The sequence below is a fragment of the Corvus moneduloides genome, chromosome 6 (genome assembly GCF_009650955.1).
Source record: "Corvus moneduloides isolate bCorMon1 chromosome 6, bCorMon1.pri, whole genome shotgun sequence".
Taxonomy (NCBI): domain Eukaryota; kingdom Metazoa; phylum Chordata; class Aves; order Passeriformes; family Corvidae; genus Corvus; species Corvus moneduloides.
In genome coordinates this window covers 12,954,784-13,026,872 of record NC_045481.1, presented here as the reverse complement: position 1 = coordinate 13,026,872, position 72,089 = coordinate 12,954,784, and the positions used below count along the sequence as shown (strand labels likewise).

The window sequence follows — 72,089 nt, the reverse complement described above, 5'->3', positions numbered from 1 at the left end:
TAAAATTTTTATACAATAAAGTAACTCTAAAAGCTGATTTATAAGTTTGAGGTTTTTTATTACAGGTCCCTTTATAATTTTTGTGGGGTTCTAACTGAAAGGAAAAATTGACTATTAGAAGAAAAATAAATTCTAATATATGTTTTTTGATAGATTTCATTTGTATTTATCTAGTTCTGACTATTGAAACAATGTCAGAAACAAGTTGTTTTCTGAAAAACGCTTATCAATGTTAATAAGAGAAAAATCTAAAGAACTAAAGTGGAGAGAAAACGTGGAGTAAAATTTTGCTCAAAGGATAGATGCAAGTGTGAAACAGGGTGGTATTTCAGACTATCCACAATTTGTGCAGTTAATTGAGAGAAGCTGAAAAGCCATGCATAAGTCAGGAACAGAACAGTTTAGGAAAAAGAAAGAGAAAAGGTATTATCTTTTTTCATGCATCAGTGAGCAGAGGGGTAATACCTCATCTGTTCCATGGTTTACTACTCATTTTGGTGACCAACTGGTGACCAATCTTCTAATTAAGGTATAGTTTTTAGAAATGGAATTCATTTCTCTCCAGATGAGATGAAAAGACATGTCGGCAGCTTTTATCCATTTAAAAGAAAAAAGATAGCAGTGATGTAAATACTTGGATTCCTTCCTAAGCATACTCAGCCTTCAGAGATCATGAACTAGACAAGTACTGGGTCTTTAGCAAAGGCACAAATTTAGTAGTTGGGGAACCTGTACAAATATCATTCACAACTGCATAGGGGTTATGGGCACAGGTATAGAGTGGAAAATGACATGGGCTTTAAACATATCATTTCATTGATGTAGCTCCTCCTACCAAATAAACAGAAGAGTATTTGCACCACAGCCCTGTTGCATTGTGACAGTGTGGTCCCAGAAGCAGGCCTTCTGGTTGTGAAAAGCAGCTATTCAATGGCTCAGCCATGGCTGAAACTGAGTCCTTGGCTTCCATGGCCACTTCACAAGGAGAGGGGTTAGGTCAGTCCCAGGGCATCTCAGGCAGACAAACCATCTGACCACCAAGCCTGATGAATTATGCTGCTTGCCCTTGGGCAGAGAAGGCAGATACTTACCAGGCACTGTCCATTCCTATTTTAGTGGGCTTAAACAGACAGTAAAAATGCTGTAACTAGGCTTAGCCACAGATAATGGATGTCACAGTCTTATAATATTCTACTTTTTGATGAAATGTTTGAGGGATAAGCCAAAGTAGGAATTTATAAGTATGGCAAACAGCTTTCAGTAGTTTGTCATCACTTATTAGTCTTCTCAGTCCCTCCAAAAGAGTAAAAGGTTGGGGGCATATTTTTCGTTTCAAGGTTATTGAGTGTTTTTATATTGAAGATGAATACTTCAAAATCCTTCTATAATGATGAGCTTCACACTCCAAGAAAGAAAAATTTCTCTTTCACAAATGTTTTAATATTCTGTAGCTTACTATCCTCTTCTGATTCACTCTAGGAAATTATGGGTTAGTGATATTCTTCCTACCCACGCCTTAAGAGTAAAGGTACAATTGAGCAATTGAAAGCTTGTCCATTCTCTCCTCCATGAACAGTGACAGACCAGAACCATGCAAATATAAACAGATGCAGCAGGACTAATTCTGATTATTCTTAAAGCTGGATAGCTCTTGTAAAATTTCAGGGAATTAACTCTATGGAGCTTTGAGATTTTTATCATGAACACAAACCGCTATTTTACAGGCACTGTATAATATAGGCACTGTACAAACAAGAGTAAAATGTTGTACAGACTTACAAGATGAAGATAAGGATATTGGTTCTGTAAGAAACGGGAATACAAGAAAACAAAGAAACATGAGAAGTCAATGTGCTATGCTTCAGTCATAGAATCATAGAACAAACTGGATTGGAAGGGACCCATCAAGATCATTTACTCCAACTCCTGATCCTGTGCAGGACACCCCAAGAGTCCCACAATATGGCTGAAAGCCTTGTCCAAACTCTGTCAGGCTTGGTGCTGTGACCACTTCCTTGGGGGGTCTGTTCCAGTGCTCAGCCACCCTTTGTGTGAAAAACCTTTTCCTGATATCTACCCTAAGCCTCCCACGACTCAGCTTCATGCTGTTTTCTCAAGTTGTTTCAGTTTCACATGATTAATATGAAATATCCTTCCTAAACATTGGTAAATGTCACTAAAAGCAAATGAGGGATACTAAATAAGTAGGAACAAGTTTGCAGGTAAGGGTATCATGGCTTAAATTCTGGGCTACAAAAATGCACATTTTAACAAATTGTAGAATCCCACTTGTAGAAATTGGGATATGATATTGTGAAAGCTGACAGTATCTTTAACTGTGGATGGCTAAAACAGGTTGTGTCTCATAAATTATGCAGACAGTATTTGGATGCAAGGACTAAGAAACTGTCAGAGTTGAGCCAGGTTACAAGCCCTAGTGACATGCAAGATGGCCCTGAATTTGATCAAAAAGAAGAAGTAATAAAGAATTTCTTTCTTTTAGGTCTATGAAGAAAAATAAACCCAAGATGATAGTTACATCAGTCGAAATGAATGAAGTGACCAAGACCTGTGGTTTAGAGGAAAAGAAGAATATCGAAGAGAAAGATAGGGATACCACCATAATAAGATGAAAATACCTGAAATAATAGAGCAGAGAAGAGATGAAAGGGAGGATTAGAGGAAACAGGAAAACAGGTAAGAAAAAGAGTTAAGAAAGGAGGAGGAAGACAAGATTTTAAGTGTGCAATTGATTATGCTGATGAGACAAACATGATTTTTAAATCTGATCTTTGACTAAGAACTCTTAACATCTTTGCTGAGAAGATTTTCCAGTGAAGTCAGACGTAGAGATGAGTACAGGAGAATTCCAGACACATGCTGTATTTCTTTAAAAATTTGAGATGAGAAGAAAAGAATAAAAAACCTAAATTAACACCTAGGGCATTAGTGGAAAACAAGAAGATCTTAAATTTCTAAGGTAAGGAAAACAAAGACATATTTGTACACTAAGAGAGAAAACATAGGGAGTAGTGACAGAAAGTCCTGGAGAATATGACAAAGTAGATGAGGAGATTCTCTAAGAAAAATTATCATTAAAACTCATAAGAGAAGGAAGTAAAAGATCAGTATGGGAAAATCATATAGTTACTCCAATATTAAATTGGAGCATAATGGAAAGATTATTGCCTGATAAGTAATCTTGGATGGTATTTTTAATTGCTTTTCAGTTTTCTACATTGTATATAGAAAATTATACTAGCTTCATAAATACCTGTGTGCCTAGGAAAAGCTTGCTAGAAATTTTTAGTGGTATAATTCAGATCATAATTTACCAAGTATTTATTAGAACAAGTTTATGAAGAAGATATAACGGTGTAAGAGAAAGCTCATTTGGAACAGCCCTATGTCTTGACTGGAGAATCAGCAAGAACCTGGAAAAGTGATTATTTTTTCTTGTGAGACTTTACATATTAAGGATGTAAGTTAATTCTACTGATCTTCCTACTATCCTCTAACACGAAAAAAAAAAGCCAATATCAAAATGACACAATGGTAGGTTACAAATTCCACTTCCTACTCGCATTTCCTATTTGCAATATAAAGTGATACAGATACAAATACATATGCATGTATGTACACACACACGACACTATAAAGATACCTTGCAAAATCTAAGAGTAGTTATCATATTTACAAAGGAAGTAAATATAACCAAGATGACCTATTATCTTATTTTTATTTTTTATAAAATAAAATATTTTTTATATGGAGAAAAAACATTGTAGGTTTTTTCTCCCTCATGCCCACCATGCCATAAAAATGTATAGAAATTTGTAATTTCTTAATGAACTTCAAAATTTTGCATCTTTTCCTCATTCTTAACAAAGCACTTAATATAGCATTAGATCATGACTACATCTGAAAGCATACCTCCTTAATAGAGCAAAACAAAGGACAAAGTTAAGGTTGAATGCATTGCACTGAAAGGAAATGGTGTTGAGTGATGACAGATTCTATTGCAGTTAGGAGGGGATGTATGTTTTCATTCACAGAATCACAAGGCTGAAAATGACCTCAAGAGGTCAGTTAGTCCATCCCTCTGCCCTAAGGCAAAACCAACTCTACCTATGTTATCCCTGACAATTGCTTGTCTAATCCTGCTCTTAAAGGCCTCTAATGATGGAGATCCCACACTGTCTTTTTTGAATACTTCCCTGAGCTTTCTGTTAGAAGGCATTTCATAACATTTTTATGGACTATTCTTTGCCTCAGTTAAGCCTATTGCATCTTAGTCTGGTCAGAGGGGGATCTATTAATTTCCATATTTTTTTTAATTTTTCGTCTTTGGGAATTTATTTAAGGATAAATGTGATATGGGGTGCTAATTTTATGCCAAGCAGGACAGAGAAGATCCCTTAAAATATTTTGTGTCTTCACAGTTATTTTAAGAAATTATTTGGAGTCAGGAGCCTAGAGGTGAAAAGAAGGACTGATTTATAGCACTTTTTTTTTCCTTTACATTCATTGAAATAAACATCTGATGAGTTGTAGGAACATAGTTAATGTACGTTAAGAGGGGAAATAATGCAGACAATATATCTTTATGTGAAATGAAACATTTGAAAACATCAAGGAAGAGGACATTGTTGAGTACTGAGTTTTGTATCCATATCTCCAGCTGAAATCACTGCCCACTGGCAACCACAGAGAGTAGAGAGTGAAGAGCACCCAGAGGAAGGGTTATCCTTCACTGCCACAGTCAACCTAAAGTGTACCAGTCGTGACCTCATACTTGATTTTTAGGTTCCTGTGGCTGTAATTATATTACAGAACCTTTCCCGTAGCACATAGCTTCTGAGCAAAGGCTTTGGAAATACTGATTTATCAAACACAATGACTTTGTAAATTGCTACTCTAAATAAGAAAGTGCTGAAGTAGCCTAAACACATTTTATTTTCCTTTCCCTTTTTTTCTAGACTCCATCACCAGTCTAAGTTCTTCATCTCATTCTTGACAATTCATTGACCACAAGAAAAATTGGCTCAAGAAGCTTCAGAAGTCACATCGTTAGCAAGAAATTACACAAAATATGACTGTACTAGCAACAGAAACTACAGAAAATAAAAATGTTAAAAGTTAATGTATTTCTGGCAAATATTTCTCTCTTCTATTAAAGCAAGAAAAATCATTCCTCAAGAAAAAAATCTTTTTCCAACCATCTCTAATCAAATAACTGTGAGGAAGTTATTTACCTATTCTCTTTGGAACTGGCTGACCTGACCTTGACCAAAGGTTTTCAGTAGGGTTTTATAAAATTCTTGCATATTTACTTGTTTTGATCTTCTTTCAACTCAGACACCCCTAGATGCAAAACTCTGTATATTCCATGCACTTATGTGTTTGCACCATTTATCAAAGAGTTTGCAAAACTCTTATATTTTTTTTTCCAGATTAACACCTCTGCTTTGCAGCCACTTTCTTCAGTTACTTTTTACTCTAAATTATTTTGATTTATACAGAAATAATGAAATACAGTGAATCCCTATAAAAATGTTTCATTTAATAAAAAATTAGGAGGCAGCTCCAATTTGATGATCTCTCATTTAAAAGAAACAGACTGTAGCATCTCTGTGTAAGTAGAAGAGGAAGAGAAAGGGACAGTCTCAGAAAACTACAGTGTGTCTGGGGACTGGGATGCTTTAGATAGTGACACTAATGTTCATTCTCCAAACAAGCTGGGGGACTACTGAGTTGAGAAAGAGCACTGTTTTCCCACAGCCCAGGGGCCCCACAAACTAGCCTGATTTTTTTCCTGCACAATCTATATACCACAATCTAATCTTGTATAGCCAACAAGATTTACTGTCATGTTTAGGACGTGTTTTAAATAGTGATTTGCCATCTCTTAAATAAATGTTGTTTGTAGCAGACAGTCTCTGGTTTAGCTTTGTTTTCCCTATCTGCCATGAGGATCCTATTTTCCCGTTAGTATGCTGACAACACAACTTCGTTAAGGCTGGTTGGTTCCATTTGCATTGGACATCTCTTCTGCATATAGATTGATGAGTTTAATCAGCGAATCAGGAGAAAGACTTGGACATCAATCAGTGTCAGTTTTCCTTCTTTCTAATTTCTGATTTGCTACTTCTAGTTATCAATGCAATAAAATGATGCCAATTTGAGATAAAGGCTAGGAAATAATGCAAAGTTAGTGTAAAATTGTCAATAGGCCCAGGAGCCCTAGTGCATTGTGATCACTGATATTTTGAAAAAGAGACACCGTATTTAACAGCCAGGAGAAATGATGACTTCATTGTTCAGAGTTCAGTAAAGAAAACATTTAGTAGTCTACTGATTAAACTATACCATAATGTCTTTTGTCTTATTAGTAGAACAAAAGTATTTCTATGGATTTCCATGGACTGCTAATGAACCAAAAGGACAGTTTGTGCCTCAAAACCCAGCCTCATCTATCTTTAGAAGTAACATACTCTGTATTGTTTCATACTGCCAGTGTACCTGGAACATCTCAAAGCATTGTTTAGTGTATCTATTTTCACAGCAAACTGAAGGAGTAGGAAATTTTTTTCTTCATTATGGACAGAGTGGTCAATTAAGGCATAATTAGACTGAATCTATACCCTCAAGATCTGAATGTTCATATTGTTCTTTAGGAAGATAATTCTGAACATTAAGAAACTAATTCTTATCAATTTGAATATAAACAAGGTTTCCAAATTCCTCTAAGTATCCGGGTCTAACTGACTTCTCAGATCCTGTGAAGGCGATGAATCAAACTACACCCCCAGGCTGATTCCAAGCATTGCACTATTCTTCCCCAATGGAAAACACCATCCAGGTATACACCTTTGCCAACAGCAGATTGTTTTCCTGACTGTGGGGGGAATGGAGCAGTGTTTCCTTATTGCTAGACCACCTTTATTGTCACACTCTAGGATGAAGAGAAGTGTATAGAGCACTCCTCCCATACCTACAGGTTAGAGATGGAGAGATAAGGGAACTGGCAGAGACATCACTGCTCCTCATGCCCTAGCATGGCCATGTAGTTTTGGTCCACAGTGTGGGCCTAATTAAGGAATTAGACTAGCATCCTTTTTTACAGGGCTGTAGATTGAAAAACATTATAGTTAGGCCAATTATGCCTATACCTCATAAAATGCTAAAAAAATTCAGCTCAAAAGCCAGCCACCCAAGAAGATAAAATGTCTCATATAATTACACACCTTGAAGTATGTTTCTGCTTTTATAAATGCTACTACATGTTCATGGAGATTTTTCTTTAGTTTACATGCTAGAAGTCTGTGGTTTTGAAGCAGTAGGTCCTGAGATTTCTCCCTCAGTATTGAATGCTTCTGATTCAGCTATTTACAGCATTTTCATTACAAGTGGAAACCACACACCTATTTGTTACATCTAGTTTGTTTTATTTTTTTAAAACCTACGGCCAAACATTGTTGCCAGAAAAATCTGAGGAAATATCCATTCAATTTTAATTTATATGCAGGCAATCACAGAATCACAGAATAGAATCACAGAATCACAGAATCACAGAATAGAATCACAGAATCCTGTGGTCAGATATGCTTAAAATGGAAACCACTTGCCTCACATATTAATTCATTCTGCAGTCTGCAATGTGGCACTGACTAAACATATACCATCTTTTTTGCTTCATACTTTGTAAAATAATTTTTCAATTTTAACTTTTTTTTTTTTAAATTCTGAATGGTACATCTATTGAGAATAGTAAATCTATGATTATGAAATAATAAGGATGATGAGATGATACAACTATCTGCCAAAGCTGTATGTACTACAAGGTAGATTTCTTGTATATTTGTATGTTTGTATTTATATACAAATATAAAAATATGGATAGGTAGATGTATGTATATATATTTATATGAGAGTATAAAAATGCACATATATATGTATGCATATCTGAATATAAGTCTATACAGAACAGTCTCGGTACTTCATGTATTTCAATACATATATTTCAGAGAGAGTGGGAGAAGATCCAACTGGGCCTTATTTAAGAGTTATATGATCGTCCTAGTCTGGAAAGAAAATGGTATGATTTTATAAAACAAAGAAACAATAACAGAAGAATAAAGGCAACCCATCTCAAATATCAGAAAGTAAGCTATTTACTCATAGTGATAATGGTGACTGGTGATAATGGTGTCCTTTCCTGCCTATCCCAACGGCAGTAGCGAGACTTTGGTATAACAATACCTGGTATGAATAGAAGGCCTGCAGGGTTCAGAGGATTTTGTCCTCCCAGAAGAGGTTTGAAAACATGCTGAGGTGTAGGTCCATAAGACCAATGCTATCTAAACTGGAAGATTTCCACAAGTGTCCACTGCATTCCATATGCATTTATTAACCATCTCTGTAGCCACAGGAGAGTAAAATTGGAAGTTGCAGATGCATAATGATTAGACAGTTATTTTAAAATATATTCAGCATGCCAATATCACACCACCTAACAGAGCAGCAGTTCTCCAGATGCTCTGAATTCTATGTCCCAACAGCCATCAACGTTGGGTGATGGCTTTCAAGCCACCAAATTATATCTCCTATATATTCAGACTGTGCTTTGCTATCTTCTCTTAGTGCTTTTCTCATAGAAACAAAGCCAGATAGATGCTTAGGGCTCACTTCTAGAGGCACTGAGCATTGCAAAGGCACTTAGTGTCATCTGAGATGCCCTAAAACATTCCCGCCCAGCCTCAGCTGCCACTTCAGAAAGACACAGGTCTGCGGTAGGTGCGGCATCGCATCTGACAGCCGTATGTGGATGCCTTAGGGTGTGTCAAGCAATGCTTGATGACAATGCATAGAGAACTAAATCAAACCCTCCTGGAGAATGCTGCAATAACAAGTCTTGCCACCCTAGGCAGGTACCTCAGGCAGCCAAGTCCAAAAATTTGCCCCTAGAGAGGTGAGGCAGACATTGCTGGATCCTGCTGAGTCTGTGCTGCCAGGGCTCCCATCCCCATGGATGGGGGTGGAGGGTGAGAAGCAGATGAAGGCAGGCTGCCTGGATCTGCCATCTCTGTGTTGAGCCCCCAGACTGCTGCTGTAGGCCTTGTGTTGCAGTAGCCTTTTCTGACTGTCTTTGCAGTCAATGCACTGCTCAAGGGAAAAATTTTCCTTTTTCTCTTATAGCCTGCTGTGGAGACACTTATCACTCAGGCTATTCAAACTGGCTCAGGGGTCCTGTTTAAAAGCACTCAACTGCATAACATATGGGGCTGGCTGCCCTTATACCAATGCCTAATTTTAGAAAGGAAAGAGGCAGGGATTCAGAAGAGCCTATGCTTTTACTGCAGGGCAAGCTCATATTCAGCAAGCAGGATCCAAAGTCCTTGACTTGTAGAGTTGTATTTACAATTAGCTCTAATAACTGAGAAAAGACAGTTGTCCTGGAACTGACTCTGTGGGAACACCTGATCATGCAAACACAGAAGCTGAAGAAACCTCAAGGTATCTACACACACTTTTCACACCTCCCCGATTAGTGACTGGAGCCAGGCCCTTTTGCTTGTGACAGATTAATCAGACCTTCCCTCAGCCACTAACTGGATGACAATCAGGTTTTCAGGGTATGCTGAATGGAGGAAAAAATTCTCCTTCCCTATATTTTATATGTCTTTCATTTCTGGCCTGTCTTTTTTTTTTCTTTCCCTTTTTTTTTTTTTTTAATGCGATTCATTTACTTTGTTACAGTTTCTTCTCCTTTAAATGAGCTGCATATTTTCACCCAGCATTACTAACTTCCATCAGTTTTCCACTGAAGACACAACCTTTTCGTCTTATTATAACAGCACAGCTTGCAAAGTGATAGCTAGGAATCAGATTGTGTCAGCACTCCCATTACAACCCCCCGTTTTCAGGGAGTCATTTTTAGTGTGGCCTCAGAAATATACTCAGGACTTACTGCTGCTATCTAGGTTTTGTTCAAAGAGTGGATTTCCTTTTCCTCCATGCAGATGAAAACATTTGACCACTTTTAAACTCCAGGAATATAAACAAACCAGTACAGGGGAGAATGTGTCAAGTTCATGAGGCCAAGGTTACATCAGCAGTTGTCTGCTCTATCCCTTTTCTGCCCCAGCACTTTACCCTTCCTCATAGCGGCTGTGTGTCTAGTCAAGAGAACTGGATAACATTCTCACTGAATGAATATACAAGGAGCCACTGAGATCATTTGCTCCACAGAAGAATTTCAGCTCTTGAATGTTTTTCCAAACTTTCTAGGGATATCCATTTAACTTCTCCACCTAGTTCACCAATGTCAGGTGAAGATGAAAGGATCCTAAGATTCCATTTCCTGGACTTTGTTCAAGGATTTGAATTTAATGTTGGGGTTGGGTTTTGGTTTTGGCTTGGTTTTTGAAAGCTTGTTTCTTTTGTTTGGTTGATCTTGTATTGTTACTGGATTTTTTTTCCATTGACTTATAATGATTTGAATCTGGATTGATATGGTCACCTGAATTCAATAAGAATATGTTTTCATTTTCCTTCAATAATTTTTTTATAAACCCTCAAATTATCTATCTCTCTCATGAACCGATTTTTAATAAATATCAGCACTCTTGATTCAAGAGGAAACAAAATAAAAATATTTCCAGAATTATTTAACTGCACTAAAAGTAGTTGTAACTGCACTGAACAAACTTGCTGAATGAATATGATTTCATAGTCATGCAAAATCACTTCTACCAACTTTCACATTCTATTACAGCTGAGCAAAAATTATGAAGAGAAAGTGTCTCTGATTGTATGCATTACTTATTTTGTCCTAGGCTTGGGGAAACTGAGGTATGTAGACTGTGGTGCCCCTGACAATTTGAGCCTGTCTGTAAAGAATCTATCTGTAATAGACTATTCTAGGTCCTGTGCCAAACTCAGAAATTTTCTCTCTCCAGTGAGCCAACATTACTCCAGTGGAAGCCCCGTGTACCAGCTTCTGACATGTGAGTTAATACCATGCTCACGCTGTCTCTCTCACCTAGTGGTCTACCTAAGTCAACTCCATCCTTTGAATCAAATTCTCTTTTCTCCTCAACACCACTTTAAATGTAAACATCATGTCCTTGTCTATAAGGCTTCACCTAACCAAGCTCCTCTCTTTTTTTGACTAGCCTTTTAAGGTTATTTTCATACTGATGCTTTATATATACATGTGTTTCTGCACAACTACAAAGGAAAATCATCAAGCACCTTGTTTCCAACTTTGAACTCATTTTCAGTTACATAACTCTGGACTGGTTCTTTCTAGAATTTCCCAGCTAACAAGTAAACTGCAGTGATCAATTGACTCCTGATTACCTCCCACAAATCCCTCCATAAATACACAAGTCTTCCATAAGCTTGCTGTGAAAGAACCCTGATATGCCATTACAAATGATGCCCTGGGAAGATCAAATTCTTCACCCTATTTTTCGGCTCCACTTATACATTTCACCAATGAATGAGGTCATTTTCTTTACTCAGTCTGTGACATCATTTCCACTGTGTGTATTCAAATCCATGTGAGAGCCCATTTCTTTTTGCTATCTGCAAGCACTAGCTAGTAATTGCTTATGTGGTAATCATGCTATATGAAAATAGATTGACAAACCAACTGTGTTATTAAAACTTAAAATTCAACAAGTATATTAATTATCCTGACCACTATGGCTGTACGGTGAACTCCTCTAGACCTCTTCAGTTATTTAGACTGTTGCTTCTGTGAGACAAGGATCTTTCTTTTGGATGTGGTGAGAATATATCCAGAAGGCTGTAAATCATAGTTTACAAAACCTTAATTATCATAGCTCATCTTGGTAATAAAAGGGAAATTGCCCTAAACTAAGTTCTTATTTTCAGCAACCCAGTAATTCATTTTATCTGAACATCACAGTAAGGTTTTTTGGGGTTTTTTTTTTGCTTTATATCTAGTACTTTTCACTTAAGAACTCTCTTCTAAAACAAACAAATAAAAATTAATTTGTGCTTCTCAATTTTTATTTTCCAGTTAAGCTTTTAAAAGTCGTACATATAATGCGGTTTGCTGATTTCAGCTCAATGCCTAAATACACTTGGATTTATTACTAACATTCTTTACAACACTGTTCAAGTGCCTTTAGCAATTGTTGTTATTTTGTTCCTTGTGGATAAAACTCTATTTTAAACCAAAATTTGGAGTCTGCTTTCTAGCCTACTTTTTGAGATTATTCAACTGCAGAGTTATGGAAAGTAAGTAACAAAGTTGAGAGACAGAAAGATAAACGCACTAATGTAAATTTAGGCCTCTTCAGGTCCCAGACATTTCCCACAGAATGCAGTGTGTTACTACAGCTTTACTGCAGCATGCATAAGAGCAGATTTAAGAGGTGATGCTTATAAGCTGAATTGTTTGGGGAAATGATGATGGATTTTTGGCCATGAAATAAAATCTGAGAGTACTGTAGCTGAAACTATAGAAGTATTCATTCTTCCCTTAGTAGGGACTATTGGATAGAAAGGTGTCGTTTTCCAGAAAAGATGACCACTGAGAAGCTGTTCATTGAGATGATCCACATTAGAGTGGTCAGAGAAGCCTTTTACATATAGATGGTTAAAAGAATGAATGACCAGTTTCTGGTCCTCTGAGATGCCATAGGTCGACTTCCTCTGCTGTTTTGTTTGCATAATACCATCTTTAACTCAGAATTATCTAAAGGCATGATTTGACTTCACACTCCCACATTCCCAGGTGTAGCCTTCAGGGTATTTGCCATAGGTTATCCTCATATTATATTTCTTTGCTTCTGAAGTTGACCTTTTAGTCAATTTTCACTCCATCTTCCCAAGCAGCTTTGCACGTCTATAACACCTTTCCTCCAAAGGTCTCAAAGTGCCTTATAGACACCAATAAAATAAAGGTGAGATTTTCAAGGGTGCAAAGGGCACTTAGATTCCTCTTCCTGGTTTTCAGGGAGACCTGAGCATCTGTCTTTCCCTGTGGCATCTTCGGATATTTCTCTTTAACACACCCCACAAGGATGTGAAGAGGCTAAGTGTAGCTTGTTCCATTTTACGGAAGGGGAAACTGAGGCACAATTGCAGATAACAGGCTATGTAAGGCTCACAGCTGCACTTTCCTGGAAGGGCATCTAAGAGATTCAAGTTCTGGGCTGCTATCTTAATTATTAGAGTGCCCTTACAGGCAAACCTTCACATTTCCTTTTGCTACCTTAATTCAGATTACATCTGTGACATGAGAAGAAAGGACCCTTCTTTAAAGCTGTTCCAGCTTCTTCCAGTCCATTCTAGACTATTTTAAAGCAAACTCCATGGAATGTACCCCCAGAGCCTGGAGCAAGCTTTTTCTCAGCTGTTCTGGTCTATTGGGTTCATATGTATTCAGGACTTCAGGCATTTTATGTAGCTAGTTGATTAAATATATATTTAGAATTTTTCCATATGCATATTAATTACCCAATAGACCAGAATGACTATTTAGGAGAAATTTCTGTCCATTGTGTAGAAGCATTATAAAAATACTATGAAAAATAGCAACTGTACATGCTTAAATTCTTCAATTCTTTCTGTGCTGGACCCCTCTTATGCTCCCTAACATATCAGAACCCAGCTGCATCATACCTTGGAATAATCACCGGACGAATTTGCATTATTGCATTACATGGATGCAAAATCTCACCTGAAACTGAATTTTTTTCCTCCCTAGACCACGAACTGATAAATATCCCTAAGTGCAGATTGCTACAGGATCGGGACCCTTACAAAGTACCAGAGAGCAAATCCATCATCATTATTGTTGTTAGTGTTCTAATATTTTTTAAAATAAAGGAAATTATTGGGGGGGGTGTGGGGTGAAGGGGTGAGGAATAATGAACAAGTGCATTGTCCTATGCTATATGTCAGTTTGAATCTGGTTTGTGCTCCCATATTCATGGGTGGGGGTGAGAGGGAATGAGAAGCAGCAGAACTGTACTAGAGGTACCAGTAAAACCACAGGAATATCCAGATGAGAATAGCCAGGCAGAATGTGTGTGGGTGTGTATGTTGTCCAAGGAACTGGACTAAGGAAAACTTTGCGCTATCTTCTTGCCCTAGTCCTCTCACTCCTTCCCAAGAGCTCTGGGTTTAATGGTAAATGTCCCTACATCACCTGCCACATGCATGGTTGTATGTGCAGCCCTTCCTGTCTAACTCCAGGAATACTCTTCTGATGCACCCTTCCTGACTATACATCCCAAATACTGAAATCCTCTTTCTCAGGCTACTCCTAGTAACCCTGCAAGTATGTGTTTGAAGATGTGTGCCCATGTTTTGGAGACAGTGTTTTACAAACTGAGAACCACAAGATGAGAAAAGAAGGCTGGTTGCAGAAGACCAACATAGGATCACCTAGATACTTGCAGACACATTTCTATTCTGTTAAATTACTGGAGACCCAATAATCAACGGAATCATCTCATCCCAGTCTCTCTCTGCCTGCTTAAAAATCCATCATATGTGGACCATAATGCAGCATGGCTGATTGAGGACTCACTCCATTTCCTAGGTTACATGAGGAAGGTCCCAGCACTTCATACCAGGGTTTTTAGATCTAGTTCCCTAAGTATGTATTTTTGTATATGAAGGCGGATTGCTTTGATGAGATGTAAATGACACTGAGCCACTTACAGCTATGAAATGAGGTGCTGCATAGCTCATCTTGGAAACAAAGCCTGATAGGTTTAAGTCTCAAAATAGTCTCCTGAAGTTCAAGAGTTAAATTCTGCATGCTGGTTTACACAAATTTATAGCAATTCCTCAACTGACTGATCTGTTGGAAAAGTTTCAAAGTGAATCCTGTGTTGTTTTAAGGCTCTCCTGGCTCTTTCCTGAGGGCAATGGGCAGAGTAGCACACCATTCCCTAATACTGGCTGTAAAAGCTGCACCCCAGCAAGTCAAGTATCAAGGAAGATAAATGCTCTGTCAACCTGCTCTGCTGTTATTAAAGGAACACAGCTGAAGTGTGTGCTGATGGACCATGAAATCTGAGGAGAGCCACAAGTCACTCAAGGTGAGAAATATGTTCTAGGAGGTCACACAGTATCTTTGATGTTTCTGTGAAATTATCACACCATAAACTGACAGACTAAAATATTAAATTTTGACCTTTTAAGTCAATCATATAACCTTTTATCTCAAAGAGCTTTCATTTGCAACTTGGTCACATATCAGAAAGTTTAACGTCCTTTTCGTGGTAAAAAACAGGTGCAAGCAAACCCTCTGGGAAAGAGTGAGCTATGAAAGCCATTTGTAATCTTGTACTCTTGCCACACTATCTCACTTCAAATGTGGTATATAGGTGTAAAGTTAAAGCATAAATAACACCACTTGCACATCTGCCTGAAAAACTCAGGGAAGGCAGCACACACTGTGCTTTTCACATTTCACAGGCATGTTTGGGTTTGAAGTGCAAACGTAAGCCCATAATGAAAGAAGCTGAATCCTCAATAAACAATTGCCAACATGAATTCTCAAATAAACATGAAATCCAGTAAGACACTAAAATGAGTATGGAGTAAGAGTAGGCAAACATATTACCTTTGATATGCCTGGACCCCAGTTGCACTCACTGCTTGGAAAATACTGGAAATTCTATTTAACACTTCACTTTTTCTTTGACTAAACTGAATAGTTTTGAGACTGACTTTAAAGGACAATAACTGAAAAGAGTCTTCAGCATGAAAAATTGAGATGTGTAGGACTGGTACCATCGTCAACATACTGGTCTAAGGTTACAAACAAAACATAAAATATTCTCTAAGTTCACATATTTCACAGGAGAAATGAATAAGCTCATTGCATTATATGAGATAAAATCACTAGATTTACTGAAATAAGGTCAGATAAACAGAAATTTCGTTAAGGAAATGGAGTGCCTGTCATTATCATCATGTCTTATATGAAATGGCTGGTTTCTTTTCCTACAAATATCCAGAAGTAGGAGGACAATCAGCAGGTGGTGAAACGCATAATAAAAATGATACCTCTGTACACCCATTACCTCAGTCACTGATCTGCTCCATAACTCTCACCGGCTTTTTTTCCCTGCTCGTTGACAGAGCAAAGTTGTAAGGCTTCAACTGCTGTACAATAGAAATTTTTTGATCATGAAACCAGCCAGAGCTCAGTGACTTAGAATTCACTTATTCTATGATGAGTCAGTGACTCTATGGACAAGGAACATTTATCTCAAAGAAAACCTGGTATTCACAATCTGTATTGTCATGCTATGATGCGATGTTCAGGTAAAAAGAACGACGCTGTTCATGCTATAATTTTTCTCAGATATCATATCATTTTAAGGACACTTTAGCCTCTGAATTAAATGGGAAATTACATGATTTCAGACTTTGAATAAAATATTTGATTTGCAGTGAAATAAAAGAAAATTATTTTATGTTGTTTTGAATAGCTAAAAATGAAAGTTTTATGATATAAATTTCATTTATAGCATGGATTTGACAGTTACAACATCATTAAAAATACTCAAAAGTAAAATGAGAAGTAGAGGACAGGAGAAGCCAAGTGAATTGAAGATAACAGATCTTATGATAGCTAACATAGGCCTGATTTTTTTTTATAGCAGGACAGTGGTTTTCTGATTAATACTATGTCTCAGATAAAACTTCAGGTCAGCTTTACTGCAGGTAGAAAAAACCACATGTTTTTTACTTTAGTTGTAGAAAAGAATAGCCATCCCAGATGTTAGTTTTCATTCAGGAGTGAGAAGAAGCCATATGTTGATAGTTCCATCAGTGTTGGGTAGAATGGCGTACAGGAACCACAAGAAATAATAGTTAATGGAACCAGCATTCGCTGTGTTTTTCCTCCCATAGGAATTAGAGATGTGTGTAACAGGTGGGAATTCTACAGCACTGCCCGAAACTACAAATTGGTCCAGGATCTGCAAAGAGGGCCTTTGGCTAGGTTTGAGATTAGCATCTTTGTACATACTATGTAAGTTTGTGAGCTAAATAGCTGTGTCCATGTCATTCTAAAACAAATTGAATGGCCCATTCTCTGATTGGCTGCTCAATAGCCACTGTTCATTATTCTTTCTTTCTCTCTCTAGTTTAAGTCTCCTCCAGTTTCTGTGGCTTACAGGTTAAAAAAAAAACAAGCAACAAAACAACAAACAAGCAAGACAAACACAACATTAAGACAAATACTTGGTTTTCATAAGTTTCACAAAAAAGGTCCCTTCCCATCCTCATTTTAATTTTTCCTCACATCTTACTGAATAAAATGCCTGCTTGGACAGATATGATTCATAGCTGCTCGTAGGACAGTCCTGAGCTTTCCCTCCTTCCACTGAATGGTTGACAGTGTTGTGGGACTGTGTGACAACAAGAAGCAGTAGAATCAATGCATCTGCAGGTCTCTCTCAGCAGCAGCACATCTGTTGGTCACTCAGGGATGGATGAATGTTTGCTGTTATGGAGAAAAAGGCAGTGAGAATGCAGGGAAATGCACTGCTGGGATAGACACGCAGGAAAAGCTCTTGCATGGCAAATGCAGAGAGCCAAGTGTGGGGAGCAGCTAAATATCGAGAAGCCATGGAATGAGGAGGGACCAAGTTAGGCACAGGAAAAAAAATAACCAGAATGCAGGAAGGTGGAAGAGATGAGATAAAGGCGAAAAGGGGAATCACAGCCACCAGATATTTTAGGTCATTTAAAGAAACTGACAGAGAGATGACCAAAATGCTTGCTTTTTTAGGTCAAAATAAAGTTTAGGGTGGCCTTGTTGGTTTCTAAGTTCAGAAGAGACATGCATTATGGAATGATCCCCTTTTAAGGCAGATAAATTTGTCTATGCAAGTATTACATAAGATGCTCAGAGGCACTCACTACTTTGAAAACTGTGTCCAGTGTACTCCTTGCTGTTTTCTATCAGGCTCGACATTGAGGAAAGACCTGTGGGAGGGTAGCCAGCTATGATGTCCCCATGTGTGGAGCATGCACAGAATTTGTCACTATGACTCATAACAGGATAATCGTTGTCACAAGCAAGGGTGTTGGATCTTCTTCTCATCTGCACAAGCCCCAGTGTGAAATGAATAATGCTACTTTTTCACTTTGAGGCAGCAGACCCTAAGTATGGCCCAACTACATTGGCTACGAAAACATTTATCCAGACCTTGCTGGTAGAAAGAAAAAAAATTCAGAGAAGAAAAAATCAGACTTCACTAACAATTTCCTTCTAGTAGATTAAAAGAAAATTAATTTTCTCTCCCTAATCGCAGGTATTGCATGGTTGGAAATAAAGACTTTAATGGTTGATGGCATTGCACTGTCCACCTGATGTGAGCTCAGGGACAGGGACAACAAGTGTGAGGCCCTTTTATTTTGAGTTTGCTTTTACATCAAGAATAGGTTCTTAGGTGCTGCAGCCATAGATCCTTGGAAATAAAGCTAGTGATGAAGAGACCTGAAAGCCCATCTGTTACATACAGATGTCACATATTGTACAGAGATGAGAGGCTTTGCAGGGTGTACTTTTTTCCTTTAAACTAGTGGGAGGAGTTTCTTATAATTGAGAACAGATGGGAAAGAAGAAGGGAAAAGCACCCAAATCATCCCCCTTACTGTCATGCTTCAAGAAACATGGTTTCTTTTTTTGCACGTTATTCATGTACCTGGGTCTCTACCTGACAGTATGTTGTCCACTGTTTAATTACAACAGATTTTTGCACAAACTTCTTATTTTAAGAGATGTGAGAAACTACAAATATGCTGTGTAAGGTACATGAACATGGTTGCACAGGAAGTCAGGTCTAGCACAAATTAAGCAGTGACTGATCCACTCCAAGCTAGAAAACCTTAAAAACTACTCATGTTTTTTTTAAGCAAAACTAGATGGACTAGCCTTAGCCTCACAGAAGTGGTCTTAGCTTGGTGCAGTGGACAATGAAAATGGAATCAAGTTTAGGAGAGAATATCTTGGGTGTTCAGTCTGTTTTCTGGTGGAATTCTGTCCCCATTGTGAAACCTCAAAAGCTGCAATTTCATTTAAGAAATACTTGTCATTGCACCTATGTCTGGTTTCTCAGACATTGTTGCAGAGATAGAAGAGCAACTTCTGCCTGTAATCTCAGACATCCCTTCTGTTCAAGCATTTGAGTTTCAGCAAAACTAGCCTGATTTATCTTGTGCTACATCAGGCCCAAGAGCTGTCATTCTGGAGTGCTGGAATAGGTATCTGTGTTCAGAAAAAAATGCATCAGGCTCAAAGGTTGAATGAACAGATAGGCGAGATAGTAAGTGTGCAGTAGTACAGGAATGTGCAAAGTTAAGGCAATTATTTCTCCCTCTCTTTTTCATTGGGTTTGGGGTGGGTTGTTTTTTTTTGTTTGTTTTTTTTTTGTTGGGGGGAGAGTTGTTTGGGTTTTTTAAGCTCAATTTTCTGCTCTTTTGAATGTTAAATAGCCAAAGCAAATCTATGCTGTCCAAGCAAAATGTGCATGCAAAAAGTGGAAAATTAAGTAGTTTTCCAACAGATCAGCTGCATGACCAGACTGAGGTACACACACACACACAAGAGGTTACAGGCTCATGACTGCATTGTACAGTCATCTTATGGAAGGTGGGACACTGGAATGAACTATTGTCATCTGCTCTGCCATCAGTCCCACCTTCCCTAGCTGCGCTGGGGGCCAAGGCACGCATGGCTCCTCATGTTTCAAGGCATCCTGGTGTGCATTGGCAAGCAAAGAGAGCAGCCCATTGCAGCCATACCACAAGGAGCCGTGCTAGACTTGCTGCTGGATGTTTCCCTTCACACTGCTTACATCAGCTGAAAATAATCATCTTTAATCCAAACAGGAAATGGTTTGCTCACACCACCACAGCCAGCATGCAGGGCAGGGCGTTCCTGTTAGAACAGAGCTCAACAACAAGGTTCAAAATAGAGATAGAGGAAAAGATATGGTGCATCACCTCAGGTGCAGATATATTTGTGAAAAGAAAGCAAATGATGACACTAGTTAATCAGAAAATCTGTCACTCGTGGAAATGTGGCAATACCCACTTCATGCTCTTTTGTTCATCTGTTTCAAATCAAGTTTGAAGCTTTCCAGCCTGTGTGCTCTGCTTCTGAAAGAGTGCCCATTCTCTTGCAGTAGGGCTTTGGATGGGGAAGACCAGTTAGTGACCATTTACAAGGTGACAAGACCTGATTAATTATTAGCAAATGACCCTTAAACTGTATTTCTAGGAGTGGAGATGGATGGATCCAGAAATTTCCAATGCTTATCCAAGTTTCCTGAATAGCCTTCAGGGTTCAATAACTGCATCCATTTCTCAGGATGCCCATAGCACACTCTACTAAACAAATGTGTCTCTGTCATGACACAGGCTGACTGGGAAAAAGAAGGTCCTAAAGTTTAGCTCATTCTCATTTTGGTGTGATCAGGTGCTCTGTTATTCCAGGGCTGTATGCATATAATGATTGAAACATTCTAGTAATGTGCACATATTTTTTGAGAAACAGAGACACTTAAGTACCTGTGCAGGTAGAGGCCTATCAAAATTGTTAGTGTGAGCTTTAGGATCTTTAATTACTTTTCTACTTCATAAGTCCTACTGAACACCTGTGCATTTTAACACCAAAGAACCTTTAAAAATTTCTGTATCAGCTACCTCAGAATTCATGAGATCATAACAGCCTGAATATACAAACTCTCAAGCTCTGAGGTACTTGAGAACTTTTACTTCCTCTCAAAATGATATCTGTTCTGAAAGGCCAAACATCTCTGCTTGCCACTAGGTACCAGAAAAATAGTTAGCATCCCTTACTAAGAAACTTCTCTTTCTATTAATAAAAAACTGACTCAAAGCTTCCTTGTGTCATGCTGTCTTGACCACATTCATTGTCATTTATATTCCTGGAAAAAGGGTCTTCAACTGCACATTTGGAGTGTAGAACATAACTGCAATAATTCACTGCATCATCAAAACACTTCAGCAAGCTTTAAAGACAAACAAGGATACAGCCCTCTGTTTTGATACACTAAATTAGGGATCCCTGTTTTAGTGATCTTCATTAATTCCTTGTTAAGAATGTAAAGCATCTTCTAGTTCTGTAGGAAATACTCATGTTTATATTTCATTGAGTTCTAACCTGTTTTTTTTTTATTTCTACTCTAGCTTTGGAGTCTTCTTTATCTCCAGAAATACTGATAACAATAGTCTGGAGTTAAATTTTAATAGTAAATGGATCTGTATTTCTTCTTCCAGCTCTAACACTTTGGTTTAGAGGGAAAACTGCCCTTACATAACAATTTTGGCATTTGTCATTTCATGTCTTCTTTTTCCCTATAAGATTTTTTCTTGTCAAAGATGTTTAAAACTCTCCTTTCTGTAACTGGGGTGAACATGCAGATCTTTGTGTGTGAAAGGAAGAGAATAAAGCAAAATATTTGAGAAGATACTTAATAACACTCAAATTATGCAGACAACAACCAATGCTTTTTCCAGCATTCATTTGAAATAATTCTTATTTCAGTTTTACAGGCTGGCTTGAAATTCTGTGGTCTTTGCAGACAATATGCTTGCATGTTTTTCTTGTCTATGATTCAAGTGAATCTTATTTCTTGGAATTTTCATTCATTCCGGAAATTCTAATCCTCCTCTAATAATTTATCCTCTTCTATATCCCAGTTAAGACTTCCCCCAAAACTATTGAATCTCTGCATGAATATTGGTGAACATTAAACAAAGTGCAAAATACAGTTTTATTTACAGTGGTAAATTTTTTATAGTTGGATCTTTTATTATTATTACTTTATTGGCTTCCTCATTGAATAGTTTGAGCTAATTTAATTGCTGTTTTGTTTAATTATCAGTTGTATGGGGTTTCATTCTAAGGAGGAATTTAATACTAGTTTAATCATATTTAATGATGGAATGTGGATATCTGGATGGCAATGTTGGTGTAAGTATATTTACTAAATGTCAATGGTGCATAATTATGATGACTATAAATGAATAATTTGGCAATGTGAAAATATTTTTCTTTATTTCTTGTTTTAAAGGTAGAAACAGCAATTCTACATGTTTGCTGGGGTTTTTTTAATGATGTAAGGATGTCTTGAAAATATCACAAAACATTGAAGTTTAAATGATTTTTGTATTCTAAATGGAATTTTAAATAAACAAATATAGTTGCAGAGTGGCTGAGTTGCAAATATTTTTTGTCACTTTTTCCAAAAATTAATCTTATACTTTTCTTCTACATTGGAATTCCAATTACACTTTCAGAACATTTTCAAATTTTGGAAAACTTCAATAATCTTTTGTGTCAGTTTACATTAAAAATTAAGTTGAATTCTCTTAGCTTTTGATTCTATGCCACTATTCTGTACATATGAATATGAAAAATATATATTTTTAAAATACGTCTTGGAATAACCATCTTTTTAATATAGTATTTTTAAATGTTTAGCTATTCTTTTTAGTAACAGTACGTCTCAGAAAGCATGATTTTTGATGTTTATCCAGAACTGTAAGGTCCTTACGTTAAATCCAAAACTATGAAGCATTTGGGCAAATCTTACCTGAGCTTCTAACATCTTTCAAGTCAAAAAAGAAACATCCTGTAGTAACGTCACTTGCAGTATTTTTTTCTGAACTCAGTGAATAACATTTTACACATTTTGCTGCAGACCATTCACCCAGTGAATATTCTTTGTCAGAATATTCTCTTCTCTGTATATACACGGATTTTCTCAGAGGTGACTACTGTTTAAGTATGGAACACCAAATGCAGTGGAATTTAGAGCCCAGTAAAACTTTGAACAGGATAAGACTGAGCATTTTGTGATGCAATAAGCACAGGCACAAAAACTACACATTATCTGTGTAATTTTCAGACATGGGCAAATTAGTTTCTTTTTCACTTCCCACATCTTCTGAGCCAGAGGTTGGTTTTGTTGGAGCAACAATGTCCTATCTTTGCACATCTGTGGTCATAGGGTGCTGGAGACCAAGGGATAGGCAGAGCAGAATTTCATGCTGGAAAAGGTGGAAAGCAATTAACTGAAAGGGAGTGAAGGATGTTGGAGAGAAGGCTTGCAGACTCACACAGCTATGTAGCTGTGAGGGGTGAAGAGAGGAAGAGAAAAGAGATCAATCAGGATCCCATGCCCTGAAAGATGGGAAGGGTGCTAAGGGACCAGAATCTGAAGGAAATGAAGAGAAAGAAGGAAAAAGACCCCTGCTGGCACAAACACAACTCCAAAATTTCAATAGACCTCTGCAGTCTGTTGGCCCATTTCAACCTTTATTAAAACTCTACTCAGGTATCAAAACAGAATTAATTCCAAGGTCTCAACAGGAAGAAAATGTGCTCTTTTGTCTCAGTCTTTGGTACAATAGACCCCAGTTTAGCCTGGATTGTGAGCAACCTGGAAAAACTTGCTATGTTTCAGTACCTTCTTTCTGAGCCTACACCTGGAGCACTCACAGAAGCAAAACATTACATATTGAGCAAGGAAGAGCTCAGGAAGAAAAATAACTGCTAGATGACTTTGTGAGCGAACAACCTTCAATCCTCCAGTAGATATTCTGTCTGATTTTCTGTGTGGGAACACTGTTTCACCTAAATTGTTCATATTCCCACCTAACTGCGCAAGATCTCACCCATGAATTTTAAGATACAGGTGTTTATGTCAGTCTGTCCAAAAAAGGAATTTTCTCTGACACAATGATAGATCCAGAAGTAGTTTCAGAACACAATTTTATAAGACTGATATAAGACTATTCACAGCTAGATGAGGAAGTGAAGCATTGAACAAGACAATCAAATAATTATAGAAGTCCACGTAGATTGAGACTAAGTGAAAAGCAGAGGATAGTAATTCGAGATTCCTGTTTTCCCTCTACTCACAGCAGAAGGATAAAAAGAATAAGGTAGAGATTATGTGAATGAAACCGCCAAGCAAAGGCTCAGCTTACTCATATTAAACCATCTGTGATTAAAAAAGAAAAAAGCCTATTGAATAGTAAATTACATTGTAATTACTTTCAGTTCTGTGTAATTGCCTTTGTTTTAATGCTCAAAAAGGTATGTCTATCTGGATGAATAACTGGCAAACAAACTTCTGCTATGTTTGTGTTTATTGAATCAAATGTGATTTTGCAACAACATATCCAATAGCAATTTTAGAAATGAAGAAGATTTTTAGGCTAAAATATTTTTACCAGAACTTTCTATTTAGTTTAGCAAATGATCTCATAAGTGTGAGAAGTTTCTTGATCAGGGATCTTAACTGTTTCAGTTGTGCCTTGGAAAGCAGAGATATTTGTACTTTAGATTATCAGAAGAGCTATAGATTTAAGGGTAAGTAAAATTTCATGAGTACCAAAGAACTTGGGAGTTTGTACATTCAGGGGATTATGATTGTCTAAATTCCAGAGTAGCTGAGAGAGATGTTTTTCAATAGAGCACATGCGAATTGAAAATCAAGGGGACCTGGAGAATAGGAATATATAAATGGTTATAAAACACAAATTTTCACCTTGATTGATTTTTTTACATAAAGTCTGAACAGTGGTAAAAGATACATGAAGCTGAAGTTAAAACTGAGATTCCCTTGCATTTGCACAAATGCTCTGCCTGAATCTAGCTGGGACAAGCAGTGTGCAATTGTGTTATCACCAGTTTGGCTAACATGTCTTACTTAAAACAGGAAAAAGTGTGAAAGGACTTCATTTTGGCACTCCTTAACAGTGATGCCGAGTTTAGCTCTCTCAGTTGAAGAAGATACTCCAATAAAACAGGATTAGCAAAAAGAAATTAACTTTTTTTTTCCGATTAGTACTTTGCACTTTTGGTTAGACTGAAATAAACAGCCAATCTATTTTCTAGCTGTACATATCTGGTGTTCAAGGCTTTGAAACCAACCATATCAGTTTAAAAATTCAACATTGTGTCAAGTATACCCATAAAAAAAAGACTGGTGAAAAAGAAAGGTCAAACTAAATAACATCAAACTTTCCCATCAGCCTGAGGTGAAGAAGACAACGGACAAAGTAAGCTGGTAGAAGTAGCTTGATTACTCTCTTACAGCCAGCTGTTATCAGACATGGGTCTGATAATAATTATGAGATTTATCAAAGAGCAGACTGACATCCTAACAGTCATTATTTTCATTTCATGTCCAGCTGGAAGCCTCTGGAATACACATTGTTAATCTTTTTTCCCATTATCTCTCTCAACTCCATCCTCAAATTATTCAGACCCTATGTATGCTTTTGTGGGAAAATCTTAGCCTCATCTGTATGGCAGATGATACAGACAATTCTTTTGTGCCTTTTCTTTTTTTTTCAACTGGTTTTAATTCAAACAAATCACGATGTTATTATCTATGATCAGCATTTGGGATAGCAGCTCAGAGGAAAGACGAGTACTGTAGGTTCTTGCTACTTCGCAAAGTTGAGTAACGGTGTAGAGTTCACCTCATGATGAAAATAAATGTACTTTTTCTCTTCTGCATAACAGTAAGCACTGTGCCTCTTCCTGAAATACTGCAAAACATAACACCAAGTGTGGGCTTGACAGAGACTGTATCACTTTTCCCCTGGGCCTCAGGTGGTTGAAATTAATTTGGATTGTTTACCAGAATACAGTGTTTTTACAGTTACAGGAACATCTACATTCTCAAGTACATCCCCGGTGTTGGTTGAAAGGCAATATGGATTGTCTCTCCCTTTGCTATTTTTTTCACTAGTACTGAGTTTTACAGATCATTCTTTGTGGTCCACAGTAGAAAATATTTATTGATATAAGCCTCAAGTAACTGCTCCAAGATATCAGGTCTTTATTTTCTCCAAGATGACCATTATTTTTTCAATCATGGGCTGATTTTATCTTAAGACTAAGTTAAAATAACACATGATACTATTTGCAAGAGGGCAGGGAACTTTGCATTTGGGACAAAAGAGTATTTAACCATTGTTCAAGGCTTAAAATCCTTCTACCAAAATGACCTGTGGTCTTTCTGCTTCTGTAAAATAAATTTTATATCTGGTAAAGAATGTGATTCCTTTAAAATTTAAATTAGGAGTTGTTGTGAAGCCTGGGACTTAGTTTTATGAGCATTCACTGAGGTTTACAAACCCATTCAGCAAAACTCAGGGCTGGTGAGTGAAACTGTGCCACTCAGAGCTTCAACCCACTGCTGAGACATGAAGAGCTCTTTGAGGCACACAGAAGCATTTAGTAGAAATGTTGCTGGCATTAATTACTACAAGAAAAGCAACTTGCATTTTTTAGGTTAGATCATAAACCCTCCAGCTGCTGAACACATCTATAGGTATCTTCCTGCTGCATTTATTTGCCTCCTAGAGTAGCACAATGCTGAGAAAATGGCAAGAATTAAAATGAACTAAAGTAATTTCTTGCATCTGGATGGCAACTGAAAGTCCAGATAAATAAAGTCGTGAGGAGTTTTTTAAAGATTCAGCTTCTGCGGTTGTTTGTTCAGCAGCAGTTTAGGCACCAGGCAAACTAATTGTTTCTCTCTAATGCCTTAAATTACACTACAGACATCACTGACCTCAGGGTAAGGAAGAGACTTTTACCAAACTCACAGACTCCAGAAGTGAAAAGAATTCCTTAATGCTGCTGTGAAGGAAGCTTTATGCCAGGGTGTTACACTCAACAGGAGTTTCATGAGCAAAGGAGAAGGAAAAAAACACAACACCATTGCTTCTAATTAGTGGTTAATTCTTGCTTATTGGAATCAGGTTCAAACCAAAAAGAAAAGAAGGGAAAAAAAAACAAAAAAGAAAACCAAAGGACAAAAAGAGAGAGAGTTGTTCAAGGACTCTAAATTTGCTAGAGATCCAGATCTGTGCTTTGACCCCCCTGCACTGACTATTTTAGCTTTTCCACCTAGCTTTTAAAGCAATACAAATGAAAAATCTCTCCGTTTCCACAAAGCAAAGCTGTCTTTTTGTATCCCTGAGTTACAGCTGATATATGTAGTAAATGATACCAGAAACCCTGCAACTCAGTGAGGGGTAGAGTTTTTTGGACTCCCTAGTGTGTCCCCATCCTCCTCCAAAAACGCAGGAGCGGCTGAGCAGGATCTGCTGCCTTTTTGTGAGTTAAGCCAAACATCTGCTTCAACCAGTCAGTTTCCTGTGCAGTCTTGAAAGAGTTCTGTAAAAGACCCCAGAAAGGGAGTTGGGCCTGAATTTTTAAATTCTCTAGATGCAAGATAAGGAGCTTAGATAATAGCATAACCTCCTCATTTCTGCAACCCACTGGGTGATCTTACATAATGTTGATCGTCTCATTTAGTAGTAACGAAAATTTCATCAACAAAATTTGGTTTTGCTCTGCCAAGTCATGACAACCTCAATTACAGCTGAGCTGGAGAGTCACTGGATGATTACATCAGTCCAATTGGATGTCCTCTTCTCCCTGTGATGGCTCTTTCTATGCCATTCTCTGGGTATTTGATCTTTCCATCCGGATTCGGGCGGCTGAGCAGTGAGATGAAATAAAGAGTAGCTAAAACAACTTGGAAGAATTTGCCCACAACCGTGGTTTTCCTTCTTCATTAATTTTTTAAAGCTGTAAGTTAAACGTGCTCTAAACAACAAGGCAAGCCAGATCCAATTTTGCTAGGTCTTTTCAGAAAATGTGATAGTTCTGATGAATGCAACAATGAAAATACATTTTATAAGGCCTATCTTCCTCAAGAAGGTCTATATTGATGGTCAAGTGATCTTACTTATCATTTATCAAATCCACTGTGAACAGCACTTCCTTAATCTTCTTCAGTGCTTAGATACTATGTTTTAGTAGTTCATTTCAGAAATTTCATTCCACAGAGCATTTAAAAATACAGAATATTTAGCTTTTAGTGGACTCTGAATACTGGTGTCTGGAAAAATACTGACAATCCAGAAAAGGAAGTAACAGAAGGATTTCACCCTTTTAGATTTCTTTCTCATAAAAAACTCAGAGAAATAATTTTTATTATTTAAAAATTTAAATAAAATAATAAATAATAAATAAAATTTTAAAATAAATAAAATTTAAAGAAAATTTAAAATTTAGTAATTTTTATTATTTAAAATTATTTAAAATAGTTTTAATGATTTCTAATGATAATTGTACAAAGTGCTAGTTGTGAGGCAACATATACTAAAATTTTAATTTCATGTTCATCTTGAAAATTGAAATTATCTTAAAAGATTGAGCCTCAAACTCAAGTAAAGGTGAAATGGTGAATGAAAGAAAGTGAAAGAGATAAGCTAAAGGGATTTGCTTTAGGTTTCTTTGCATTATTCTTCCTTTATTTCTCCCTTTAGGGCTGCTATCTGAAGGAGATGTGACCAAGATGACCAGCCTCTCTGTCATTTCCTGCACAATAACCTTTCCTTAGTCATAAAAAATTCAAACCAATGTCATAGCGGAGGTAAAACTTGAAGGGTATTTAACTTTCTATAACTTTTGTGAAATTTGATAAATAACTAGGGGAAACACATACAAAAAGTGCCTCCACCAAAGAAGAGATGGGCAGAAGAGACCTCAGCTACTACACATTTTGTCATCAACAGCCAGACAGTCGAGGAAAAGGTAAAAACCAGTGAGTCCATGAGGGCATGCCTGCTCATGCTGTTGCATTTATTTCATAGCTGCAACAGTACACAGATGCATTTATTGCAGCTAGTGCTGGAAAAATCTTCTGAGTGCAGAAGACATGAATTTGTAGGAAAACAGACTTCAGTAGTTAAGCTGCTCACAAAGTCAGTCTTCTTTATTTCCAGCAGCACGCCTGAACATTCTTCTATGTTGATAGAAATTGGATTTTTCTTTTACCCCAGCACTTAGGTTTCCATTTGGGCTTCTCTGAAGACAAGGCCAATTTGCAAACTTGCACCCCCAAATCTGAGTTTCTGTCCTTTCTGGGACATGTCGTTTTCTTGACTTTGATTGTGATGCTTGAGTAGCTTTTATAAGGAAATTACAAAGCCAAATTAATAAGGGCTGTGTCTTACAAATCATTTGTCATTGTGGACATCTGGATGAGGAAAACAAAATCTACTTCTATAACCACATTTTCAGAAAATATTTTCCTCAGGCAACTCTTTTTTGGAGCTCAGATCTGTCCAATTCAGACAAAGTACAGTAGAAACTTGTAACCTCTCTTAAGCTCTGCAGCTTGATGGGCTTATATATAGTTATCTTACATAGTTTCTTGAAATAGCCATTGTCAGGTCTAGGTGACTAATTACGTTCATTTTAGGTAAGTTGGAGGCATTCAGTGCAAAGCTGAAGTAACGGTTAAAGTATTTAAAGAATAGGTCTTACAGTGAAAGGTTCAAGAAGCTCAATCTGTTCCATTTATAAAAGTGTAAAGGGCCATTTGTTCACAACCAGTCATCCCCTTATAGTGGGAAAAAATAATAGCAAATTAATCTAAAAAAGAAATTCAAAAGATATAAAATGATCTAAAGACCGATCTATATACTTAGACTATTCAGGCCATAAAACACAGTTTTAAAACTCTTAGAGAGTCATTTTACCAAAGATTATGACTGAGGCACCAGATTCTGACCTGCATCCAAATTAACAGAACTTCCTGGCAGCCAGAACCCCTAAACTCCTGCAGTAAAACCACTACAGGTTTAGCATCACTTTATCAACAAGCCCAGGAGTATTGTATGTCCTGAATTTAATATTGCCATTTTTTTCAGGGTGTCCACAGGAATATTTTTACATTCATTTCAGCTCCACCCATTACAAAAGATACATGACTGTTCATCTAAAAGCTTTACCTTTACTTGCTTCTGCCCAACAGATAGTCACCAATTTATTTCCCCCACTCATTTTCTCAGCTTTCATCCTAGCAGTAGCAGAAGAGTACTTCAATGGACTAGGAACTTCATGCTTTGTAGGTGAACTGCTGCTACTGAAATTTAATTTCCTATCTTCATGAACAAAAGGTATAACTATCTTACAAACACTGGTTGGTTGAGACATAAAACCCCAAAGGTGTGTCCACCTTGTAATACATTCAATGGGGTTTTTTCAAGCAGTGACTACCCCAGGTCAGACAATGAAAAACCCAGCCATCTGCTATTGCTTATGGAAATTCACCTTCAGGAGGCAAAATAAAAACTGGAATTAATGTGTTTGTTGCCTACATACCTGGTCTCCTCTGAAAAGGTCTTGAGTTGATTAGTTACCCCTTCCAGACAAAATGTTTTCTTCTCATCCTAACCCCTGAGGTATTCCATTATTTAGGAATAAATGCTGCTTGGTGAAGCATGGGTCCAGCACAGAAAGAAAACAAAAAAAGAACAGAAGCACCTACTTGTCTTCCTGAAGCTAAATTAATCTAAGTAGTAGATTTTAAGGGCAAGGAATAGGTCGTAGCTAATGTTGCTAGTGGCTTCTCCCAGTCCAAATGAGCTTATTAGTGGAGTGAGATTCTAGTTATAGGAAGCAGTTCCTAAATTTTTAGACAGCATATATTTATTTCGCCATCATCATCCTTTTTATGACCACTCTTGACTGTACCTGCCAGAGACATGTATCTGCAAGAACATTTCTGCTTCAGGTATAAACATTTTGGCCTGCAATCCCTTAAGCTTTTATCATATACCACCATTCCCTGAGATGATGCAGAACAGCATTGCAGTTGTGCTCCTGCCACAAGCAGGATTAGGAACAGGACACAATTTTTCCCTAAAGGTTATTAATCATCCTACAGTATGGTTTATTTTTTACTTCTCTGAAGCTGCCATCACCAGATAAGCAGAAGCAGCAGCTCCCATTTGCACTGAAATTCTGCTCCTCTGTAGCTGTGCAGTAGCAAAAGCAAGAGAAAGGTTCTGCAAGGCCCATTGTGTGTATGTGTGGCTGCCATCTCTCTTCAAACATAATCTTCCATTTCCCCACTAAGGGAAACCTGTGTCCTGAAGCCAACATAACCTGTAAAGAAGCTTTCTTTCAAGTTTGAAATCCAGAATGCAAACCAGCTCTCATTTGCAGTGTCTCTGTTATGCAGAACTATTACACTAAACCAGAGAATTGCACTGTTTTGTTGAGCCATTATGACTGTGTTATCACTGGCAACACAGTATTGGGACATCCTAATGTAGAGCTACAAGATTTTCCTGAGAAAAAGAAGCAGATTTCTTTCTGCCCTCTACTTGCCAAGCCACTTACTTACCTGGTAAAACCAACCCATTTTATAATGTCTAATATTCTCTGACCCCAGATCTCCTGCAGATTAAAGGTCCTATACCTGTAAAATTGCTAACCACCACCCTTCCTGATAAGAATCCCCAACCAGATGCTTGCCAGATGTCAGGCTCACTGTGCAATAAAAAGTACCCTGACTTGCTCTGCTTTCATTCTGTTTCATGAGCAAGAGACCAAAAAGAAAAGTGTTTTATAGGTATGGAAGTCCAGCTGCGAGGAAGCGGCTCTCAGACTCCCACAATGTTGTTCAGGTGGAAATGCTGGCTCCCCTGTACTACCAGGATAAGAAGGACTGTCCAAGGGAGAAATATTCCTCAATATGGTAGTGCTGTGGAATGTGATGAGACAGCACAGAGAGAGAATGACGCTCCCAGACACCCAGAAAGGGTACAGGTGCTCATTAACACACAGAAGCCATTGCTACAATTTTTAGCCTTGCAATTAGAAATTAGTCCCTATGGAAATATTTCAAAATAGAACTGAAACTAGTTTTAGAACTATAAATAACGTGTCTTTGCAGGCCCCTGAAGAAAGATTTCTCCGTTTGTTTTTCTCCTTCTTAACGTAAAGTTACAAGTTTAGATACATTCTTTCCCATTTTATGATCCCTGAAGATCTCAGGAGACCTAATTTAAACCCTACACTGCATTACAGATCCCTCTGTAGGCCATGACTTCGGAGGGTCTGACCCCAAGAGGTTCCAATGCATTTTTTCTTTCACATCCTAAGAAATCTCACTAAAGCTGCTCTGGCTGCACAAGTATTGTCATGCTGGAAGGTTTGATATGTTTGATATGTTTTCCCAAATAGTAAGTATGCATGATGTACTATGGATCCTGGTAGTAAACTGTGTGTTGTGTCATCTCTTTCAATGTTTTTCAGGTCAGATTTTTCTTCTATTATATGTATCTCAAAGGCTATAACAAGAAAGTCTGCATCTCATTTAAAACAATCCTACCTTACCATCGGATGAGCAGATCAGAGAATTATCAAATGGTCTCAGTTTGAAGGGACCTTAAAGATTACTGAGTTTCAAACCCTCTGCCAGATGAAGATAAATTTATGACTAAACAAAATTTCATTGTGTTCAAATTTTGAACACTAATACTGATAACATCCTTCAGATCATTCTATTAACTGTTTGTAAAAGTTAGTATATATTAAAACTGTCCTTCTATAATCTGTTCATTATCTTCTGAAAGTCACATTGTATAAAAGAGAGTAGGTTTGTTTCTTATCAGTTCTACACCTATTTAAAGAAAACTGACATCTGAGTTTCTGGATGATTACAAGAATGATTTTCATTGCATTAATAAAGTAATTTTTAAAGCATAGGCTTCATAAAGTATTTTCCATTTAAAATACATTTTGTCCAATGGTAAATACAAATCAGGAAGGATTCTATATTTGTAGTTTTCTCAGAAATTTAACTAATGTGGCAAGGTAACAGTATAAAGCTTAGAAAATGCTTAATAGTGTCATGGATTTACTGCTCTGCTTACAGTTTGGCTTCAGTCATGTACCCTTCTTCAAGGTCTTCTTCCGTGAGCGTTAGTACAAAGAGCAGACATGCTCTGTTCAACTCCAGCAAGGCTTCTGCAGAGATAAAGCTACCATTAGACATCCTAAAACACCCAGTTTAAGTCACACAACCAAAAAACACAGATCAGCACAACTGTGTAAACTGATGTCCTTTATTAAAATACAGACATGGGAAGACTCTGGAATGGGTAAAGACTAAATTATTCTTCTTGCCAGATGAGTGATCCTTTTAAGTCTAGGTTTAAGTTCACCTGTGCAGCGATGGGAGCGAGCCATGCCTGTACAGTACCTCATCTAAAGACAGATAAATCTTCAGAGCTCTGCAGGGAGCCTAAGTGCCATGGTATATTTTATCATCACTCTATAAACCATGCTCTGCCTCCATGCCTTTATAATGAGCACAAGGACATGAAGACGAAGAGCCTTGCTGCATATGCATCATGTAAATCTATCAATTTCATTGTTAAATTTGAGCAATTCTGCTAAGGTCAGTCTGTGTAGCAGCATCTCTTTCTTTCTATTTGTTTAAAGAGATTGAAAATTAGCTTTTTGTAGTATTTTGGGAAATAGAGTATATTCAAAAAAGCTTTTATTTTCTACTATGTAACTTGCATTCAACACAAAAAGTGAGAGGGTTCTTCCTTTTTATTCTTTCTCTTTTTTCTCTTTTTTCTTTATCTTTCTTTCTCTTTCTGCCTTTTTCCCTCTCTACCTGTCTCCTTCTCTCCCTCTCTCCCTGTCTTTTTTTTTCTTCCTTCCTTCCTTCCTTCCTTCCTTCCTTCCTTCCTTCCTTCCTTCCTTCCTTCCTTCCTTCCTTCCTTCCTTCCTTCCTTCCTTCCTTCCTTCCTTCCTTCCTTCCTTCCTTCCTTCCTTCCTTCCTTCCTTTTACTAATAGAAAACGTTACATACTCTGTGTGAATATAAAATATCTAAATATCTCCTGAACCTGAATATTTCCTCAGCCTTTTCTCTCCTTTATATGGACCGACCACAAATGTGATTCTAGACTGATCAGAGTGAGAAATAGAGGAACAGCTTAAAAAGCTGAGGCATTAACAAAAAGATACCAGGGAGGATGAGTTAACAAGTCAGTCTAATCTGAGAGGGAAACTTTGTAGTGAAGAAGATACTGTGCCTTTCTGAGATGTGTCACACAGCCTCTCGCGTTGCCGCACTCCGTGCCCAGTGCTCTGACACCACCTCCGGCTGCCACTGACAGCCCTAGTGTCAAAAATTTTTTTAGACTGCATGTGGAAAGCAGTTCATAATTTGAGTCTCTATGAAACTGAAGCTAAAAAAAAACAAACCTCAAAAAAAAACCTTGCAAGCAACATTGTTGTCAGGATTTTTGCTATCACTTTGTCTTTAAATGATTAATATTAGTGCTATGATTTGTATGACAGAATTTACCACAGCTTCCAATTACGGCAGGTCAAAAAGCAGCATTTCATTTCATAGGAGACATAACAGTTATTGATACATGCAGAGATAGATAGATAGATAGATAGATGGATGATAGATAATCTCTCTTCCCCAGCTGCTAGGATTTATTTTCATTCCGTATTTGGCAAAAAATGTTCCATTTAAAAATCTGCCGTGAAAATCTTCTCATGGCTGGAGGTCCACTCTGGGGTGTGCAGTGGCTTTACTTACAGCACCATGGTCATATTCCAGGCAGGGTGTGGAGGCAGGGGTGCAGAGCCAACTATGTGCCCATCACCCCCAGTCCAGGCTGGTGCCTCTGCAGCTCTTTCATGAGCCCTGTCAAGTTTGAGTCATTGTTCAAAGAGCTGTGACATCTCTGCACCCAGAATTTAGATGTCTGCCCTAGACTCCTAAATCTAAATTCAACATAAATACTTTTCAAAATGTACACATTTTTTTTTAAGGTGTGTGCAGATGTTTCTATTACAGGTTTCATTTAATGAGCTAGGTGAACACCAGAGGCCTCAGTAGAAACATTCTCCTCAGGGTATCAAGAAATCTTCCACTGAAGCTACATTGTATTTTATTATCAGACACAGAATTTTAATTTATTTTACTGTTGCTTAAGTGCCCAGGGTCCCACTCTCAAGGGATTTACTTATTTATTTTAGTTAAGGATAACTGAATACTTTCATGATATCTTTGCCCTCTGCCTCTTCAGTTAAGTCAAGGTGTTTGCTTTTTATGCTTGCTTGTGTATCAGTTGAACACTTTTAAATCTCCATCATCTTAGGTATTTTTGCCCAAATCTTCCTGAAGAATCAATATCCTGTGGTCTCTGTTAGGAAATAATGGCTACAAGGCCATGCAGGGTAGCTATTTTGAGAGACTGGTAAGTGCTGGACACCAGTGTAAGAGTAAAGCTGGCTGCAGGAAAATCTGAGAACAGGGAAGCGATCGTTCCTCACCCCGGATTTAAGGGGTCAACCTCAGTCGGAGTGGAAGCTGGTAAGACAGGATAGAGAAGTCAAAGGGATTTGGGGGGAGAAAAGAACAGTATTTGGATACCATCTGAGAGCTGAGTGGAACCAAAGCACATGACTGGAGCCCCTTTGCTTTATCTGAAGTGGCACAATGAGACACAGCCTTGAAAATAAGGAATAGCTTTGAGTAGGTGACAGCCTGAGTTAAGATCCGTTTGCTGATTATAATGATCCTGTGAAGTACACCTAAAAGAGCTTTGAGTGTACTTCTTAGTTATATTGGCTCTCTGCAGTGATTATCTGTTTGTCATCTGTGTCTATTTTGGAAAATTATATTTTAGTTACTGCGAGTTAGTCAGCAGCTTGCACAATAAACAGCTAGTCACAATGAGAGTGTCAGGCTCCTACTGGGTCCAGCTACAGAGATGTTTCCACCAACAGGATTTATAAATGAAGCACACAAAATTCCAGCCTCTTAAACACAGGGCTGTGGTAAGGCTGTTTGGCGCAGCAGCAGTGGGAGGAATTGCTTGGAAAAGGCTCGTCAGAGAGTCGAACTGAACTGGGCTTTTCTCACAACAGTTTGAATTCTCTAAGTCTGGGGGAAGCAGGATCACCGGTTCAGGAACATGAAGGATTAGCTCTACATCACACAGCTCAAGGGAAAGACGACAGCAAAATGTCAGGGAGATGGCAATTTGACCCAGCAGTTTCCAGGGAAGGCAAGGCCTGTATTGCTGCTCCATGTGTTCCCAGTAGCTAACACCAACACAGTTTTAATCCATGAAACACTCTTTTCACAATGGCTGCAGTAAAAATTAATCACAACGATCTAGTCTGGAAAAATATATCAACACAATACCTGTATTTTTATAGTTATTTCCTTATTTGGGCCTGCTTTGGAAGTGATTCATCTGCACCAGAAGCCAGTGCCACTAGTTTAAGGAGGAAGCTGTTTTCCAAGGACTGTGGGGGAGAGGGGAAGGAAGGCTATTCATATATGTGGTTGCATCCTTTGGACTGAGCAGAAGAGTCCTCCTAAAAATGAGTGACATTAGGTAATTTTCAAGCAGTCATTTTGTTATTTAACATCCCTCAAAAGTACAAAGTCTTTCTTATAGATTTTGTCTGTGCCACATCCTGTGAATAGCACAATCTCATTACCACAATGGTAACAGTCACTTGATGCTCATTTAACAGAAATCTTTCAAAACAACAGTATTGCATTTTCACAGTTGGCTCCATATGATACAGGTTAGCAGCTTCTTAACTCTGCTTTCTTAGCACAATTACATAATTTAGAATTAGTCAGTCATGTTGACCTTTAAATGGAAACAAACATTGAATTTAGATAGTTCTTTTGTCATTAGCAAACAGTGAGCAGCTGAGAAAATTTTTGCCATTGGCTGACAATGTCTTTGTGAACATGTTCAAGTCCAGGCAAAGTGCAACATCTGTATTAATTATGCCTGTCCTTTGATTTGGGTCTGGATTCTCATCAGTCATCACAACAGTTAAGGTCCAGTCTCACCTTCTTGAAAGAAGTATCTTTCATCCTTTTATCAGAGGCAGGCTCAGCATGTCTACAAAAACAATAACTCTGACATACAGAAGATGAAGGGATAAATTCTGCCCTGGAATACTTCTCATCAGTTCTTACAGCTACAGTTTGTACATATGGAGGATGGTAAATCCGAGCCTTGAACATTCTTTCATTTAATATTTTATCTCAAACGTTTTTCACAGGCAGAAATCACTCTGACCACCAAGAAAGTTGCCCCACATCTGGTATAGGATTCAGCAGCTGTTTGCATTTTTTTGCTTCGTTACCTGGCTGCACCCTCTTGGAAATCAAAAAGTTGTGCTGGGGTAACAGAAAGTGAAATGTTGCCTGTAGCTTTTAGCTGCTCCAATCCTCTGCGCATATATCCCACACACGGTGGTTTGAGAAAAACAGGAAGAAGCAAGATAAGCCAAAGCCCCAGTGACTACAAAATATAGCTTACTAAGTCCCTAACTGATACTGCCTCTTATCAGATGAAATGCCTTAGTATTAATTCCTTTTAATTAAATTCATATTTGATTCTCCAGTGATCTTTGGTGCGTATTTATAGTCACTCTTCACTGCGGCATGATGAAGTTCATGATGATTCTAAGTTACAGAACTGTTCAGAGTGTTTAGATGAGCATTGAAATATGTGTTACAAGAACATGGATAAGGTCTATATATTTCTGTTTACAAATACACACATAAACAGAATCACAGAATCTTTAGAGTTGGAAGGGACCTCTAGAGATCGTCTAGTCCAACCCCTCTGCCAAGGCAGGATCACCTAGAGCGGGTTACACATCCAAGGTGGGTTCTGAATGTCTCCAGACAGGGAGACTCCATGACCTCCCTGGGCACCTGTTCCAGTCTCAGCCACCCTCAATGTATAGAAGTTCATCCTCATGTTAATGTGAAACTTCTTGTGTTTCAGTTTATGGCCACTGCTTCTCATGCTGTCACTGGGCACCACTGAAAACATTTGTGCACACACAAACATGTCAGCAGCATAAACGATACAAGACTAGACATTGAGTAGATTTACTGACTGCTAATTTTACTCTCTCAGGACACTTTCTTCCTTTTATAGAGTTTAATGTGCTCTTTTATGGACGAGGTCAAATTGTATAATAGTCTGCTGATAAATTGTAAGGTGCCTGTGGGGCAGACAATCTTTACTAGTAATTATCAACTTCTGACACACAGCAAACATTAATAAAATACCATGAGGCTAAGGAACAACATGAAAATGCTGAAGGAGTCATGGCAAATACAAAGACACATACAAAAGGTTGAATACTTTTTTTAAATTTAAAATGTCATGCAATAAGTTTTTGTGAAACTTTGCCGTTTTCTCTCTGTCTTCCAGTCAAAATATAACTTTTTATACTGTTTTAAAAGAAAAAGATGATAAGAAAATACAGCAAAATTGCTTGAAGGTGTATCTTCTACCTGCTTTCAATGAATCAAAATATTTCTATTAATATGCCATATATTTTTCATACTGAGAAGTAATAATGAATAATAACAAAAAAAAATTATCCACAATCAAAATATGTGTAACAGTGCAATGAGTGTTTTCTTTTGGTTACTTAAGCAGGTGAGTAGTAAAATTATATTTTATTCACCCTTGCCTTACCAAGGTACAGTCTGTTCATTAGATGGACTACCAGTCCTGCCAAACTCTCAGAGAACTATCACTTCTAGACCAGCCTTTCTCAATATACCATCTCCTGCTACAAGTAGAAAAGTCCTGTTCCACACATAACAGAAAAGAAGTAAATAAGTATTCCTGAGCAGCTATATGATAAACCAAGGAATGACAATTCTAAAAGTCTTGACAAGTCAGTGTTACATAGAAAGGTTGATCATGGTTAAGAACTACTACACTGTGGCCAGAAGACCATACTTATCCCCATAATTCGTGGCTGATTTTGAAAGGGACTCTATGATAGGCCTGGCTAAAGCCTTATCATCGTGGTTTGTGGTCAGGTGGGCCAGCTGAAGCACCAAGTAGAATGTATTTACTTACTCAAAAGCAATTTCTGGTGAGATATCCTTAAAAACAACCGTTAAACCAGCTATTAAAGAAGCAAATGGTTTCTAAGGTCAAAACCAATATTTGTGAAAAGAACACTGTCCTTCTTTGGGGATAGGAGCAGTCTGGATTCATCAATATGAAAAACATGAAAATATGATCCAACTTCACTACTCCTTAGCACACTATCAGTTCCTGTGGCAAAGGAATAAATTAAAAATAGAAAATTGGAAATGTGCAACCAACCTATAGACTTCTAGGTCGTTTTTTATTTTGGCCAAAATACTTTTTTAATGGAAAATGCCAATTTACAAAACTCAGAACTTCTCAGTAGTTTATCAAGTTTAGTGGACATTTCACGAAAAAAAAAAGTTTTGTAGGATCAAACCTAAGTGAAATTAGATATTTACCCTTGTGTATTGGAGACATGGTTTTGAATTCCAAATCAATTAATATATAAACTCTTCTGCTGAGGATCTTCTGCATCTTGAGTATGTGCCCTATGCAGTGATCCTTTGCTATTACAGATGCAGATGGAAGGTGAAATTATTATTTCTGAAAAATCCCTCAAACATTTTAAGTTTTTATTCTAATGAAGTAGAAAACCAAATTAAATTTTGCCAACTTGAGACTCCAGTTTCTATCTTTATCATATATCTCCCCATAGAGATTTGTATTAAGGTTAAATTAGTCTTTTTGAGGACCCAGTCCACATAAGGGAGAATAGTTTGCTTTTTCTCTGCAAAAGGAATCGGGTCTACACCTTAAAACCTGAAATTCAGCTTTCTCCAGGAATTTGTCATCTGTGGTAGCTCTTATCTAGCTGGATGTTTTAATTTAATTTGAGCTCTTAAATTTGTCTGACTCATATTTAGGTGAATACATGTTGCAAAATAAATAAATATATAAATAAATGAATCTTGTCATCCTGGCTTAGTGCTGTTTATTTTACCACATGAACTTTCTTTGTGTGTGAATGTGCTGGAGATCCAGATTTTTGAGAAATCAGGGCAATTTCTACCTGTGAGAAAATTAGCTCACACATTTTAGGTACTATTGAGGCTCGTTCTGGGGAATTTCTGGCATAAATCAAGGCTCTCTGTAAGTCCATCAAAAAAAACTGGAGGAGATCTTTTTGAATGCCTATGCTCAACACAGGGCAGTCAAAGGGGTTTTGGGCAGAAGTGTATTCCCAGGGGCCGCAGCAGTTAAGAGAAACCAAGCCTTGCTCCCAGCATGCCCCAGTTGGCTTATTAGCAAGCACATAGTCTGCTTTTGTGCTTCTACCATTTCATCTCAGTGTGTTTTCTAGAGTGCTGGTCAGTGTTTACCTGCACACTATGACACTTGGATAGCATTTCTTTAGCAAGGAGATAATTGTCTATAAATCCCAACTAAATAGTAGACAAAGAGATTTCCGATAATCACCTTACAAATTATTTAAGGGATTCCTAGGATCAAGTTTAAAAATTCAAAGAGTAGTGTCAGTATATGTGTTTCACATGGACAGATGCAGTTTGGCATAATAATGCAACTTTGAGAATCTCTTTATTTGCCTGACAGAATTCAATATAACTCTGTAAGTATTATGATTATTATTTACAGAACAGTGCGGGCACATATGCTATATTCATATATGTCTGTGAGCAAGTGCAGCATGCCCATACCTCATTGAAACTGCATTCTGTGAAGGAGAGAGCTTTTTGTTTCAGCCTTGTGTAAGGGCTGGCATGTAGCAGCAGCACTCTAGGAGAAGCCCCAGAGGAACAGTGATGGGACAGTGAGTCAGAGAATTCCCATCTCCTCTCAGTCTCCTAAGGGAGTCATTTGTTTTAGCTCCTTACTGATTGCAGTTAATTTGCCTCCTCCACCCACTTCCCACCAGCTTGCCTGCCCAGTGCACAGATATCAGAGGGCTGGGCTCCCAATCTATTCCCAGCGCCTGTTTCTTACCTGTGGATTCCTCACATACATTCCTGGCATTCCCTATGGGAAATAACAGCAAATGATGGTGAAGAGGCTACCAGTAGAACCAGGTGAGAAAATGGAGATACTGATGGCAAGAAAGGATATATTTTGTATTTAAAGGATCAGCACTCCGAGTGCTCATGACAGCTCAAGAAGAAACACTCACAGGGGGCATCCTTTCATGCAAGGATAAGAATGTGCCCTTATAGCAATTTTACAGATGCAGTTCAGCTGCCTGGACTTTCGAGAAGCCTGAAGTTAAATGCAAAAACGCACAGGTAACAGCTCTTTTTATCCTCTCCTTGGTTGGAAAGGCAGGTACAATGGATGTAAATTGGAGGTGTGGTAAATGCTGTCCCATTGTTCTTGATAGGTTACATTTCAAAAAGCTGTCCAAGGATGTAAAAACAAAGTCAAAGCTACAGATAATATTAGGTCCAGGAAATCTTGCTCCCAGTCCCCCTAATATTAACTATTACCTAATACTCCCTCTTGTGTTCATTCATATGTTGGTTATGGCTATGTAGGAGGGATGCTCTTCCTCTCTATCTTTTAAACATTTACATTTTAATATACTCCCAGGGGGTCAGTTAGTTATTAGATAGAGTAAAATGACCCAGCCCCAAACTCTTTGGTTAGCTTTATAATCATGGGAAAGTCAGTAACAGGGGTAGTTCCCTACTCCTGAGCACAGCTAAGGAGACAAGTCATACAGTATTGACTCAGGGTTCAGTGTAGGGAAGGTATCCAAAACTTGAAAATATATGAATGACAGCACAGGAAGAGGATACTGTTTGAAAGGCTAACTTTAATTCTCTAAATTAGCACAGTAAAGGCTATGGAAGAGAAAGAGAATCCAGTATTTTGGGAAATTATTTATGAAATGTAGATGGGCCTTCAATTGGGAATAGGGCTGGGCAAAATGTTAGTGGTTCTTTGTTCTTGCAGCTGGCCTGTCAAATTACACAGAGCCAGCACAGTAAATAATACTACTATTGTCTGCCTGTGTCAGAGACAGACAGAAGGTACATTTGGACTTGGTCCAAACACCACAAGGGCCACTCATAGCCACAGTGTCCAATTACTGCTTGCTTGACTATAAAATGCACTTTTTTTGCAGAGCTAATTTAAGAATGGCAGCTTTTAATGGGGTTTGTATTAAAAGGGGACTGCTGCTCTGGCTTTTGCCTGCAGAAAAAGTTCTACACTGTACAGGAAGCAACAAAAACATACACAGTGAAAATAATCAGTGTATGATAACATTAGCACAGCAATAACAACAATGATAGCAAAGTCAATGCTTTGCAAAGGAAAAAAAGATCAAGCCCTTCTGGAAACAGCCCTGTGCAAAACATGCAAAAAAACAACTAGATTATCTCAAATGATGAAACAAGTGAATCCACTCAGTCTCTGCAGATGTGCACATGTTGCAAAACTTCTCTCAGTCTTTCAAGGAATCATTGACCACAGTTTTCCCACTCTGCACAGGTACTTTTCTTAAATTTCAGTGGCACTTATTTTCACTCTTACTGTCAAATGCTTTGGAGAGCAGCAAACTCTATGATCCTTCTTGCAAATGGTCAAAATTCATTTTTATTAGAAACTGCCTTTTTTAAAAAAAAGTGTTTGTAGAAGATTATTCATATAGAAGGAAGATCCCATGGGATTAGGGATGCAGAAGCTCTCCCCTCTACAGTAAGTGCATATCAGGGCTTTCAGGGCTTTGATTTTCTTTGCTTATCTATTAGCTAGAGATAAATTTAGGTCTCCTGTTTAGAGCAATCTGCCTACAGTGCACAAGAGATCAGTAGTTGTCAATGATCTATGAAGACTTACTGTGTTTCTCTCCTCTGCCATGCTGACAAGGTGTTAATTTCTTTCTTGGAATAGCAAGCAAAAAAGCCCCAGCAAACTGATAAATTTAGGCGAAACTCATGCAAGGACCACATCGCTTTTTAAGGCTCCCTGCTACCACCATTCCATCATAGAAGTCTTATAAGTCTTGCATAACAATAATCAATAACAGAATGTGTCTATTCTCTAACCTTAAATCTTGTTCTGTTCTGCAGTTTTTATACACACACATGCACACACTAGGAGTGTTCACAAAAGTATTTGTACTCACGGTTGTAGAAGGGCTTTAAAAAATGTGCCATAGGTACAGAAACACTATCAATCAAATGTTAAAGCCTTCATAAGCTCTATGTAGGTGAGTTCATTCTCCTTCTTTTTTATCTTTGGATGTCTTGCAGAGTGCTTCGTTTGGAGAAAGACCTAAAAGCCACATTGGGTAACTAGAAGGGATAAAAGGGTAAACCTGTCTGTTCATATTTGCCAGCCTTCAACATGCAGAACACAGCAAGCATTCTGTCAAGGAAAATGAGGATATTCTTTTTGCTTCTTTGAATCCTCAAAAGATGCATCTTCTTTGTAACAGAAAAGAAGTATCTCAATACTTAAGTCAAAATAGCAAACTTTTCAAAGGCCAGAAACTTGAAGCTGGTCATGCGACTAGTGAATTGCATATTGTAAGATTGTTTGATATGGCATAAAACAGAGAGAACCTGAAAAATTTTGTCTTCAAAATGATGGATATGGACAGTCCTTTTCCACAAAGCAACCTTCAATTATTAACAGCAGGACTTGTGCTCAGCAGAGTAAAAAAGTCTTCCCACTATCTGGAGTGAAGCTCCCTCCAACAGTCATGGTTGATTCTCTTATCTTATACAGAGACATTAATTCTCCAGCACACATAAAACTATTCACATAGAGAGAACTCTTCACCTACAGAGGAATATTCACATACACACTGTTAAAGTCGGGTTAAGGATGTCACTTACCCAGACACACACAAAAAAAGAGAAATATTCAGTGTTAAAGCACCTGCTTGTTCCTTAATTCATGCTTTTGCAGGAAAACATATTGGTCTGTGGGTTACATAAGCTAACATATAACACCAAGACATTTGTGATGCTGTGAGTGAGTACAAAGACTAAGGATAGTATCCCCATAAATGAGGCTAAAGGGATTACTCTCAGGCAACTATCTGAAAATCCAGACTTCAGGATTGATTACATAAGAAGTCATTTTCTCCTCATATTTTGTGTTTTTATGGGTTTTAGAAATAAGAGAGGATATTTTGTGTAAACTTTCTTAATTAAAACTCAAGTGAAGCTTCTTTTCTTTTTAAGATGTAATATTCAACAATTCCTGTGTATGGACTCTGGTAATGTAAATGCCACTCAGTATGTACCAAGTCCATGCTCTGTAATGTCAAGGACTATGGTACCATAGGGGCTCCTTAGTATGCAAATTATTGACACAATAGAACATAGCAACTCTTTTGAAATCATTATGTTTTACTGTGTCAGGGTCTCATTGAGGACTCTTTAATCTAAGGATTCTAGAGAAGATAAAATCTAATAGTTCCTCTGGAGCTATAAAGTTCTCTGATGTCATAGGCTATTTGGACACTCCTTATTACAGTATGAGGATTATTAATACACTGACTGTAATGACTTTGTGACTCCTTTGTGGTCTGTTATGACTATCTAGAATTTTATAAGGTTGGTCATCACCATGGGCATGTGAGTCTCCGCCACAAAAAAATTATCTTTCTTTTTGTTTCCTTCTGCCATCCTCTCTGTAACGATATACCAACTAATTGCTGATCTTTAGAGGGGAAAAAAAACCCCAACTCACAACACACTGTAAATGAAGAATCCAGTGCTTTGAAACATTTTACAAGACTTTGAGTCCGACACCCTCACTTTGCATTTAGTTTAGAGAAATTGTGGCGGCCAAACATATTTCATCTCGTGATGTCAGTGGAAATTTGCCCAGTGTAACACTCTTCACAGGCAAAGAAATTTCATTCCCTAATTCTTTTTATGGAAATTACTTGCAGTGTTGTCCGGGTGTCCATGTCTGTGCATGTCAACATTAATGTTTTACTCCTATTAGCTGCAAATTTCCTCCCAGAGCAGACACTGAAAAGACAAATAGCTAAAACAGAAAACCAAATACAGCAATTTACATTTTAGACTGATGATCTGCCTCAAAACCGGAAGCTCTGAACTCTGTTCCATCTCATAAGCTCCAGGAGTCCTTGCTGCGTTTCCCCAGTGAATCTGGAATTTGCATAGCTATGGACTCAGAACCCTTGGCTTACCCTATCCTAAATCTCTTTGGGACTGATACTCAGCTGAGAGCCAGGATTACTAGGATTTAAATATATATCAAATGCAACAGTGGGGAGGTGCAGGAATTTCTACAGCAGCTACATAAGGCAAGCCTTCATGATGTGTGACAACAGAGTCCCTGCCATTTCTCAGCTGGAGAGATATAGAGCAGGATTTTTTCATTAGACCTTAAGTGGACCCTTATGCCTATAAAGCTCTTTTTTATCTTCCTCATTATTGTTGTACCTTACTCAGCATATGCTGTAAATTTATGTATTTTTAAAATTTTATTTCTATAAAGTGTATACTATAATTTGTGCTGATTTTTTTACTATTTTACCCTGGATGACACCTGAAAACACACAGATATTGTTATCGTGTAATATTGTTAGACATTCTTTATGTACCACAGGGCAAGCCCACTGTTCTTTATACTACAAGAGCAGACAATCAAAAAACAGTCTCAGAGTCAACAATAACAGGACCAAATGAGGAGGCAGTACTGGTCAGCAAGAAGAGAGATGGTCAGCACACATTAGTACCTTCCTTGGTTGCATCTTTTTGGTAATCGTTATAGAAAATGCCTTTCAAGAAAGAACTTGAAAGAGTACAATGTGAACACTAGAAACACATCAACCAGGCAGGAAAGTTTTGTGTTCAAGTTAAAATAATGACTGATGGAAGTGATATTCTAGGCCTGAGATAATATCCCAAAAGCAAAACCCAGGAAGTAGAGGAAGCTGTGAGCATCTTTGAGGGTAATGAGAAACTCCGAATGCAAAGAAAGTGTTTGGAGGGATCCAAATAAAGTGGGAAGATGGTCAGTGCAATAGTCTCAAAGATAATCTCTGAGGAGATTATCTACTTTAGGTAGATATTAATCTTGCAAGATTTAATCTGGTCAAAGCCAGAGATATGTGTCCAGAGACAGGAATGCAAAACAATACGAACAGGAATGCGTTTCACAGTGTGAAGAGTGAGGAGAGGGTATAATCTGAGGACATTATGCAACAAGTGTTTGCAAGATTTGAAACATACAGCTAAGGAGGTTGTGTTCACTGTTCTGTTTATCAGCCCTGCGTGCACTGTGGAGAGATTGGAGAGAGAGCTAAACTGAGCCCTTTCTGAGTGATCTGCAAATCCAGGAGTTAAAACATGGTACTACTGAGAATCCAAGGAGAGAGTTGCAGCTTCTCAGGAATTAATGTGCACTTTGGAAAGCCAGGAATGTGGGTGTCTGTTGTGATTCCAAACTTAAGACAATTTTCAGCTGAAGGCTGATGTAGGACTGCAAACTTCTGTATCATCAATGTTCAATAGGAACTGTCAGTGTTTTCTGTAAACATTTCTCAACATAGCCCCTAAACTGTATTGACTTATATCACATCCATCTAACCGTGCACAATGCACACCGAAAAACATTAGGAAATTAGTATTCAGTTATATAGTAGACTAAAAAAGGTTGTATTTTGAAGAAAATTAGTAAAATCCTTTCAAATATTTTTCAAGCCGTTTAGCATCACTCAAAGTGGTGTATATTTGGAAAGCTTCCAGAGCAGCAGCATGCACACACTGCATGTGGTTTAGTGTCTGTGTAATCCTTATTTAATTTGCAAAGTTCAACAGATAGATTTGTTCTCTTCAAAGATTCATCATATATGCATATATATTTAGGTTCTTTATATGTCCTATATGCCTGCTTCAAAGTTCTCTGTTTTCTATATATTGCTAAATAGATGTTGCATCACTGAAGTAAAGGCCAGTTTTACCTGTCCCTTCTTTGCCAGAGAAGAAATTGTCCTTGTGAACAGTTCTGTATAAGCTCAAATTCTTCCTGGTTGTTCAGAAGTTGCCAGAGACAACTTCAGAACCAGGACACTTAAAAAATATCCTGCTTTCATGGGCAGCTCCTGATAAGCAGATTCGGCATTTTTTCATACTACTTCATTTTAGATTGTGCTGACACTTTGTTAATTTGTTTCTTCTTGTTGGAATATGCAACTTCTTTTCCAGACCAACAGATTAAGTCAGTGATAATCCTTATTTTTCTTATTTTATTGTGAAAAAAAAATATCCTTTAGCTGAGTGATCAGCATCTGCTTTCTTTCAACCTGTGCTTATTTTGATTAAAAAATATGTTTCAATGGTAGGTCAAAACCTAAGATCAGACTCTTGACTACCAAGGTCATAAATCAATTCAAATAAGGTTGCAGAAGTTTAATGGCATGACAGGAGAGGAGAGGAGAGGAGAGGAGAGGAGAGGAGAGGAGAGGAGAGGAGAGGTCATCTGACAGAATGTGCATCCCCAACCACTGCACATGTTCATACATTGAAAGAGATGTGTCGTACACAAAAAATAATCATTAAGAAGTCTTTCTTTTGTGGCAATCATACAAAGTGTCCTAGAGGGCAACCAAAGAAAAAGTTTAATTGTATACAGTCACCTAAATTGTAAAATCAAACTTTTGAAATTAAAACACTGATCTATTAATAAAAAAACCCAGAATACTCCCTTTTGTAACAGAAATTTACTAAATTGATGTGAATAATTAGATTAGAAGAAAATAATTTTAAAAAATAGAAAATACAAGCAAGTAAGTGAAAACCATTCGGTCTTACCACATGACACCATGCTGCTTTTGTAGGAACAAAGCCCACTACCAGATACCCTATAAAGTACCTCATCAACATAACATAGCTCTTATTAACTCATATTTCTTTAATTCTTTTTTATGGATTATAACACAAGTTGCTGAGTCACAGCATGTCTCTTTTCCCAAATCTGTGAAGTCTTACAACTCCAAATATCATCTACCAACTCCCTTTATTCATATTTAATTCTTCTGATCCATGCACTGCTTAGAGATTTTTTTTCTCTTAAAAATTACTTTTTTGCTCTTACAGCATTGCATCTTAAAAACACAGCATATCTGAAACAAACAGAAAAGATGCCTCAATTTTTGACTGAAAATACTCTCATGTTGGGAATTTTTGAGTCAATTAAATAAACCATGAAAGCAACAAAAGTTAGAATGACATGATTTTAAAATAATCACATCGTAGTCAATTTCCAAAGTTAGAAGTGTAAACTTCTGAATTTTTAAATAAAACTTCTAAACCATAAAACATCCCTGAGCTTCAGTTTTGCATGTGTTGTGGATTTCAGCTAATTATGTGGCATCACAGTGAGCATTTGATCCCTTCTTCACTGAGTAAGGAAAGCCATATGTAAAGACTTGATTACAAGAAAAAGGGATATCCTGAAAAAAAGAAAAAAAAAAAAAGAGGAGCTATGGATGTAATATAACAACTTATTCAATCTCTGAAAATAAAGAAATATTCTTTCCTTTGCCAATTTTGAATGCAATTATTCTTATTATTTTTATTTTAGTAATGCCTTAGGGACCTAAGTGAGATCAGATCCCCTTTGCAAACACAGTGGGAAAGCTCTTGCCTCAAAGGTTTTTCAGCCTACATAGGCTATGCGGACAAAGGATGAAGATGGGAACAGAAGCGCTGTAGTGTGCTCAGAGATATACAATAGACTGCAGCAGATCTGCCAACAGATTTAAAGTTTCTGCCCCTGTATTCTCAACCTTGACCAGGTTGGCTCATGAATAATGTTCTCTCACAATGAACTGCAGAAATACGTCAGTGTAATACTGAGACTTAATGTGAACCATGCCTCTGGTGAGACCCCATATTCATCCATGTGAGCAACATAATTTCCACATGATCATAGACATTTTCAGTTTATGGAAAAAGAATGTTACAGACTTTCAGCATTCAGCCCTTCTAGCTTATAATGGCTGCTGAATCTCAAAATGACACTTGGATTTCAGAGAACTGGTGGAAAGGAGAGATTTCCTTGCAAATAAATCGAAGTGGTTTATGGGGATTCCTCTTTCAGCACTGTGCCTATCAGTGTTGTTATGTGGCAAAAAAAATCTTGCATATTTACTTACAAATGGTTAATTCCATAAGTCCACACTTGGTCAGAAAGAAGTTCCAAGACATAATAATGTTTCTCTAGCCAACATGCAAGTTCTCTTATAAAGACACAATTAGGTCAGCGGATTTTTTTGATCTTCATGAAGCATCTGACAATAAGATATTAAAGGATGATATATTTTTCACAATTTGTACTAAAATTGCTTTATACCATATTAAGGACCAAATTGTGACACTTCTCTCACTTTGGGACCTGCTGTCTTACTGCACAAATCCTCCAGTTAAATTCAGTAGACTGTTGAATATGCCTTTGTACGAATCAAGGTTGCACTTACAACAACTTAGTCCCAAATTTGTGCTTTACATTTAGTGTTATCCATTTCTTGAGGACTGGCAAGATGCATTTCTGCAAAGCATTTGTGGTACAAGGAGCCTTAAGAATGTAGCTTATAAAGTTCTAAAAAAGAACCAAAGAAAGGACTTGTAGGCTGAGAAAACAACCAGTCATCCTGATCTCACTTGTAGCAAATAGTGTGTTGGAGGCTGAAAACGCAAAATCAAATAGGGTGGTGTACCTTGCAAGCAAAGCTTTTTTCATTTGCTTCCTTAGATTGTTTGGTTTAATGAGGTCTTTGTTAGCAAAAAAAATTTACTAGAGTTCATTAAGGAAGCCCCAAAATAATTCCAAATCCTGAAATAGGGAAAGGAGCACCTCTGTGCCTGAGCCGTGCATTGTCAGCTCCCACTGGTTTCAAGAGGTGCTCAGAATCAGGAAGAAGATAATCATCACCTCACACAAATGGGACTTTTTTTCACTGGAATGCTGATGTTGGCTTTCAAGGAGTCAAACTCTCCACCCAGTTTACTCCCTGGATTCAGCCTACAGCTTCATCTAGAACTGGTTATTCCAAACTCAGCACTGGAGGATAAAGCCTTCCTTTTTTCTTATTTCCCTTGTTAAGTGCTCCTGTGTACTTTTCCCAGACTAAACAGGCAACCCTGACCTGCAGCCATCTACTCTCATACAAACAATTAACTTAAAGCATGTGTCCTAACATGAATTTTGGCTCCACAGCAACCTAGCATTCCTATGGGAAACAACCCAAATTAATAACAGCCTTCTTTCTGAAATACCTGAAGTGCCCTCTCTTAAAAGAGAGAGATAAGAACACTTTTTTTTTTCCCCTTTGGACTAAACCAATTGATTTTTGGCTTAGAATGGTCTCCCACAGAACCCTTACAATACTTGCTGTAATGAATAGAGTCAGCATCTATGTTCCTGTATCACATCACTGTTTTCCCTAAGAAAACATGAGAGCTAAAACACTAATCTGATTTCCAATATAATAACCCATTTTCACATGCTCTCACTAGTCAGTAATCTATTTGGATTGGGTCCAAAAGAGATGTAAATGCACTGGGTTCGTTTCTCCCCACCTCCTTGAAAGCTCGAGTCAGATCCTCTTTTTGTTTCAAAACATATCAAAGTAGAGGGGAAAAAACATGCATTTATTCCCATAATTTTGAAAACAATTTCAGAATTATTTTGCTCCTCTGAATAAATCTGCTGGTCTAGCTGCATTAGTGGCCTCTCCCATGAGATGAACAAAAAGCCGATAGTTGTTTGTATCTGAGGTGCCAATCTTACTGAGACGGAGCTCTTCTTTCTGAGCACTCCTTGGTTACACTTGAACTCACAGTTCAACTTGAGTCTCATAAACTTCACAGGGGCATTGATGTCAGAGAAAGCACATGCTCTCCACTTCCCCACTCTAAGCTATAAAACCTTTTTCTTCTTCATTAAAACACATTTAAAGACTACAGATACGATGGAGTCCTGTGCCTTCAGCTATCTTCAAGTCCCTTTGGTGACTTGTGCATCAGCACTTTCTTCTTCTGTTTCTTCTGAAAAACAAAATATCCTTTGCACTCACCACAGACAAATTCAGATTTATACCATTCTACTGCATCTCCTAACAAAGCCCAAGAATGATCCCAGGATAAGGCAGTAAGAATGTATAATTTCCCATTTCCTAGAAGAAGATGTTCTTGCTCTTTTTATTCAGCCTTTACTGATGAAACTCTTGCTTTTTGTATGTTGAGGTGGGGAATGCTTAAGGTCTTGGGACATGATTCTCTGAATGTTCACCTGGGTTATTCTTTGTCCTGCTCTACATTCTGCTAATTTCAAAACCCAAAAATACGCATATGACATGCACTGCAATGTTTCCCATGAATGGTGTCCACTCTTGTATGCAAGATAGGAGAAAAGAACTGAAAAAGCACCTGGAGTTCCCTGCAAGGACACATGCTTCCTTCCCTGCAGAAGTCACAATTTGCCATTCTCCCTTGACTCACCGTGATATTAATGGGGTCATAAAGGGAAATCCTCCGTCCTTGGGTAGAGGGGGTCAAAAGCTAGTTTTTAAGGGGGGCAATGTGGCTGGAGTTCTCATTCTCTGTAGCTGGTCCTTTCTCCCAAACTCACAGTCTAGCAGGGAAGAGAGTTTGTTTGTGAACCAACACCTCATTTTTCAGGATGTACGACGCAGGTATTGGAGACATTAGCAATGCGCATCAAGGTGGTTTAAAAGGAGATGGGTTGTGTAACTCGGTCACAAAATAGGTGGAAAAATTACACTTTATCTTCAGTTCCTTGTTTAGAACTATTCAGGTAAATTCCAGTAAACATCAGAGGAACTCTGGGAAGTTAAAGTTTCCAATTTAGCCTTTCGTTTTAAATGTTACTGCAACAAAGTTACGATAAAGATGTAAAGACTGTGACTCCTTTTGACTCCTTTGGCAATGTTAATTCAGCTGCCTGAACTTCCAGAATATTTTCCCTCAGTTTCAAATGTCCCACTACACACACTCCACAAAATACAGTGCATTTCTATGTGCCAACTAAATGTTGCTTTGCCAGCCATTGCTTTTGTGTCTTTTAATGTCTTTAATTTACCTATGCAACCTTAAGTTCACATTCCCATATATATAAATATATCTCTATCTACTTTTTTAATTCAACATATTAAAATCCTGCTCCAGGCTTCTCCTCTGATCATCCTCTTCCCATTTATCTTTCAGACAGCAATAAAAATATGTAAATATTAAGCCACAAAAACTGTATTACTGTAATTTTAAGGATGTGACTAACACCCACAAAATGCCAGAGGTTTCAAAGTCAAGGCTGCATGTTGAGCCTGGCTCTTTCAACACTCATGTTAAGTAAAATTCAATTAAAAAAGCTCTGATGAGTTGAAGATAAGATTATTTTACTACCACTACTACTTGTTATAGTTGAATTATGGGAGTGTTTGCAACATTAGCAGTGTCCATGCACCATGGGCCAGAACCCAGCTTCAGCTGACATGAATACAGCCTGGTTTTGGGGGAAGCTGCAAAAATTGAATAAGTAGCCACCTCTCCATCTCTTCCTCTGAGATTCTGTAACCCCTGAGACTCTTGACACAGCAGAGAACAACTAAAGGCTGGTCTTGTTTATTACAGTTGTTAAAAGACCCAGGAAAACGGATCAGAAGGATGTAGGTGAAAACTAGCAAAAAATTGAAGCTCTGTATCACTAGTAGCCTTTCACAGTACTTGAGAACAGCAACCATTAAATGGACAGGTTAGGATAATGGACAAACTTTCCTAATATCTGTACTGAAAGACTTTTAGGTACAGGTAATGAGAGGATATTAGAAGAGCCTGAATGGGAAAGACCTAGGACTTGCACATCTGAGCATTCATTCATACCCATGCAAAGTGAGCAGATAAAAGATTACAATGGTAGTAAGTGTGTGATAAAGTGCAATTCTCCCTCCATAGCTATCTCAAATGCTTTACAATATTAACTGAACGAGCGTCCCACAGAACATTTGCAAGTATGCATCACTACCTGTAGTTTACAAATAGTTTCACATGACTTGCACAGGGTAGCAGAATGAGACTGGTGAAATCAAATACTCTATGTCAGGCAGTGCATGGCAGTCCTTTGCTACTTAGACACAACTAACTATTCCCCTTTGTACTTTGAGAGGTTTCCAAATCTCCGTGTGCAAAGCAATGGATTGCAAAAGGAATTATGTATAAGGAACTTTCTAGAAGCAAACTAAGGGAGAATCTTGCTGATATTTGGGGCTAGGCTGACAACTAAAGCCTGAGTGACCGAAATGTGTCGTATCTAGTAGTCCTATTGAATTGTGTTCAAATCTGTGAGGGTAGAAACCTTCTTCTCGAAGAACAGGATTTACAATTTTCTCTAAGGTCTTACAGGTAGATTAAAAGGCACACTTCCTTCTTCACTAGAAAACAACTGTAGTAATCCCCAAAAATTTGCTAAAACTCTCTGTTGATATTCAAAAGCATACAGCTAGTGAAAAGACATTGCTTCATTTAGTCTTAGGAGAATTACCAACATAAGCAGTTGGCCCTTGTAATTTACTACAAACTGCCCTCTTCGTTGGAGGCAAAGTTTTGTAGAATCAAGCTGAAGATAAAAGTTTATTGCTTTTTCTCAGCCATCTTTGAAAATCAGGCCCCAAAGTCCTAATTAACTAACATTAGCAATTCAGTACCTTATGGAGCAAATAGTATCACATCTGAATTAAAAATGGGTATATCTCTGTCCCAAACCTGTGTTCAATGTCTGATAAAGAGTGAAGTTGCAAAGACAGTATTAATTAAAGTAAGGTGCTTTCCTTATATAGTTCTCCTGTTGCATATGTGTGCTTAGTGGAAACAGACATTTTTTTCTCCAAAGGCTAATGCAAAGAAATTAGCAAAAACCAAGAAAAAGTGCATTTCAAGTAGGAATACTTATCCCTCTATATTTTCTATTACTTTTCATATTTAGGCTTTGGAAACACTTTTAGCATAAAAGAAATCTGAACAATGATACGGAAACCAAACAGCTAATTCAAAGCAGCCACATGGAAGTCTATCTAGTAGTTAGCACATTGTATGTACAACTGGTTTCAAATGTCAGATTCAAAAAGTATCAACTTGTTCTTGGAAGCTGCTTTACCACCATGTGGGGAAGGGGCAGCAACACAGATTAGTCCCCAGTCAACAGAGTGATGTTATTCTCTGCCAGCCTACCACTGCCTAAAAAACCAACCTTTAGCTGGGTCCAATAGCTTTGCAGGGAGGAACAGAGAAATTACATATGTGCTCTACTTATCTATTTATAATTTGCTTATTTATTTTTACACTGCCTCATTTTCAGCAGGCAAATCGGCATGCATGTTGTCATTTTGATAGGGAATTAGTATTTAAATGTGGAGACATAAACATAGTGGCAACCAGATATGGACCAGTAGCTGTGTAATCACTCATCTCAGCAAGAAAAATTACAAGAACTTCTACTATCAACACTCTGGTGCTACAGCTATAGGCCTGTAAGCTATATCAAACACAAGACTTACTCCATCAGTTACAAAATACAGTGTGTTCATTTGCCTTGAAATATAAACAAAATACATAGGAGGGAGGAGCCTGCTTGCAATGACTTCTTTTAAATTCCTTCCCCAACAATCCCACACAGTGTTCAACTATTGGCATTGTAGCGGTTTAATCTTCTCTGTTCTCAAACCACAATAAATATCTTGGTCATGACCTTAATGAAGTACATAGTTCTGATTTTGATCTTATACTAACTTTTCACAAGTCAGGAGTTCCTCTTGATTTAAGCTAGTATGTAGAGAGATCAGAGTCAGACATATATCTAGAAATCTGCTATAGATCTCTGGGCATATTTCAGTACTTCACAAAGACACACAGGTTGTCTTTTGGTTTTGGTTTGGGGTTTTTGTTGTTTTTTTCTTCTGGCAACCATTGTGGTCTCCTTCATAAAAGGTTGTGAGAGGACATAGATTCAGACATGCTGGAATGTAGTCTAATCTCCTCATTTTGATCTTTAGAAAATTAAGATGTCTTTATTTACTTTTCTTTTTTATACACATTGTCTTTCAAAACATAAATACTTTAAAAGAAGGAGAGAGAGGTTGGAAATAGACACCAAAAAAAAAAAAAAAAAAAAGAAGAAGACATTGTTTCAATTGTCTAACCAGCTCAACCTTTGGGAGAACAACCCTAACCTTTGGACAGATGCCAAAAACTGCCATTTAGGTATTTACATCTGTTTATCCTCTCAGTCAAATGTCTTTTGTCTTAGGTTTGACATAAGATTACAAATGTTCTGACCCCTACAAGCGGTTCTCAAACATTGTATAAAAGACTCCTTTTCCCTTTTTCTAAAAGGATGAACACATACTTTTATCCTCCCTTATTCCTCCGTACCAGTTATATGCTTCTGAGGCAGTTGTTGACAAGACCTGCATAATTCAGTTTATGTGTGTGACTAGAATTTCTCAAAGGCTCTGCAGGATTTTGCAGCCAGCCTGTTAATTGTCTACAAGTCCATCCTAAGTTTTCAATATACGCTTTTACATTGCTAGCACTGCCACATGTGGCATACAAAAGTTTTGGCTCTTTCAGAATTTGGTTGAGGATTGTTGTAAGACCTAGAAATCTATCCAGACTGGAGAAAAATTAAATTAAAGTATGATTGCATATGCTTTCTTCTTAAAAAAAAAAAAAAGAGCTTTGTTCACTGTGCATGGTTTCTCTTGTCCACATGTAAAAAAACAGATTGCAAAAGCAGTAAAAAATAATTATCGGAAATAGGAAACTTTGCAATCCCTCTCTTCCCTGGCATCTAACCTGGATTATTCTCAATAGGTACACCACCTTGCCACTAAAAAAAGCCATCATTTAAGTACATAAATAATCATAGCTCTATTGTGGCTTTAAAGAACTCCGAGAATATCATGTTTCAGCAGTCACTGAATGTTTTCTTCAGGTTTGGTATGAAACACAGCAATAAAGTTATCTCTCAGCTTTATAGAACCCAAACTATTTGATGGTGTCTCTCTAAGATCAAACGGAAATTAAAGTCTGCGGAGGAAGTTCAAATGAAGCTTCCAGCTAGAGCTGAAACATAAAAAGCTTCAAGTTAATTGATAAACTCCAAGCAGAGAAAGAAGTCTCTAGGCTTGTCTTGGCTGTTCTCTCAATCTACAGCAGTCTCAAATACCACCAGTCTTTAATCATGCCTGCAGCTGGAAGTAGAACCAGGAGGTCTCCCTGAGCTCTGCACCTTTCTTGCCTGATAGGCGCTTTGGTAAGGTTTTGGTGGTACCCTCCATGGCTAGTAAACCTTACATTTCTGCCTAGGGAGGAAAGAAGCAAATTTCTGTCATTGGTAAGACCAATGACCTTTTACCAAAGTTTGTTAAAATTTTCACAAAAAAAAAGAGGGCACCATTTTTCGCATCATTTTCATGAAGAGTCATACCCAGAACTATGCCAATCACAGAAGGACTATCCAGGAGATACTGGAGAATATGATCAACAATTCAATAAAACGCCTTTCTCAGAGAACAGGACCTGAGTAAGAAGAATTCGTAGCATGAAACTTAGCTTGAGAGCTCTGTTTTTTTCCCATTCCAATGCTGAAAATGTAGATTTACTGTAAAGTTTATTTCTGATTTTTTTTCATTCTCTCCTAGGTACAATATTTGTATTTCCCATTAAATTGAAGAGGTCAGCAGTAAGTATTGGCTCACCAAAGCTCATAAATTTGGTGTTACAGTGTTTCTGAGAACAAGGTCTTTGGGTATTTTTCTGTGTCTGAAACAGTGCTGATATAAAGAACATTAATGTCACCTATGTAAGTAATGTCGCTGACATTTGCACTTGGAGAAAGTAAAAGGGGAGGTTTGCAGGGTGTTCACCCTAAATGACCCAGTACCCTAGAAGGCCTTTGTGCTCCAAAACAATGTGGAATTTTCATTTTCCTGTTTGAAAGTCAATCTCCTCACCAGGCCATTATGAAAACTAGAGCTCTCAGAAGTCTCGGGCAATGTGCTGGAGTTTTGCTTGTTTCTTCATTTGAAGTTGCTGCCAGGAAAGGCAAGCTATTTGAAATGTGGAGTTACTTCTGTCATTTAATAATTAGCAAGCACTCAGAAAATATATTATTCATTTTTTGAAACATAAATAATTAAGATGTAATAATGATGCTTTTATAAATAATATTTCATTCTCTGTGAATACACTCCAGGATTTCCTTACATCCTAAACCTACACCTTGCTCCCAGCTAGAAAATGCCTTTTCTGGAGCATTCAATAAAAGCAAATGGGATAAAGGGATCTCAACTTCCTTCCCATTTAGATATCTGTGGGAACATCTTTAAGAGCTCTTTCCCCCCCATACCTAGAAAATTAGTCCTTTTTAAGCAGCCAGACTGTTAGGCATTCATATTATGCAATCCAAATGAGCTGCAACCAGAATGCATCTGAAAGCACGGGGTTTTTTTACATGTAAAAACATTTAAGCATCTAACAACTACAATTTTGGGAACCCAAAGTTTACGGGCTAAGGAAATGGGTAAGTAGCAAAAGTGACAGGTCTATATTTCAGTTAAACATTTTTTTAGTTTATTTGGCTTTTTGAGAAGTGAATATTATATAAAGATACAGCCAGGCACAATTCCAGAAAAACATGTTCTCTTATTTTACGATCAAAGACCCAAGTCCTGCAGACACTAACTACTGGATATAGTCCCAGCATGCATCAACCTCCTCTCTCTTGCACCCATGTAGGGCCACTGAACCTCAAACTACGGTCCCTTTCTTACTGCAGTTGTAGCATAAGTATATAGTGCTTCAGAGCTCTATAATAAAGCTACAGTATAAATGAAAATAATCCCAGCTATTTTAACAAACTTATTCCTGATTTATACTAGTGCAAATATAAGGAAATCAGGACTAGTTACTTTCTGGGTGTATTTGTGGTTTTAAATGCTTTGGAATTTATTATTCTTTTTTCTGATAGTATAAAGTTGACTTAAAGCCAATGCAAATGTAATTTACATTAAGTAACTTTCCTGTCAGTCTTGTGTAAATGTATATTAGCACAGATGGGAAGCACAAAAACTGCAAGTGCAAGCTTTACTATACTATGCCTGGAGTCAATAGTAGAATTTTGTTAACTTCACTCATTCTAACATTAAAACAACTCTTCAATACCTAAACTGAAACAAGTAAAAGCTGTGGGTAGAATAGAAACTTGCCCACTTATTAAAGTGTTTGCAACTCTCAAAGAAGTGCTGAAGAGCAACACCAGGAATCCATGAAAATTCCATCTGAAAAATGGAACATAACAGAATTTGCACACAGGGGACACTACAAGTCTCTTTCTGTGAGGCTCAAAGGGGACAAGAAAGTTGGTAAGTACATGCCCAGGCGAAACCAAGAGCATTAAGGTTAGAAAGAACCAAAACCAATGGATTGGATTATCATGACTCTCAACCAAAATAATGCTTTGCAGAAAACAACAGAAGGAGGCAGTGGAGAAGTTTGCCAATAATCTGGCATATTAACTGAATGATGACTGCAGTCTTGGTGCAGCTCTGTTTAGCCCAACCAAATGGTTTCCTTCACTGATGCCAGCTATATTATCAGGTATATCAGTAACCATATCAGTTGTAACATGTACAGAATTGCTGGGATCAACAGAAACCCAGCACTTGGAAAGAGTTAAAACACATGATTAGACACAGGGCCAAAATCAAAGGGCCTTCACCCATCCTACGGGCGGTGCTATCTCAAAGTATAATCACACCCTGGGGTGGCATAAGGCTATTTATCAACTAACTTGCCTATATTTGAGATGGGCAAGACAGAGACTTTTGTTTAGCATGCATTTAAATGCTGCCAAGCAAGAATTGCAGCTGTGACAGCCATCCTGTGAAGGTCTCAATTGGGGAAAAAAAAGAAAGTAATGAATCAATGAATAAAAGGTGTGTGAAAACATGGACACACAGGGACATAAAACCCCTCTGTCATAAAGCACATGACACTGAGGGAAGACAGGAATAGAAGAGAGCAGGAGCATGGACTGCTGTATGAATTGGTGACCTAAAACTTTTACCCATTTGTTTACGTGTGTGTTATTTCCATGGCAGAAGTCTACAGACCATCTAAATTAATTCATCTGCTAGTTAGTGATACAGACAAGTACCACCCACAACCAGAGTACCAGAAAGAACACAGTTTCTTATCTTTTTATTCTGGTCTGATCTGCAATGACTAAAAGGAAAGGAAACTGTAAGAATCCCTATACCTTTACATGATACACAGAGTTGTACGTCTTTCTACTAATATATTCGCTTTACAGCCAGGCTCAACATGGAATTCTCAGAACATCCCTATTAAGGATGCTTATTGAGAAACAGCTGTCAAAATTCCAAACTGTTCAATGACCCCTTCGGAATTTTGCTTGGAAAATAGAATAACTAGAATCAGCAAGGTTGAAAAATTAAAGTATGTGAATGGTATTAGTGAAAACCAACCCTTCTCTTTGTTGTGCCTCACCAAAAAAAAAAAAAAAAAAGAAAAAAGTGAGAAGGAAAAGGTAAGAGATCCAAAGCTCCTTCCTTTGAACTAGAGGTAATATGCATAGAGGAAAAAAAGGACTTGAATTTTCACAGTGAAGTGGAATACTGTGCAATTTAATGCCAGAATAGGTCAGTAAGTCAAATACCATAACTGGATTTTTTAAAAAGCTGTATGTTTCATGACAACTAACAACTTTCAGAGCTATCTGAACTAAGATAATGAGGATAATCAAATCTCATGCTTCATTCTACAAAATGATTACCTATAGGAGTTGAGCAAACATTTTTCCTCTAAATGTTAAGTGCATTGTTGATAGGTTGATTTATTTTCTTGCAAGGAGGAAGCTTTCCCTTTCCTCCGCTGCACTGAATATGTTCTGAGCTGAGAAGAGGATACCAGCTTGCTTGGCCAGGTATGCCAAAACCTATTTGAAGATCTGACTTGGAAGGGAAATCTACCGTATGTGAATTTAAGCTAATGCATTTTATCTCACGAATGGGGCAGCTGAAGAGAGTTTGCACGGTTGGTTACAACAAGTCAGCTGATAAGCACTAACTTGCTAAACTGCCATAATGCAATTGTCTCCCACACTGTGCCCATATCCTGAGGAGGAGAGGGACAAATAGCTGAGCATGCTGAGATACCATGAGGTAAAGCCAGTGTGGTTTTTTTCCACGGTTTTTGGAATTTTTCACAGACTGCCTACACTGTGCAAGCAAACGTGTTTGTCAGTACTTTTAAAAAGCAGACTGCTGTGTAATTTTGGAGTCTTCCTGTTCTTCTCCTCTACTTCTCTCTTCTTATAAGCACATTCACACACAGACACACTTTTACAGAGATAAACCCTAAATAGCTATATTTGTTTCTCAAGGCTGACTAATGTGGTGAATATTAAAACTCACATGGAAATTCTCCTTTGGGTGAATGATCTGAGAGTGTTGGAAATTCTTCACACACATGTCCACAACATCCACAGCTTCACAGACAGACACAGGTAGGCTGAAAGAGCAATCAGGATACCATCTGTGTTTGGCAGAAGATTTCTAACCACTTTGCTGCTCTCTCTCTCTCTTGTCTCTCTCAGTGTGAAGAGACAGAGGAACCCATGGAGATTCGGTGAGAATTTAAACAGAACATATTGAGGGCTGCACTGACAACTGTGGATTCATAGTAGATGAAAAATGAGTGCTGGAGCAGCAATGGTGCTATGGATTCAGAGGGGATCTCTGAAGTGGCTAGCACAGGCACAGCTATAAGGGCTCAACCTGCTCCTCCCTTGCTCCCCCACCCCCAGCTCTACTTCTGTATGCAAGATTTTACTGTTCACAGCAGCTGGTTGCTGTTGATACCAATTTGAGCAACTCTCTAAAGTGCATGACAAAGCAAATCTCATGTAACTTGAATGAAGAATGTTTAATTCCTCCACATTCTGAAAATGCACCCCTTCTTTATGTGCATTTGCACTTAAAATAGTACTAGCACAAAGTAGATTATAAAGACAGTTGTTTTTCTTGATGCCTCTCATGTTAGCATCATACATACGTAATTTAAATTGTTTCTATAGTTTTGCAGGATCTTTTGCATTTCCTTTGCACTATTAGAGCATGGGCTATGCAGTTTGGAGCCTTCTGGTCAACTGAGGGCCTTGTTCTAGGTGGATACAAATCCACTGATGTCACTGAAATAATGGTCTCCATAACTGCAGACATGAATGTGTTATTCTGCCTTGGAAGATATCTACAGAGTTACAGGAAAGAGAAGGACAATAAGAGGGAGCACATTATTTTCCGTGTGGATGTCTAGAGACAAACATGTCTGGCAGTCATGGCGTTGAATTCAAAATAGTTTTACCCAGCACAGAAAAGGCAAAAGGAGGAAGAACACTCTTATATTCTTAATACTGAATTTCTGTTCAACAATTCTGCCAGCATCAGAATATCACACCATAAACAAGTTAACATTACTTCATCAATTAGGAAGTGCATGCAACTGACTGGTCTGTGTCCTCTTTTAAGCCTTAAGAATATCAGAAAATTAAACAAAAGATCCTGAAACCCAAATAAGTCATGGCACGTCCATTACTTCACAGTCTGTTCATTATTTGGATTATATGGCTCAATTTGCCTTTTCGTTCAGAAATGCATCCAGTTTGTGTGATTATGGACATCAGCATCCCTCAGTAAAAGGAGCCAGAGAACAATAAGGTCAAGCTCATCCTGCCTCCTCAGCAAAAATATCAAACCAATTCTGATTACAATTTTTTTTAATGGCCAATGCTTTCTTATTTAGTTATTAAAAGAGTATAGAACAAGTTGAGGTGGGCTCTTAAACAACAAGCAAATCTCACAAACTGGCAACAAGAAATTCGCAAAATGTTCCTGGGATGTGGCCTCTACAGCCCAGAGTAATACTTTTCTTTCCAAATAATTACTTTAATAACCTGTAATACCATAACTCCTTACCACCGTTAAGGGAGGAGGGTAGTAAGAAGAGAGAAGACAGGAAAGAACAGCTTTATTTTCAAGATACCTTCCTGAGTTTGCAGAATGGATGATTTGAGAAAGTACTAGTTTACTTACACTCCATAATTAACCCAACTATCTTAGCACTCAGGATACTGCTATGGATTTTACAGAGATCCAAAGAGACACAACCCTGACCCGAAGACAATCATCTCTGTGAAATGAGGCTTTTTAATTTAAAACTTATAGAAATAAATAAGAACCTCCCAAAAATAATTTTTAGAATTCTTTTTTCTGTCTGAAAAAATTTTATTGAACTGAAATAAATTAAAACACTAGAATCTGCATATCTCAAACACATGTTAAGAGAAAAATTCCAATGTTGTAACATCCATGAAGCAAAACAGGCTTTAAACATAATTCCATTTTTATTTTATTAGTAAACAGATGAAGGACTGTTAAAGTATATTGCACTTATTTGAAAAACTGGTGCAGAATGCCATCAGAAATTACATATAACTAAGTATCTTTGCAAATCTGCTGTTTATTTAAGGGCCTATGTAGGAGTTGAGATTGTTAAAACCATTTTGGTCGTTTACCAACTGCAAAGGCCAAAAACCACTGAGATTTTACAAGAGACTCCCTATCAAAATGGATTGAATCAGTGGTTTTGAATTTATTCAGTTTAGAAATCCACTACAAATCCTCCAAAATGAATTAAACTCCCACTGGAAATTTATGTTTATGCACAAGAAACTTCTTTGCCTTAGAATCTTCAGTAGTCTGTAAACCAACAAAAGGTTTTGGGCTACATATTGAAGCACGTATGAAGCAGAAGTTAGGAGAAATTACCTTTTCTTGCAGTGGATGAAGATCGCTTGTGAAATTCTGTAGAAAACAGCACTGCTCAACATTCATGGATGACATGGAGTAAATGCTGGGGTGATAAAATGTGATATACATAGGTAGATATAAAGGGAAGCACACTGGGAAAATTTGTCTTACATTCACACCATTACTACTCAGTGGAGAAAGTTGATCTTTTAAATATGAAAGACACTTCCATGAAAGCTATCAAATCAGTAGTCATCACAAAAGTAAATGAAGTGTTCAGAATCCTTAAGAAAAAAGTGGAGAAGACAAAAGAAAACCTCATCATACCACAGTAGAAATCCACAATTAGCCACTTGATGACTATGAAGGGTTCAGGTCCCATCCAGTAAAAATTAAATGTTATAATGGGAAAAGTTTCAGATATACGTCTGAAGGATCTCAGCAAGGAATAGTTTCTCTTACAGGAATGACTGAGGAGATCCTATCTGGTCTACAAAATCCTAAGTGGCCCAAGGAGTTTGTGTAAGGCCCAGATATCTGTCCTTATCTTCCATTTCAAGTACTAAGGACCTTTAAAGAAACCAGACTCTAAACATACAAAAGGAGGTGTTTATGGAGCAGATAGGCCAGTGGATCTCCTTGCTAAAAGAAAAGGGTAAGGAATATTTACATGGGTTCCAGAGGTGGAAAAAAGTACTGTAGGTTGCTAAACAGACAAACAAAATCAGTCTCAGGAATTCCTATTAGCAGAACATAAAAGGATGTTTGAGGAGAATGACGGGGAAGATCATATATGTTTACCATGTCTTTTCCTGGTATGTCCTTGCACTTGCACTTACAGATACCATTTGGGAAAGGACGCTCTGTTGGATGAATCCTAGACTGACCCAAAGTGAATGTTTTTTTAGAATCTCTGAATTAAATGGGCAGAAATCGCAGGTATTGTCAATATATTCCATTAACTTACACCTATAAGACACTTCCTCGGACAAAGGATTTGGTTGGTCTTTTGGTCTATTACAACACAATGGATGAAAGAGTGTTGCAAAACTCCATTTGTTGAGAATATTGTGAATGGCTTGTGTCAGATACCCAAAAGGAAAACCTTTTGATATCAGGCTTTTGTTCAAGCATAATTTATGTTAACAATAAAATAATAGCAGAGTGGAGAAAAGAATGAGAGGTGTTTATTGTTAATATAAAGTGTGCTTTATCGATATCCCATGGCTAGATATCATAGAGGTACCTTTCATCTCAGACTGTGGTGGAAGGAGCTAATGTCTTATACAGAAGAACAATTAGTGAACGAACCATGAGGTGCTGTATTTAGCAATGTTTTTGTGCAAAATTGAATCTTGGCACTTCATGGGGAAGGGAAGAATTTGTCTTTGTATTCATTGGGTGAATTAAAGCCTATTGAAATTTTTGTGCCACCAGTACAGTATGAAATCAGCTGGAACACAACAAAAATGTTTCTGAGTAATATATTTGTTTCTGAATAACTTCTCCAGTTTATCCACTTTCCAAGAATTTCAGAATAACTACAAAAGTTGAACAGCTATGGGTTTTATGTCATCCTTGTATTCATGCAATAGCAGCTACATAATACTGCCTGATACTGCAACATATAATTGAAATTAGTTCTTAAGAATATATTAATACAAGCCTTTGTTTAAGTTCATGGGCCAACTTCAACCCTGATGGAAGCCCAGTGAAGGCAGTGAATTTGAATTATGTTGACATCAGGTGTTGATTTTCAAATGTTGACAGGATAGCGTTTCAGATATCAAAATGTCACATAAGTTGGAGAAAGAGCTCTGGAAATGTCAAAAATTGAGAACTGCCAGTGTTCATTGGATTAGCAACATTTTCTAGCCTCAATCTAGCCAACAAGAGGCAGTATGAAAGAAATCTGTGATCAGAAGAAATGTCCTGGCTTAATCAGCTAAAATCCTGTATGGCTAATGACAGAAGATCTTGTTCATGAACTCAAAAATGCTTGGTAGGTCTGTGACTGAAAATAACTATAATGTTTATTTGATTTCATTCAGACTGTGGCTTGAACAATTACAAATTATAATTAGGCTGGGGCAAAAATAAAAGAGAAGGAAGCAGCTTCGAATAAGCTTCAACTTGAAAATATAATAAAATAATTATCTCAGCTAAGACACCTAAGAAGAATATGGGAATGTCTTCTGCCTCTCCCTTTGCCATCTCACAAACATGAGGTTCCAGATTTACAAAGAAACTTGAAAAGTGTGAGGTTAGGATTTCACCTGGCTCTGATGTTGTTCAAGTTCTAAGCTACTGGCACTACTCCCTTGCCCTCATCAACCTCCATTTATCTAGATTGCAGGAAAGGTTATATTACCGTACTTGAACATACTGGAATGGGAATGTGTATTTGAACATTTAATTTCCTTTGAAAAACTACAGTATAAAGTAAGGGAGTAATTATCCCAAAAAAACCCCACCAAATTCTAAATGTTACCAAAGTTGCATCAATCTTCAAATGCTGCTTAATTTTCTCAATTATTTCCTCTTACTGCATTTCATCATGCTGCTACAACACGATGGACTTGATTGGAATTAATAGTAATATTCCAATGCTTCTTATCTCTGAATCCATTGCTGAAAACAGGAAATATTTTTAGTGCTGTGAAGTTGTGTTTTAGCAAGAGAAACAGTAAAATAATCATAAAATATATACATATATCTGTTCAAATTTTCTCAGTGAGAAAAAATAAAATGATGTGCAAGGAGTAAGGAAGTAAAAAACATGGTGGTTAACCCACACACCAAGAACATTCTGAGTGCTCTGGTTAATTAGAGAAAAGCCAATTGTTTAGTGTGAAAGATGGCTCATTATTTAAGTATACCCAGAAAATGGTTAATTAGTTTACTTAACCGAGTGTACTTTTATTTTGTCGTCTTCTTTGTATTTTGAATGACGTTAAATGTATTTTATTTAATCCATGAAATTTTATTCATTTTTGTTACAGAGTATCGATGCAAATAAATGAATCATCTAGCTACATTTGTCTCTGTGGAGTGAAAAATAAGCAAAGGAAATAAAAGTAATTTAATTTAGCATTAATAAACTGCAAACTGATGTTTACAATAAATCAGCCCCTATTACCGTTCTTAATAGTTGTGAATGAGACAAAGCAGATGTAGATACATCTCTCTTTTCCTTACTCTTAGGGGTGAATCTCTCCTACACCCTTCTAAATGAGCACATCGGTTGTTCAAGTGGGTGTATAAAAGGACCATTTTATAAAATATGAGCCAAATAAGAGCCAAGGCCAAGAGACTTAATTCCTCAGGTTTGTTTTCTTACCAGAAGGAAAAAAGAAAAGGATGTTCAGTTTCCCTGCAACATTTAAACAGATGTGACAGCCCATAAACAGAAGGAAAGGAGAAGAAAAGAAGAAAAGGTCCTTACAGGTTAAGCGTTTTCATTCAACTTCTCTTTTGTATAGTATCTTTATGCAATATTCAATATTCCAGTCCCCTGGAAAAGAACTGTAGCTGTACAAACATTATTAATTTCAATTTACAGAGGACTTCTGTGTTCTTGATTTTCCACATACATTATTAGAGATTAAAACATTGTGTTTGTGATAAGTTTTTCTAAACATAACCATAGCAGTTAATGTTCTGGACATATAGCAGATGCTATCTGTGTTAGCCACTGTGTCTCTGCTTCAGGAATCAGTGACAAAAAAATATAGGAACCAAATGAGAAAGAAATCCCTTCCAAAAATCCCTTACTATTACCACATTCAGAATATCCAGAACTCACCTTTTGTTTCTATAAGATTGCTTCCTAAGTAGCTTCATCTCTGGAATTATACCCAGGATGAGTTACACTCTCAGCATATTTTTAGAAAGTTTATAAGAGCTAAGAAAGGCAGAGAGGAGGAGGAGCACACAGAAAAACCAAAAATACTTTATGCTTTTGCGAGTAATTAATTCCACAGTATAAAAGTCTGAAAAGGGAATGGGCCTGGAGAGCAAATCTGCATGCTAATGCACGCCAATATTTAAAAACTGCACAGCATTTTTTATCCAAGGATCTTTGCAAAAAATGGGTATCACAGATACTGCATTTTGCTAAAGGTCACTCAGCAAGCTGAAACATGAGCAGAAGTGAGGTGTTCTGTCTCCTATGTCTGTATCCTACCCACCACGAGACACCACAGCCCTGTTAAGATGAACTGCTATGCAGAGAGGCTTTTGTCTGATTAATCTTTTGTCCTGTCAGGTTCACAACACCCCTTGCAAAATTGTAGTTCAAGGTCTTCTGATGTTTACCTAACATATCACCACTTATTTCTCTGAGGTTTTTATAACTCAGGCATGAAAAATTTGCTCCAGGGTAAAAGTTGGCATGAAAGTGTCTCCAGCCAGGAGTACAGCTTTTTTTTTCCTTCTTTTTATTTTTTTAAACTAAATTTAGGGAAAGGGGGGAAAAAGGCTAAAATATTTCCAAGAGCTTGCAAAGCTGGAAACACAAGATCATTTACTTGAACCAGTTTGCCCAGACCTAACTTTAATGAGAATCATACGATGCCTTAACTCAAAATTAACCTAAAGCATTGTTATTCACTCAGTCCTTTTCTCCAACAGAGTTCAGTGGGACTTGAAGGGGGTTTTGGGTATTTTTAGTTTTTTTGAAGTAGTCCACTGTGGTAAAACACTAATAGCAGGAATGCTGTGAGGGCTTAAAGTCACTGGAATTTCCAGCTCATGATGATTTGGCTGAACTTCAGATAAGAGGACACCCACTTCACAACTCTCAAATTAACACTCAAGTTCACCTGTAAGCTGTGAATCCTACCATAGCATTAGGGAGGGTACTAAAATTTGCCCTTGCTCCATATTTTTCCACAAGTGCTTCAGGCATCCTGCAGCATGCAAGGTATCCTTCTTGGGACAGCTATGCAGCTCAACCATGGGCAATGTGCTTTGCCCAAGGGTGATAGGGAAACAAGTTTTACTCTGATTTAATTTACTTGTGTTTTTTGTCTGGGCTGCTGCCCAGACTGCTTCAAATTCACCACCATAATTACAGGCTTCAGATGGTCTTTCCATAGTCTATACCTGACCTTCTCTTGCAGACATGGTGTGAATGATAAAAGACAGGCTTCAGAGGTTCCAGAGAGGAAAAGGGTCTTTTGCGAAAGCTGCTAATATGGAAAATGTCCTACGTGTAGATGTATTAGATCACAGATTAAAGATACCCTATCTGATTACCCTACTCCACCACGTGAAGTAGGCACTACCAGATAAAAAACGTGGCCCCTGTACAAAGAGATGAAAATCTGACCTAACTCACATGGATTGCTGGCAGCACATGACTATTTTTCAGTCCAGGTCTCAACTACATAAGCACAAAATGTACTCCCACACCTTCTTACACACAAAAAGGAGAGTTTTCAATGTAAAAAATGTGTCTTTAATAAGCATCCAATGGACTTCTAAAACTCAGGACTTCAGACTAGGCAAGTCTGGCTTCGACAATAATAATTTTAGAAGACATTCTAGGTAATGTAAGGGAATGTGGATATTTAGATCTTTGAAAAAAAAAGGTCTGTATTTCCTAATTTCTAAACTGTTTGTTTACTTTGTTTTATGTTTTCCTGCCTTACTGTTGTATTGACTTGATTACCAAGGTACCGAGATTCCAAGAAAGTGAATTTATTTTACAAAAACCTCCCGGCCTGTCTAAAATGTGGTACAAGATTTGGCACCATTGAATAATGTTGTTGTCAAATTTAAAAGCTGTCTTTCCTTATAAAAATATCTTTCTGTCCTCAAAGAACTGTAGGGCAATAACCTCTCTTAATTTTAGTGTTCCTGAATAAGAGTCTAAAGATTTCCGATTCTTTTTCTTTAAACTACCTTTTGAAAGATCTGGTGGTGACAGGCCACACCAAAGCGCCTAAAGGGACAGCCAAATCATCTACTTTTTATTTGCCTGAAGATTACTGCTTTTCCTCCTCTCATCTTTCTTCCTTCAAATGCCATAAGACTTATCCACCCTTACCTTGTCACAATGGCTTTCACAAATGCCTCCCAGGACTGGCTCTTGGCAAATTAAAGACTATTTACTTAATTCTGGAAGAGGTACAGAGACAAGTTTTCAGGTAATTTGATATTTACAGGGCTGGAGCACCTTCCAGCGACAACTGTTTAAAATTGTACAGCTATATAGTGTACAATAGGGGGGAAAATAGTTGATTACAGATAAAACTGCAGTAACTTTATAACCAGTTTTAGAGATACAATGCAGTTTCCAGCTGTGAAAAGTTACCAGACAGGGAGAATATGGAGGCCTGCAAAAGAGGACAAATGTGGATTTGTAGAGAGATAGTAAAAGAGATTCTAACACTTTTCCAAAGTAAAGCCATTAATCAGGGACAGATTTAGGACAGCCAATGGGTTTTTTGACTCCAGCTTCAGCGAAGTGAGAATTCACCTAGGCCCCACTTCTTTCAGCATGAACATCTGCAGCTGTTTCTGCTTTTACAGATTTTGAAAACAAAGCTTTTTAATATGTATATTTACAGTCTTAACATTGAGAAGAAACAAGAAAAAAATCTTGGAGTTGCTGATTGCTTTGCAGAGTAAGAGCTTACAAGCTTCTTTATATTTTTCCTGCCTAATAACTTTGGATTACTTCCTGTTTACTGTCAGTGCATCTAATGCGTGTGTCAGCTTGGTGCAGCACTGACACGATATATGCATTAGACCACACATTCATAGCAAAAACAAAGTTACTGGATTCTGACAGGACAAGAAAATTACCCACAAGCAGTAAAATATAGGGTTGCCATGTGACTATGTTCTGCTTCAAAACCATGTATCACATGGTGATAGCACAAGAATTAGCGGATTGTGAGAGATGTTGGAACTGTAAAGGCACTTATCTGGTCCCTTTGCCTGTATGTCTCACGCATTAATATGCACACCTGCTTTGATCTCCCTTGTGTCCTCATGGGCTGAGAGCTCTGCTTGGAGTTTTTGTGCATTGTTTCTTACCACAGTCAGCCCAATCACTACACACCTTATGCATTGCCTTGTTTCCCTTGCAGCACCAATTCCCTTTGCTGGTAATGGCTCTGCTGCTCACCTACCCCCACACACACCTTCTGGTCACACTGCCTGCCCTGCTCTAAATCTACCTGCCAGACTGGGAGAGCCAAGGCAGCACAGGGGGAAAAGGAAGGAGGCAACAGACAATTTACTGCCAATGTCAATACTTCCGTTTTCTCTTCAGAAAATGCAGACTTGCAATGAGTTAAGACTGCAATACCTTGAAATCTTATTGATATTCTAATTACAAATCTGAAGCATCCAATTCACCAACTCAGGGAAAATAAGGAAGAAGCAAATTATTATCTACAGATAAAACAATATGGTTGAGGTAGTTGAGAACATGTGTTTCATTTTCTAAGAAAATTCTGGGATTTTTTTTGGTTGATGTGAGATACTGAAAGGTAAGTCATTGGTTAAAAGTCCTATATGTGTATTTCTGCCTATACTGTGATTTGCATAAATGCCGACTGTGCTACCTGAAAGCGTTCCTGTTCTGATTTATGGGTGTGTTTGTACTGCTTATATCATAAATCTTCTTCTCTAGGACACTTCTGTTCTGGTATTTATTGACCAAAGACAATTTGCATTAAGCATGTTTTGAGATCTTGCCAGATATGCACTAGGGGATATTTGAGAAAACATTCAGTACTCAAGTGAATGAATCTAGGAAAGCATATGATCTCACTATCCAGACAAACATTTTGCCATAATATTTTAGTACCCTATTTTATTAAGAGAAACCTATGTTTCCATATGCATCTATTTACCATAGAGTCAATTCATTTAGGCCAAATCAAAATAAGTGCTGGAAGAAGATAATTTAGACTAGCAGCCTCAGGTTGGCGATTATGGCTCAGCGAAGAAATCTTTAGGGTCAGATCTTTTACTGAATCTAGCTCAAGCTTGAGTACTACCCTGTATTGAAACAAAATGCCCAAACATGCCCTATTTCTAGGAATCTTACTTTGAGGAGAGAATTCTTTCTTACTGATTATTATTATTATTATGAGGTCTGAAAATACACAGAAATTATTGATTGAAATGAACACTTTGTGCTACTGGAAGATGTACATCTTCACTGTAAGAGAGGTAGACACTAAATAAACAGGCTGTATGAACAGTGGGAGAAATATGTTCATGAGAAACTGAGGCACAAGGAGATGAAGGGGTGTTTGTACAAGGAAAAATCATCTCTGCAGCATCTGGTGGTTTAAGGGTGCATTTCTTGGTGCTCATCCCATGGCATAGCCTTCATATGATATCCCCACCTGGAACTGCAGTGCTAGGAACACAGATTCACCCTCTTCAGGGCTTTACGTGGCTTGATTTGGGTCAAAGTCAACGTTTCCCCTGGGATTAGGCACTCTTCCTCTGAAGGGAAGAGGAAGAAAGCAGGGATTTCCCATGTGATTTTGTTTCCCTGGCTGGCCATTCCTATGCAAGGCAGGGTCACAGCACCCACATTTCAGCTGGGAGATGCTGCCATCTTTGGAGGATCTCTACATGCCAGCTGCTCCTGATTTGGAAGCTGTTGTGGGAGTCTTCAGTCCCTCCTTCCAAATCAGTTTCACTTTGCAAGAAACATCTACAGATTCATTTGGCCAAATAGGGAAAGAAAAACTGAGCATGAATCTCTATCCTACTAGTCAGGGCACTCACCTGGAAGGAAGAAGACCTGGGCTCCAGTCTCGCTGCAATGTGTTTATGGGATTTATATTAAACGGCCATTGGATAAAATACTCAAATAGTTATTAGAGCAGGGATGGCAGCCTGGGCCTGCGCCCTTCCCTTCCAGCTGAGGGCCCCAAACTGCCAGTCATGCTCGGTCTTGCTTTCTCCATATCTCTTTTTAATGAATCTGCAATTATTTGATGCAAAGTGGAACAGCTTCCACAGCAAAGATGGGGAGAGCACCTCCCCCTTTCCACTGTTTTTAGTGAGGAGGGTTCAAAGGTTCTCAGGCAGAGCAGGAAACCTCGCTAAAGTCTCCTGGTCCCAAGCTGTGGGTTCACTGTGGGACTCGTGCCACCACTCCTCCGGTGGATGTGTACACTCTGAGGTCACCTGGCAGATTGAACCCCTAAGGGGACCACACACAAAATAATACCTCATCTGTAGATCCCCAGCCAGACAGGCAGGAATTAGGCACTGAGCTACCTGGGACTGAGACATTTGGTGGCATGCCCAGACCTAGAGGCACTGAGGGATCTCCTCATCCCAGCATGAGAAACACTGGGGAGGTGGCAGGTGAGTGGGAGCTGCAAAGGTGCTGTCACAGGACT

General features: G+C 37.8%; 2 long non-coding RNA genes across 2 annotated transcripts; both read left to right on the top strand.

The window, feature by feature from the left end:
* Positions 1-2,507: 2,507 nt before the first annotated feature.
* LOC116444966 lies at positions 2,508-5,143 on the top strand. Its single transcript, XR_004240597.1, has 2 exons — positions 2,508-2,697; positions 4,980-5,143. It is a non-coding gene; the product is annotated as an uncharacterized LOC116444966 (long non-coding RNA).
* Positions 5,144-40,730: 35,587 nt separating this feature from the next.
* LOC116445971 lies at positions 40,731-65,738 on the top strand. Its single transcript, XR_004240973.1, has 2 exons — positions 40,731-41,089; positions 56,515-65,738. It is a non-coding gene; the product is annotated as an uncharacterized LOC116445971 (long non-coding RNA).
* The last annotated feature ends 6,351 nt before the right edge of the window (positions 65,739-72,089 follow it).